The sequence below is a fragment of the Nansenia antarctica genome (genome assembly GCF_963989245.1).
Source record: "Nansenia antarctica genome assembly, chromosome: 9".
NCBI classification, from domain to species: domain Eukaryota; kingdom Metazoa; phylum Chordata; class Actinopteri; order Argentiniformes; family Microstomatidae; genus Nansenia; species Nansenia antarctica.
The window spans coordinates 7,818,831-7,881,571 of NC_137679.1; the positions used below are offsets into that span (position 1 = coordinate 7,818,831).

Consider the following 62,741-nt stretch of genomic DNA (forward strand, 5'->3'; position numbering starts at 1 on the left):
TATAATGATTGGAGCACTTTGAGCTGCAATGTTTGCAGGAAAAGCGGTATACAAATCAAAAGTTATTATTATTATTATTATTATTATTATTATTATTATTTAACCGCATTTGTGACTAGACTTAGGCCTACTACTTGTTTACATGTGGATGCTGTAGAAGTCTTATTAGGGAAGTCTACAACGTCCACATGCAAAAAAGACTTTTACATCAGGAGGATACTCACATAGAAAACTCCTGATTTTAAGTTAATGATCAACTAGATATTTCAAACCATTTCGAATGGATACGTTTGACAAACCGGTAGCTACAGCACAGCAACAGTCGTAGCTGTGTGTGTGTGTGTGTGTGTGTGTGTGTGTGTGTGTGTGTGTGTGTGTGTGTGTGTGTGTGTGTGTCTGTCTGTCTGTCTGTCTGTCTGTCTCCTTACTACAGTCCTAAGCGACCTCACTGTCCTAGAGACTAGTTACTGACAGTAGTAATGTACCTTAGTCCTTAGTCAGGTCCTATGCTGTCAGAGAGACTAGTTACTGACAGTAGTACTGCACCCTGATAGACGTCCAAAGCTAACTAGATCACATAGGATGTTCTCTTACCTGAAGCAGGTTTAGTGAGGATACTCAGAGCAGACAGTATGGATGAGGTCATCTTTATATTCTTGTTAAGATACAAACAGTGAACAAGCAGAAAAGCACGACCGCGTTCAGCTCATGCCTGGTTCATGGATAAACTTGACGCGGGAGTTCTACGTAGGCGGGTCTGCACCAATAGCATGGGGGTAAGCGTGAGGCTGTGCACCAATAGCAGGGCAGTATGAGGGTCAGCGTCAGGCTGTGCACCAATAGCAGGGTAGTATGAGAGTCAGCAGACATAAAGACTAAAGATAGGCAGCAGCACAGCGGACTACCACTCGCAATCCCATCTAGACATATAGAAATCTGTGGTTTTATGTCCGTTACTCAAAATTAATTGTTTTATCCATGAATTTAACACTATCAAATCAAGGCAAAAGAATGGGGACGAATCTTTGTTATTGAATAAAACATTTTTTATTGAATAATCAACAATAATAATTTAAAAAAGGATTGTCCGTTGATAAGATTGGAGTTTGCAATTAGTCAAACATTTTTCAATTTCAATAGACACATAATAATAATAATAATAATAATGAAAATCACAATCATAATCATTATCATAATAATGATGATAACAATAATAATTATTATAATAACAACCACACTCATTATCATAGTAATGATGGTATAATAAAATAAAAATAAAAATAATAATAATAATAATAATAATAATAATAGTTCTATACATAGTCAACAGTTACTGGAATAAATAAAATTCAACAACATAAATACTATAAATAAATAATTTATCTCTTAATATCTAAAAAATCCATGTAAAATGCATGAATTATATATATTTTTAAATAACTTCAGTTCTAAAACAAACGCAACAGAATGTGAAACAAGTCACTACATTGTGTCAATAGGAATGATCCCCTACAAGAGGAAAATAAAGCTAAACATTATTTAGCTTAGGTTAGGTACAACACAGGTGCATGCCACAGGCACGCGGAGCTTGTGCACCGTGTAGGTGTATTTGCCCGGGTGTTCACGGCACGGGCGCTGGCTCCTCTTCAGCACCGTCACGGTCTGGAACACGGGCCGGGAGTTGTACGTGTCGTCCTCCTCCAGACCGTTATCTCCTGGGAGGATGCACCCCGCACACAGACACTCGGCCACGGAAATGACCGTTGGGTATCGGTTGTTGTCGGTATTATTTCTGTAGAAGAACAATCAGACAGCTCAGTTAGCCTCTTTTACTGAAGGCCCTATTCTATTTGAGTAATTAAACCCTTAAAAAAAAAGATTACAAAAAAAGACCCAAACTAAACTGCTTTTAACATTACAAATATGAGGTTTTGTGTGGATATGCTCAGTTCATCGTCCAGAATAGCATACACATGACAAGGAGATACAATAATCAATATTAAATGAATACTCAAGTTTTGACCCAATTATGGGCCTGTTTGGTTTAAGAAATTATCATCTATATCCTACACTGTGTGTGATATGCTACCATGTTGCAACCAAATCACACCATAACCTAATTACGTTTAATAAGTATTATTAAACATTAAAGCAAATATTGTATTGTACTATATTCTACTCTGTGTTATATACATGTCATCCCCTATTAATGAAAATTGTAATTCACTCTAATTATGTTATTGCCAAACTAATATAATAATAATAATAATAATATTAATATTAATCATATTAATAACCTTTATTTCTATAGCACTTTTCCTACAAACGTTGCAGCAAAGTGCTTTAACAACATATAATAGGCGTATTGGCCATGCAGACCAAAGAGCCATACACATATTCTTTTTTTTTGTGATCAAGATTTTTTATTCCATACATATTCTAACAACTTATATTGCTTTGTATCAACGCTTATTCGAGTGATAAACCGTCACAGCCAAGGAACCACGTGATTAGGCTACCACGGCGCGTTCGTAAATTTGCTCTGAGAGACACTGGGTTCAACGTCAAAAAATGACCAAGTCATTTGATTGGACAAGAGGCATTCCATGAGCGCTGATCAGAGTTCCAGAGCGAATCTCCGAACGCACCCTTAGAATCCGGAGCATCGAGAAAAAAAAAAAGAAGAAAAAAACGTTACTGACCTCATCCGCCAGGGGGAGATGGAGCGGTGTTCCACCCCGCCGGTCCTGGAGGCCAGTGCAGCCTCGCATCCCACGTTGTGTCTCACATGCAGCTCCTCTACCTGGCCACCATGCTGCCGGAGGTGGCGGAAGAAATGGAGGGAGGCTATGGAAGGCCATGAGGCCAGCGCGTTCTCCAGCTGCTCGTGGTCCAGACACCTGTCCTCTCGCCGGGAACTCGCCGTCACCAGCATAGACAGAAGAAGTGCGTGTAGAAGCGCAGCCTGCAAAGAGGTCGTGACATTGATTAATGGAAATTGTCTAATTGAATTGGTATCGTAGGCCCTAAACGGACTGCGTGCGGCTGCGGCATGACACTGAATGTAGCCCATGTATGCAAAGATGACTTTCTCCATCATTGGTCTTTTCTCTGATATTAGCAACGTTTTGCAATTAAGAGTCCTGGTTTCAAAATAAGAGTCCTGGTTCCAAATGAATAACGAATGGTCAGATTATAGGCTAAACAAAGTTAATTGATAAAAAAAAGTATTAAAAGAGAAAAATGTATAGTAATAATAGTGTATCTAGATGTTGTAGGTATATATAATAATCTAAGATGTAAACACAGGCATGCTGTTTGCGATGTTTCTCTTACCTGCATCGTTTTGAAAAAGCCCAACATGTTTTCTTTTTCCCCAATAACCAATAAAGTCCAAGCTAGTTAGGCTGAGGGTTAGAGAGCAGCTGGTTGGGTCTGGTGTGTCCATTAGTGTTCACAAAGGCTTTTATACCTATATCCTGGGGAAATCCAACCATGAATGAGGAAATGGAAATTACAATATTCAGAGTTCCCTGCTTCCTCTTCCCTCCAGTGAGAGCATCCCCGTACTCTCTCTCTCTCTCTCTCTCTCTCTCTCTCTCTCTCTCTCTCTCTCTCTCTCTCTCTCTCTCTCTCTCTCTCTCTCTCTCTCTCTCTCTCTCTCTCACTCTCTCTCTCTCTCTCTCTCTCTCTCTCTCTCACCTGGGCTCAGGTGATTTATGTGCACTTGTGTTTACACATTATTATATTGGACGTTGCATCACCAGCCTTTCTTCCGTCTTGAAGATTCTGCAATATTCACACATCACAGATTGTTTATAGAAGTGGACATGACATATTGTATATGTATTAATTCATTTTTGATTAGAATTTTTTTTGCACAGAAAAGCTAATTAGAAGAAGTACTTCATTTTATATAAATGTTATCTGATAAAAAAATAAAAAAACCTGTGGTTTTGATGACCTGTGATGGAATATGAACAGAAATGACCCAGCTGATTAACTAAACATGATCTGCCTCCTGCCACCTCATAGGAGGCAAATACATCAGGATAGCAGATAATGTAATTAATGTGTGTGTGTGTGTGTGTGTGTGTGTGTGTGTGTGTGTGTGTGTGTGTGTGTGTATGTGTGTGTGTGTTTAGGGGGGGAATAAAATAAAATAAATAAATATAATAATAATAAAATAAAATAAAAACGACTCAATTCACCGTCTTCCCCGTAACATAATGAATGTGTGTGTGTGTGTGTTTGGGGGGGGAATAAAATAAAATAAATAAATATAATAATAATTTTTAAAAATCGACTCAATTGACCTCCTTCCAAACGGTCTTCCCTGTCTTCCTCCTCAGTCTGCATTCTGTTACTTTCCGTTGGTCCTCTGAAGTTTCCATTCCACAGTCTTTGGGGTTTGCCGCTGTGATGCAACAGGTCTTAACCAGGCCTCCTCAGGAGCATCACCCAGCCCTGCATCCCTGCTGCCCCGCCCACTATCCCTGCTGCCCCGCCCACTATCCCTGCTGCCCCGCCCACTATCCCATGACCCGGTGTCAGCCAGCCACGTGGTGCCCCAGGGCACCCTGGGACACCGGCCTCAGCCACACACCCCTGTATTGTATGTGTGTGGGTGTTAAATGACAACGGGAATGGAAATGTACTACTGTGCACTGTGCCTGACTGTTAAACGACTAGTGGTTGGTTACATGTCAGTGGTGAGAATCTCTCTCACCAGGAAAGATTTTCCCTCGACATACGCATGCAGACGACCCGCCGCCGAACCGCAAACCTTGTGAGTAGTTGACAGAGTGCAGCAGCTTGCACTGGGCCTGGTCTTCAAGATACGCTACACCACAAAGACACCCAAGTACCTGTCAACATACTTCCAAAAAGTGAACAACGTCCACACATACAATACCAGAGGAAGCTCCACGAACCACGTTCAACCGCGTTGCACCACAAACAAGGGGATAAACTCGTTTGCAAACTATGCAGTAAAAATGTGGAACGCCCTTCCTAAAATCTTAAAGGAGTGCAAAACACTGCCCACCTTCAAAACCACTCTCAAAAAACATTTACAGGAGGCTGCAATCCGTAACTGGACCCTCTAAATCAAAAATCAGATTAAAAGACCCGAACTACACACTGTACATACTTTGTGTTTTGTCCCCCGCCCCCACCTGTGGTGTATGTCCCCACCTGTCCTACCCGCTGTACATACCTAATGTTTTGTTGTATTGTTCTTCCCATGATGGATGTATATTTATCTTGTAGATAGTACTAGTTATTTGTCTGTATTATCTTGTAGATAGTACTAGTTTTTTTTTGTCTGTCTTACATGTAACGATGAATTGAGAATCAAGGACCCCAATTGAAATAAGCCAGTGGCTTTCTTGGGTTTTTATCCTGTTAGTTGACCTTGTATGTAATATGTACTTTCATGTACCTACTTCTGCAAATCTTCTAATAAAGTTTTCAATCAATCAATCAATCATTAGACACCCCACATTTTTGAGGTTTGACAAACTTCAATTCAACCCTCTTTCTTGCAAGATGATCTGAGCTGTCTATGCACGATATGCAGATTTCAGACTTCCCAGCCGTGGGAAGAGAGACAGAGAGACAAACAGGTAGAGACAGAGAGACAGTTAGAGACAGAGAGACAGGTAGAGAGAGAGAGACAGACAGACAGGTTGAGAGAGAGAGACAGACAGAGGCAGCCCTGGGGTAATGAGGTAATGAGGTAGCTCTGAGGTATTGAGGTAGCCACATGTCAACTCAAGATGCCTGGGTAGCATTAGGCTGAATCTGTATCCTGGAAACTGTTCCCACGTTTACAAGATGACAGTGTCTGTTACCTGATGGTAGGCTCTTAACATACTTCATTGGAATAGATGAGATTTGAACTTTGAACAAACTTCCCTCTGCATGCAAGATGATCTGAGCTGTCTATGAATACGGTGGTTTTTCAGTAAACAGAACCACACGCTATGCAGATGAAGTAGAGGTCGTCAAGTTGCTGCCCCGACTTGATCTGTAAATATCATACTGCACATAATCTTACCTGTACATATCTTAACAGTACATATCTTAACTAACTGTACCATAACTGTACATATCTTAACTGTACATATCTTAACTGTAGATATCGTAACTGTACCTTAACTGTACATATCTTAACTGTACATAATCTTAACTGTACATATCTTAACTGTACATATCTTCGTCCTTGTCTGTGCATAATATCACACGGTACATATATCTTTACTGTACATGTCATATTGATATTCAGGCTCATATATTGACTTTTTATATTCATATTCATTGCACGTATACTGACTTTATATTAATTTACTTATACTCACTGTAATACTGTCCCACCATGCACTGTCCATACATTCATGGCTTCTGCTCTATGCTCTATGAATCTGGTCAGATGCTGAACTGCGTTTCGTTGTCTTTGTACTTGTATTCTGTCAATGACAATAAAGTTGAATCTAATCTAAAATATAGATATAATATGGAGGAGGGCTAGGACTACTGCCCCCTGCTGGAGGGGGGAGGGTAATAATCAAGTTTCAACTCTATTGTTACGTCACATTACACACGTGTAAGCAGTGGTGTAGTCTACGTGATACGCAGGACTACGCCGTATACACACTAGGAAAGGACAAGGATTTGCGTATACCCACTAGAAAATGCGCGAGGATACGTAACGGCGTTTTGTGACAGAACTTTCACACTTTTATTCATAAAATTCACCCCGTCTGTGTTACGAAGCACTTACCGTACTTCGAACTTTCTGACATGTTTGTTATCGCATAACCAGTCGTTCAGAATGCTAGTTTCAGTATTTCCCCTACAGAGCCTTGGGGTGGGCGGGCCGCGAATTTGCGAAACCTAGGATGGTAGGGGGAGGCAGGGCAATACCGCTACCTGATTGGTTGGCGAAGCACTCCCTCATTGCCCCCTCATTGGCTGGCGAGTCTCTGCCCTGCCTCCCCTTACCATCCTAGGTTTCGCAAATTCGCGGGCGGGCCAGACCTCCACACACAGCTTCGTGCTGCGCTGGAGAATGGTTTTGTTTTTGTTTTGTTTTGTGTGCGCGTGCGACGCGAGAGAGTTTTTGCAGGGTGAAAGCTCTGTAGAAGAAAGTAAGCAAGTTGAAACGTTAGCAAATATAATTACTGTGTTCTGACAGATAAAGTTGGTTCAAATTAGTCGTTATTATTGTGATTAGAAAGTGTCTGATTATAGTTTCATGGTGTGAATAATAGTGTCAAAGAACTAGCAAGCTAGCTAGCTCAGAGGTGATTAGATGAGCTAGTCTGCTGCACACATGCCAGCTAAAGAGCTAACTGGAGGCACTTTATTATTTTACTTAAAGTAGATATACAATCTTTCTTATTCTGCTAGAATTGGGCTTTATGGTAATACCATAATGGTATATTTACAGTACATGGACAGTGGATTGAAGCATTGGAACAAACCCTCACTCATTGGAAATGTCTGTTTTTTGTAGTTGGACATACGATTTTCTTACAGGTGAGAGAGTAAGTAAAGACAGTATCTGACTCTATTGCCCACAGCAACCCAATATTCAATTAGAATGATGTTATGATTTGATATGAATTCAATGTATACCTCTTATTAAATTATAAATAATCTGGTTGTTATATTTGCCTTTTGGTTGACAGCAAAAGAGGGAGAGAGGAGGATAGAGAGGGAGAGAAGGAGAGAGAGCAGGATGGTGTCGGCACACCAGAGAGAGAGACAGCAAGAACCAGGTGAGAAAGTGGACATGTAGTCAAGACCACATAAGTAAGTAGCCTTGTGAACCGATGGTTCTCGAGCCTAACGGCCCATAGGGGGCAGGAGCCTATCTCCTGTTTCTGTAGCGTGAGGCAGCTTGATGTACAAGTACAGTCCATGCCACCCCCCCCCAAGGCAGCAAACACTGGTGTAGATGCATACTGTATGCATAAGTGAGTGTGGTGGTGCTTATGGGGTGTCGCTACGGGACAGGTGTCGCTCTGACTGGGAGGGCAAAATCACAGTATACCCACTAGAAAAAACTAGACTACACCACTGCGTGTAAGAGAGTAACATTCTTAGGCTTCGATTCCTGACATTGCAGCACAAGACAATAAGGCAATAGGCATAATTAAAGATAATTTAAAAAGTGACAATAGTACAGGACATAAGTGACGAATAAGATTATGTACAATTAGCAGTATCTTGCAATTTGTAGACAGTAGTAAAGTGACTGTGAGCTTAAGCTTAAGGTAATCCGTGTGCATGTGATGTGCTTGTGGATGATAGTCAGTTGTCTACAGTAGGCTTGTTCATGCATGAATTGAACTTAATCAAGCATGCATTGTGATCATGTGACTCCAGATATGACATAGATAATTGTTAATTACTTAGTAATATTATTAATTTTATTTGTTTATTATTACTTGTTTATTTGTTGCAGTATGTTAACCTTTCATGTGTGTGTGTGTGTGTGTGTGTGCGTGTGTGTGTGCGTGTGTGTGTGTGTGTGTGTGTGTGCGTGTGTGTGTGTGCGTGTGTGTGTGTGTGTGATATTGTGTCTGTGTGTGTGTGTGTGTGTGTGTGTGTGTGTGTGTGTGTGTGTGTGTGTGTGATATTGTGTCCGTTATGTGAAATCCCCAGTAAAGGTGATTTTGTCCAGTGGGCAGAAAATAACAATATAAACAGTGAGAGTGTGTCACTGTGGAAGTCCACCAGGAAGTCCAGCACTGATAATCAGACAATCACCCTCTTAAACAGGAACTTGGGTGCATGAACACAGCCTGGCCCTGCTCTTGATACTGGCACAGTTGTATCATTAGGTGACGTTATCAAACTGTAGTTTTCACTTTCTCCCTGCAACTCGAAAGATCCGATTACACCAGCCGATTACATCATCTGGAAACAAATGAAAAATGACCTTGCCCTACTTGAGGACTTTTTAACCAGACCCTGTCCAGGGTTCCTACAAGTTTCAGTTTCAAAAGTCAAATTTAATACCTTTTTAGACCTTTTTTTTAGACCTCTTTGAATATAATTTTAGACCTATCCGCGCCACTGTATGATAACTTTTTGTCATCCACGAGGTGATGAAATTAGGGATTTCACTGCCATACAGACAAAAAAGTCTGAAGGATAATTAATATAAAATAAACAAGTCCCGTAATTACTCAAAAGTTAATTTATTAACATTAACAGTTAACTGTAGAAAGTCACTTCAACGTGAAGAGAACAAAGTGCACAAAAGCTTCCTTGCAGGACAAGCTAATCTCATGTTTAAGACCTAGCACCTCATTCTTTAGACCTAATTAGAAAAAATCCCTTGCATTTAAGCCCTTTTTAGGCCTTTTAAATCGGATTGCTGGATTTTTTTGTCACAAATGTAGTGCTAACTCCTATTGATTATGTATCTATCGTCAGCAATCAAATGATGTGTAACGATACAACAGTGACGATTCAAGTGAGAATGTACACCGATGAGCCAAAACATTGTGACCATCTGCCAGTCATCGTCAACGGTCAGTGGTCACTATGTTTTGACTCATTGGTGTATGATGCTTTGGTTTCATACATCTTCTGATGTGCACACTTGGACACATCATCAGTGTTGTATCCTGGAGTCACAGGGTTGTTTCGGGTCTCGCAACAGACACCCTCATCCAGACGACCTGACCGAGGCCTGTGTCCAAGTGCAACAGCACGCTCCTGTAGATTCTTCCTTTACAACATCAGAAGGATAAGACCATTCCTCACCAGAGAAGCAGCGCAACTCTTGACCCCGGCACTGGTCATCTCCCGCTATGACTACTGCAACGTACTCCTGGCTGGGCTCCCCGCCCCCGCCATCAAACCTCTGCAGCTCATCCAGAACGCTGCTGCCCGTCTAGTGTTCAACCTCCCCAAATGTTCTCATGTCACCCCCCTCCTTCGCACCCTGCACTGGCTCCCGATAGCAGCTCGCATCAGATTCAAGACCCTGGTGCTTGCCTACCAGGCAGCAAAAGGGACAGCCCCTGCCTACCTGCAGGCAATGGTCACCCCCCAAACTTCAGCCCGTTCACTCTGCTCCTCCACCTCTACTGGCCGACTGGCCCCACCACCTCTACGCCAACACGGCAGTCACGCTGCCCGGTTACGTCTCTTCACTACACTGGCTCCCCACTGGTGGAATAAGTAATATAAGTAAAATAAAGTAAATTAAACTATTAGAAGGTAAGCTTTACTCAGCTATTATTATGAATATATTTTTTTCCAGATTGAAAAAGGGTTAGTAAAATATGTTTTCAGACGATGTTTGTGGAGAGAAATGGCTAAGCTGATCCTTGTGGGACAGTCTGCAAAAAAGGGATTCAGCAGCATGGCCTACAGAGAGACATGTGACACATTCAAACACTGCTTTTGGTTCCTTATGGCCCTGCCTCTTTTTCTAAGTATTGCATCATAACTGGGGATGCATTGTGTGAATGTAAACGGCCAAGAAGGGGTATGTTGCCTAGAGGCAACAGAATAAAGATCGGTCATAAATTAAAAGCCGAACAAAAGAAGTGAGGGAGAATAACAATTTGAAATATTCAGGTTTAAATATAGATCTATAGATATAGATCTGCACTGGCATGATTGGAATTCTGTTCGTGGATCCTTTCCAAACACACAATGTCTATTTATGTCCTTGTCTATTTATGTCAGATGTCAGATGTCATGCCAGATTTATGTCCATTCTTATTTTGTTGTTTATCTATCTCTCTATGGCTGCATTTGGAAATTTGCTCTGGAAATCTGTTCAGCACTCATGGAATGCCTCTTGTCCAATCAATCTACGTGGTCCCTTTATGACGTTGAACGCAGTGTGTGCTCCGTCGCTCTCAGAGCGGATTTATGAACGCAGCCTATATCGATCCTTCTGTCTATCAATCCATCTATCACTCTCTCTGTCTATCAATCCCTCTACCTATCTTTCCCTCCATCCCTCTATATCTATCCCTCTCTGTCCATCAATCCCTCTCTATATATATCTCTATATTTATCTATCCCTCTCTATCTATTAATCTCTCTCTATATACAGTGGGGAGAACAAGTATTTGATACACTGCTGATTTTGCAGGTTTTCCCACTTAGAAAGAATGTAGAGGTCTGTAATTTTTATCATAGGTACACTTCAACTGTGAGAGACGGAATCTAAAACAAAAATCCAGAAAATCACATTGTATGACTTTTAAATAATTAATTTGCATTTTATTGTATGAAATAAGTATTTGATCACCTACCAACCAGTAATAATTCCGGCTCTCACAGACCTGTTAGTTTTTCTTTAAGAAGCCCTCCTATTCTCCACTCATTACCTGTATTAACTGCACCTTTTTGAACTCGTTACCTTTATAAAAGACACCTCTCCACACACTCAATCAATCAGACCCCAACCTCTCCACAATGGGCAAGACCAAAGAGCTTTCTAAGGACATCAGGGACAAAATTGTAGACCTGCACAAGTCTGGGATGGGCTACAGGACAATAGGGAAGCAGCTTGGTGAGAAGGCAACAACTGTTGGCGCAATTATTAGAAAATGGAAGAAATTTAAGATGACGGTCAATCTCCCTCGGTCTGGGGCTCCATGCAAGATCTCACCTCGTGGGGCATCAATGATCATAAGAAAGGTGAGGGATCAGCCCAGAACTACACGGCAGGACCTGGTCAATGACCTGAAGAGAGCTGGGACCACAGTCTCAAAGAAAACTATCAGTAACACACTACGCCGTCAGGGATTAAAATCCTGTAGCGCACGCAAGGTCCCCCTGCTCAAGCCAGCGCATGTCCAGGCCCGTCTGAGGTTTGCCAATGATCATCTGGATGATCCAGAGGAGGAATGGGAGAAGGTCATGTGGTCTGATGAGACCAAAATAGAGCTTTTTGGCATAGACTCCACTCGCCGTGTTTGGAGGAAGAAGAAGGATGAGTACAACCCCAAGAACGCCATCCCAACCTTGAAGCATGGAGGTGGAAACATCATTCTTTGGGGGTGCTTTTCTGCAAAGGGGACAGGACGAATGCACCGTATTGAGGGGAGGATGGATGGGGCCAAGTATCGCGAGATCTTGGCCAATAACCTCCTTCCCTCAGTAAGAGCATTGAAGATGGGTCGTGGCTGGGTCTTCCAGCATGACAACGACCCGAAACACACAGCCAGGGCAACTAAGGAGTGGCTCCGTAAGAAGCATCTCAAGGTCCTGGAGTGGCCTAGCCAGTTGCCAGACCTGAACCCAATAGAAAATCTTTGGAGGGAGCTGAAAGTCTGTGTTGCCCAGCGACAGCCCCAAAACCTGAAGGATCTGGAGAAGATCTGTATGGAGGAGTGGGCCCAAATCCCTGCTGCAGTGTGTGCAAACCTGGTCAAGAACTACAGGAAACGTCTGATCTCTGTAATTGCAATTGCAAGTACTGTTTCTTTACCAAATATTAAGTTCTGTTTTTCTGATGTATCAAATACTTATTTCATGCAATAAAATGTAAATTAATTACTTTAAAATCATACAATTTGATTTTCTGGATTTTTTTTTTAGATTATGTCTCTCACAGTTGAAGTGTACCTATGATAAAAAATTACAGACCTCTACATTCTTTCTAAGTGGGAAAACGTGCAAAATCAGCAGTGTATCAAATACTTGTTCTCCCCACTGTATATATATATCCCTCTATCAATCCCTCTCTCTGTCTATCAATTCCTCCATCTATCTATCCCTCTCTCTGTCCATCAATCCCTCTATCCCTCCATCTATCTATCTATCTATCCATCCATGACCAGTCTGCAGACTCCTAGGGAACAAGGGAAAAGGATCAAACCAGTTTCTCTTTATCAAAATAGTTTATTTAGACACCTTTTGTCACAAAAGCAAGACAGGTAACTCCTATAATACCCCCTGTGTACCCATCATGATCATCATCATCAGCACATCTCTCATACAGTCAACTAAAAAATGAACGACAAATAAAACAATCAGTTCACTTAAGAAGAGCTAAGAAAACAAATCGCTCGATTTTTGTTTTTTTTTATTAAAAAAGGAAACAAAAAAAAAAAGAAGAATACTTCACATCACTGTAAATGTGTTTTTCTATCGTCGCCATCGTCGTACAGGTCATGAAACGGTTAGGTGGACCGAAGGAGGCTGGCGGGGGTAGAGATCGGGAGGTAATGAGCCCGTCCTCCGATTTCTACCTCCGCCAGCCTCCCCTGGTGTGGAAAATTGTCATCTGATAACTAACATTTTAATGTACACGAGTATGAATGGAAGTCGGAACACATCACATGGACTCGAGAGGAGGAAGTAGTCATTCATTGGTTAGGATAGGGACCGTCGTGGAGGTCCTGTCTGTGAGCCAATGGCTGAGTCCGACCCGGCACACCCGGCCAATCAGGAGGAGGCTCACTCCGTCCTCCGGTTCCTACCTGCGCCAGCCTCCTCCTCCTCCTCCGCAGCCGGGACAGTGGAGCGTGGTTCTGCCTGGGGGTGGGGGGGGCGTGCTAGTGGGCCAGTCGGACCCGGGCCACCGTGTGTTCCGTGCAGATCTGGGTCCGAGTGTCGGTACTACGTGTGTTGTTTGGAGCCCAGAGAGGACCAGGTTTGGAGCCCAGAGAGGACCAGGTTTGGAGCCCAGAGAGGACCAGGTTTGGAGCCCAGAGAGGACCAGGTTTGGAGCCCAGAGAGGACCAGGTTTGGAGCCCAGAGAGGACCAGGTTTGGAGCCCAGAGAGGACCAGGTTTGGAGCCCAGAGAGGACCAGGTTTGGAGCCCAGAGAGGACCAGGTTTGGAGCTCAGAGAGGACCAGGTTTGGAGCCCAGAGAGGACCAGGTTTGGAGCCCAGAGAAGACCGGGTTTGGAGCCCAGAGAGGCAGTTTCCAGGGTGGTCCCGCACACTGAACGGGTACTGGGCAACGCCAACCCCCCCCCCCCCCCCCCCCTCCTGACCACCCCCCCCAACCCCCCACGTCAAAAAAACAAACAAACAAATCAAAATCAAACAATAAGACATGAGAGAGTTGGAGACAGTAAAACCCAAAGCTGGCAGAGACGGTGAGAGAGAGAGAGAGAGAGAGAGAGAGAGAGAGAGAGAGAGAGAGAGAGAGAGAGAGAGAGAGAGAGATGAGACGAGACATTGTTCTGGATCAATAGTACAAATTCCTCTTCATCACTGAGACGACATCATCATCATCATCGATCGGGAAGACTCTTCCATATGTCCCACTACTGTAAAATCTAGACAAAACCTCTCTTTTCACCTCACCTTTCTCTCTTTCTCTCTCTCTCTCTCTCTCTCTCTCTCTCTCTCTCTCTCTCTCTCTGAGGATGAACAAGCATAAATGTTTTGGCGGCCATCTTGTCCAAGAACAATTACACGACGGCCATTTTGAACATTTTTTGATGACTTTTTTTTTCTCTTAAGGACAGCGAGACCATTCTATACATTTTTCCAGACAAAAGGACGCTAGGCGCCTCTCGTCTGGGGAGGGAGGGGAGAGGGAGGGAGGGAGGGGGTGGCGGTTGGTGACGGCTCTGGTCTGCTCCGTCCCTCTTCCGACTTCCACGTTGCCGTGGCGACGCCATTGGGCATCAGGCAGGGTGGGCGGTGGGGGGGAGGAGGAGAAGGAGGAGGAGGAAGAGGGCAGGAGGGCTTTTTATTTCCCAGGGATCTTTGCCCTCTTGCGAGCGATGGCGTCCTCCACGGCCTTGAGCTGTTTGAGAAGCTCCTCGCGGCGGGACAGGGTGCTGCTGGGCTTGCCTGACCCAGACCCGGAGCCCGACCCTGGGCCGCCCGGGGGCTTGGCCGACCCCGGCCCCGGAGCCTTGCCAGACGACTTGTTGGGTGGAGGGGACAGAGGACGTTTCCTACGGGACGGACAAATGACATGTCTGAGAATAACGCCAACCTGCCAGTCATCATAAGAGTCAATACCATTGGTTAGTCGCAATGTACAAGTCATATAAGAGTCAATACCATTGGTTCGTCGCGATGTACTAGTCATATAAGAGTGAATACCATTGGTTAGTAGCAATGTACTAGTCATATAAGAGTCAATACCATTGGTTAGTCGCAATGTACTAGTCATATAAGAGTCAATACCATTGGTTAGTAGCAATGTACCAGTCATATAAGAGTCAATGCCATTGGTTAGTCGCAATGTACTAGTCATATAAGAGTCAATACCATTGGTTAGTCGCAATCTACCAGTCAAATATGAGACGATACCATTGGCAAATAGCAATCTACTAGTCAAATATGAGTTACGTCAAATATGAAGCTACCAGCCAAATATGAGGCTAATCTGCAGGCTATTTATGGGATACTTTAGTTAGAACCCTGACGATAATCAGTTGAACATGAAACCACGGTTACTTGATCCAGAGTTCTAAGACCAGCTGTAATTAGTGGACAATAGAACAGTAGAATGGAGAGTCTCCATACACACAAGCTCAGAGGCCATCTGTCAGAGGGTGGGGAGCAGGCTGGGAAACCCCAGCCTGGGACAGAGGGACAGAGGGTCCCCCAGGGGAGGCTGGTGGAGTACAGAGGGTCCCCCAGGGGAGGGAGGAATCAGAGGACAGGCTCATTGTAATGACAGGGGTGCAAACTGGTGACGGCCCAAAAAGGTGACACATTTGTTTTTTGCCTGAAAACGAAGAAAATTATCAAAGCGCGGCTAACCCGGGGGGGGGGAGAGAGGGGATAGCACTAGCACTAATGGCGCTAAATGGATATCGCTAGTACTAACAATGCGTGTAAGTAGCGGCAGCCCTGACCTTAACACCTTCATAATTACATTGAAAACAGTTTACTGTGACTCCACGCTGTCTGGAATTGTACCTAGCTGCATGAAGCTAAACATTATTTCAACAGCAGCGGAGTTTAGCAGACAGGAAGATTAGTTAGCTCGCGCATCATGTGACTTGGATGAGACATAGACCCCCTCCCCCCAAAAATATTTACGACTAATCTTATCTCTTCTGAATGAATCTTAGTTTTTTGCAGATCTACACGATTCACATGGAAGACCTATTTTGAGGTAAAAACTGCTCATTTAGCAGAAAGGTGACAAGTTTTCCATCCCATGCCTGACTAAGAGCCCTTGGGCCCTATTATGCACTTCTTAACTTGCCGTCTTAAGTCTTAATTAAGACGCACCGCCTGGTTAAGACCTACCGCCACCCTTATTATGCGCTTCATACGCGCTACTGCTATTATGCAGGTGTCGCTAGGCGCCCACACATAAGACGTGCATATATTACTCATTGTGGGAGTGTTCATATGTTAATGAAGTGCGCTAGGCGCCCCTGCTATTATGCGATCTGACTTTGCGCCTAGCGCTAAGAAGTGGTTTGAAAAGTTCTTCGGCGCTAGACTTCATGCACGTTTTGAAACACGAGCGCGCCTCCGCGGTTTGCGCATGCGCGCCGACCGACTTATGAAGTCTAGCGCCTATGAACTGCATAATAGCATAGCGCTTATGACTTAACGCAGCCGGTTCTTAAAGGGAATGGCACCTGGCACGCTGATTGGGTTGATTGAGAAGACGCCCAAAACACACCCATGACTAATTTCTGGGCTTAGCGCCGGGTCTTAGGCGCCCACTACCGCACGCATAATAGCAAAGTGGCCTTGACCACGCCTCCACGTCTTAAGTTTAGATCTACCGCCTCGTCTTATTGCTTAAGACTTATGAAGTGCATAATAGGGCCCGTTATCTCTTATTTATTTACAATAAACATTCTCACATTAGTTGTGGTTTCGTAGCGTTCGTTTTGCAACGTGCACACATTCAGCAGGCTACCTGCGTCGTGTTAGCCCCGGGTTTTACCCTGGACAGAAGGGTCATAACAGTGTCACATGTGCCTGTGTGCCTGTCCTAAATCACAGCATGTGTCACGGGTGGTGAACTTCCACCACGGTCACATCGTCTTCCCTATTCTACACAAAGGCCTGTGGTTGGTCCAACATCCTGAAATGACATCATCATCATTGTCGTCGTCATCATCGTCGCTGCGCAGGGGAAGAGGGGCAGCGGTCACATGACCTCAGAGGTGTGACAGGTGTGATTACTCAACCTACTGTCATGTAGGAAGTGTAGGGTCATCGTGGTCAACGATGGGACGTATGTCCCCATGTTTTACACTCAACAACAAATCTATCCGGGCCTAGTGGATAGTGAGTTGGACTGGTGACCCGAAAGGTCATGGGGTCAAATCCCACCTGCAAATCCCACCCCCCCATATTCACTTTTGCTAAAAAGCATCTGCTGAAAAAAAAACGGTTCTCCTTTCTCACGTGATATTGTCTCTGCAACCAAGGGTACCAATAGCGTTTTTTTCCCCCAATGTAACTGAATGGAGCTTTACCGTTGCTGGTGGGCTGCAGGGGGTTTGGAAGGTACCAACCTGTCTCCCTGGGGGCCGCCCCCCCCCATGGGCCGCGGGCCCTGCCCTCTGGGCCGCTCCATCCTGGGAGAGAGCGGGGGTCGACCCGGCATCCTCCTGTCGCGACCTGCAGGACAGAGGGAGGGGGGGGGTGGGGGTGGGGGGTGTTAGTGGTTCAGCTCCATTTAGGGTGCGTTCGTAAAATCCTAGGGTCCGCTCAGAGCGCACACTGGGGTTCGACGTCATAATAAAGGGACCGAGTCATTCGATCAGACGAGAGGCAGGCGTTCCGTGAGTGTTCTGATCACAGTTCCAGAGCGAATATACGAATGCAGCCTTAGGATCGAGGGGGAGGTGAACAAAGTCACAAGCGTGACGTTGACCGAAAAAATACACAAACGATGACCTCATTTTGTAGTCAATCACAAGGTTTGTTGCTAGGTAAACACACACACACTCTCTGCACTCGAGGCGGTTAGTGAGTGAGTGTTTTATGGAATATCTTTGGTGGTTGATGAGTACAGGACAGTACAGGAAGAACACTGGGAGTACAGTACAGAGTACAGGGTTAATTTGAAACAGTACACACACACACACACACACACTCACCTCCCCGTCACTGACAACATGCACCTCCCTCAGGTTCCCCTGAACTCTGGGTTTGTACATTGGCTGGGTTGAGTCAACTACTTCTTCTCTATGTGTGTGTGCGTGCGTGTGTGTTTTCGTGGGAGGAACGTATCGATAATGTCTGACTCAGGCCTCTCGCCTCTGAACTTGGGGTTTCTACATAGGGTGGGTTGAGTCAACTACTTCTGTTCTACGCATGCGTGTGTGTGTGTGTGCGTGTCTCACCTCTGTCTGGTGACATGGCCATCCTCTTGCTGAGTGGAGAGGTCGGCCTGTCCTTGTCTGAAGGCATATACCTCTTTCTGTTCCCTCGTTCGGCCTGTTGCTAGAGAGGGGGGGGGGAAGAGAGAGGGGGGGGGAGAGAGAGAGAGAGGGGGGGGGGAGAGAGAGAGAGAGGGGGGGGGGGAAGAGAGAGGGGGGGGGAGAGAGAGAGAGAGGGGGGGGGGGTGGAGAGAGAGAGGGGGGGGGGAAGAGAGAGGGGGGGGTGGAGAAAGATAAGACAGAGACAGGCATCAACAAATGTGTTTTGATTTGTCTTTGTCTCTAAAGGGGAAGTTGCTAGAATAACACACACACACACACACACACACACACACACACACACACCTGTGATGACTTTATGTGTATGTGTGTGTGTGTGTGTGTGTGTGCGTGTGTAAGGAAAAACAATTAACTTGTACAAAAAAGAACTGCCACCTGCCAAAATCGACGGTGTGGGTAAATCTGGAAATCTTATCAGCCTTTAGTGGTTTACAAACAACACAGGTGTGACCGTGATTATGGACAATGCGTCAAAACTCTTTTGAGTTATTCTTGTCATTGAGTTATTCTTGTCATTGTGTTATTCTTGTCATCATCCACCACAAAGTAAATGTTATGCCCTGCATATGTGTGTGTGTGTGTGTGTGTGTGTGTGTGTGTGTGTGTGTGGTTGGAATGTTGAGGAGTGAGCAGTAGACACTAACAGACCTGGATACAAATAGTATTTGAAATGATTTCTAAACGCTTTGCTGCGCTTGACTGAGTTTGCCGAGCACAATGGAACCAATGGAGGAGTCCCAAAGAGTGCAAACAAATCCCACCCATCTCTGACACTCAAACACGCTCTGTCACAATAAACCTGGTTATCATTATTATTATTATCATTATTATCATCACCACCACCACCATCATCCTCCTCATCACTGCCACCACCATCACCATCTTCTTTATCACTGTCATCATCATAATCATCATCACTACCACCACCATCATCATCTTCATCATTGCCACCACCACCATCACCTTCTTCATCACCATAATCATCATCACCTTCATCATCACTACCACCACCATCATCATCACTACCACCACCACCATCATCATCTTCATCATTGCCACCATCATCATCATCATCACCTTCATCACTACCACCACCACCATCATCATCTTCTTCTTCATCACCATAATCATCATCACTACCACCACCACCATCATTATCATCACCTTCATCATCACTACCACCATCATCATCATCACCACCATCATCATCATCACCTTTATCATCATCATAAACATCATCACCTTCATCATCATCAGCCTCATCACCACCATCATCACCACCATCATCATTATCATCCTCATCATCATCACCACCATCACCCTCATCACCCACATCACTGCAGATGGCTGATTAGTAAACTGGTCTGATAATGACGACAGTTGTTGGTTCATGTGTTTACATGTGATTCACTCTGTGTTTGTGAGCCAAAGGAAATGCGTTGATGGTCTGTTACCACTTTACCAGTGTTTCTCTGCTACCACTTTACCAGTGTTTCTCTTGTCAACACTTAACAAGTGGGTAAGTGGTAGCGGTTACATTTACATTTTTGGCATTTAGCAGACGCCTTATATATGTAAGCGACTTACAATCGGTACATTTGACTAAGCAAGTGAATCATCAATCCACCAGTCGTAGCAGGAAGAGTTATCTAGCACAGGCCCGGGGCCATTGGCAGTCTCCGTGATAATAAATAATAATTGATCAACGCATTTCCTTCGGCTCACAAACACATGTAAACATAATAGGTGGTCACGATTTTATGGTGCTTACTGGAAGATTCAGAAGTTGTGAAATACGTCTCTAAAAAAACCTTTTATAGCCCATCAATATATTCTAACCCAGCTGACATTAATTAGCACAGATTGGAGGTAGAGTTGCCTCCTAATTAGTTATGGTTTTCAGCTGGTTCCTTGCCTTTCCTTGCTGTGGTGTACTGCTTTTTCTTAGTGTGTTCAATACTTTTTTCCTTTTTCATTCCACTTTATTACATATGGACTTCAATGTTTAGATTTTTTGTATGGATTGTTTGAGTTAATACCAAAGCCTGGTGCAAATTTCACTAGAAGAGGCTCATTGGAAATACATTTACTGGACTAAATATTGATGTGTTCAATACTTATTTCCCCCACAGTATATCATTCACATATGGAATTCTCCCAAGAGAGCGAAAGCAGGCTAGAGTTGTCCCACTAATAAAACAGTATGGCGGAGGGGGGAAATTATAGGCCAGTGTCTATCTTGAGCATAACACAAGATAATTGAGAAAATTATCTTTAATCAACTTCATGATTACCATAATCGGCATGATTAATATGAGTATCAGTCAGGTTTTAGAACTTCATTTTCAACAGACACACGCATTTACACACTTATTTGACCATATCAAACTTGAGAGCGAAAAAGGAAACTATACAGGGATGGTCATGTTGGATCTCCACAAGGCTTTTGACCATCATATTCTTTTCTCAAAGCTGAGGTGTCTGGGTGTAAATCAGATCTCAGATTTGTGATGTTGAGGTCTGGACCCTGTCAGTGGCCATGGGAGTGACATGTGGCGTGCCCCAGGGGTCCATTCTGGGTCCATCACCGTTTCGGATTTAATGTCAATGACATGCCGGCAGTTGTAGGGTGCCGGACCGATCCCTTTCAGGTGTCTTGTTAAGAGTGCAACCAAGCTAAAGTTTCTGTACCAGAAAACTAGAGTTTGACACAAGAATCAACAGGTTGCTTGTGTCTGCACTCATACAGGGTCATTTCGACTACGCATGTTACCTGAGCAATCAAGTTGGGATGGTGCACTCCCGGCATGAGCATAATACTAGAGCCAGTGTACGCTCTGGCACAGTGCCTAGGGTGAACAACACTGCCGCTCTGAGCTCTTTTTATTATTCAGGGGTATTATTATGGAACAGTCTTGATAGTTAAGGTAGCGCCATCTCTACATGTTTTTACTGGTCAGGTCATGATGCTACATCTCTGGAAGAAAGTGTTCCACAGGCCTTAGGCTTTGATGTTACAACTATACAATGCGCACACCTAGCCTTACACACTGACACGGACACACAGTCATACACACTGATACGCAGCACTTTTGTGTAAAGAACGACAAACTGTATTCTGATCGTATCTTGTATGTGTCTTGTGTATTGTATGCTCTTTGTATGTTTCTTGGTGTATTGTTTTTGTATGTTCTTGTCTTTGTTGTTCTTTGTCTACCAACGAGGACCACGTTGGAAACAAGTGTTTCAGTACACTTTTACGTGCTATCCTCTGGGTACTGTCTGTACTTCCCCCCTCCCCCCCCCCAATTTAAAATAAATAAATAAATCGATCAATACCTTGTTGAGCAGTGTGAGTTTGATGTCTTTGTGGGAGGGGGGTCCGCCCCCCGATCCAGAGCCGTAGCCCCCGGGGGGGCCCATGGGGCCTGGGGGAGGGTGCATGGGGTGGGGGTGCCCCCCTCTGTTGCCAGGCCCGGGGCCTGGGCCTGGGCCTGGGCCGGGTGGCCCCCGCGCCATGGAGGGGTGGGGGCCGCGGGGGGGCATGCCAGAGGGGTCCATCCTCCTACGGTCCTCCCTGAAAGGCTCGTCTTTCCTGGGGGGTCTCCCCGCCCGCGCGGCGCGATACATGGGCACTTGTCCTGAAGTGTCATTGGGGGGGGAAAATCCATGCAAAACTACTGAAACAAACATCTGTGGTTCATTTACATCCTGTTTACTTCCGCTTTCGGCCTGCTCTGCTCTGGCCCCGCACAATACAAGTTGAACCTAACATTTACATTTTTAAAAATAAAAACAGTTATTTTTTCAGAGTGCGGCAGTCCCACTCATATTTTTCATTTAATTTACAGATATAGTAGAGATTTAGACAGGAAGGATGGGTGAGAGAGAGAGGAGGGATGACATGCAGGATATATCCCCAGCCGGAATCGAACCGGGTACCCTGCGGTTACATGGTCAACGCTTAACCCGCTACGCCACCTAAGCGCCCCCCTAACATTTACATTTTAACCATTTAGCTGACGCTTCTATCCAAAGCAACTTACAAATTAGAGATTACAGGGACAGACTCCCTGGAGTCATTTAGGGCTTAAGTGCCTTACTCAAAGGCACACTAGAGGCGGTGTTCCCCAGGTGGGATTTGAACTCATGACCTTCTGATCACCAGTCCAATTCATCCACTAGGCCACCGCTTGCCCTAATCTAAACAAGGTGCATACTGTAGTGATGACAGTCAGGAGAGCTCTCTCAATTTGAGTTAGAAGTGTTCATGCTTGGTTGGGGACTAAAGCTCGGACCTGCTGCTGCTGAGACTGGACAGCTCTGATCCGTCAATAATGATATTGTTGAGAGAATGAAGATATTGCTTGATTGATTGGACTGACTAATTGAGGATCAGGAACCCATCCCAAAAGCCCTCCCTACCTTTGTCCCTGTTGGGGCCCTTGTTGTCCGGTCTCTCTGGTCTCTCCATCCTGTCTGGTCTCTCCATCCTATCCGGCCTCTCCATCCTATCTGGTCTCTCCATCCGGTCCGGTCTCTCCATCCTATCTGGTCTCTCCATCCGATCTGGTCTCTCCATTCTATCTGGTCTCTCCATCCTATCGGGTCTGTCCATCCGCTCCGGTCTGTCCGGCCTCTCCGGGGGGCGGTCGGGTCTGTCGGGCCGGTCGCCCCTGTCCCGTGGTCCCCCCGGGCCTCCTCCTCCTCCCACTCGCTCCTTGCGGGGGTGCGGGGGGTGGGGGTGCCCCGGGGTGGGGGGGGAGCGGGAGCTGGCGGAGGAGACGGGGCTGGCCAGGTCGGCGTACATGTCCTCTGAGTCGGCGCTGCGCACGGACGTGCTGCTGCTGGAGGAGGCGGCGGAGGACACGGAGGACACGCTGCTCACGCTCAGAGACCTGGGGCACACACACACACACACACACACACACACATTCAGAGACCTGGCGGGGCGGCGGGGGGATAGTTACACACTACAGTTTCAAAATAATAAAACAAGGAAAAAGGCCTTGTGCAAAAGTTTGGGAACCCTGTCAGCTAGTACTTTGTAACTCGTCCACGGGCAACTATAACAGCTTGCAAACGCTTCCTGTAGCCAGCTAAGAGTCTTTACATTCTTGTTTTGGGAATTTTTCCCCATGGAAGAACACCTCTAGCTCAGAAATATTCTTCGGCCTTCTTGCATTCACGGCATGTTTGAAATCTCGACAGATTTTCAATAATATTCAAGTCTGGGGACTGTGATCCAAAACCTTAATCCGTCTTTCCTAGAGGTACTTCATGGTTGGTTTTGAGGCATGCTTCGGGTCATTGTCTTGCCTCTCTTCAAATTCAATTTTCCCGATTGACCTTCGAACATTAGCCTCTAGAATGTCTTGATATTTGGTGAAATCCATTCTTCCTTACACCCGCACAATATTGCCTGTGCCCCCAGCTGCTACACAACCCCATAGCATAATGGATCCCCCTCCATGCTTAACAGTTGGCAAGGTGTTCTTTTCTACAAATGCTTCACCCTTTTTTCTCCAAACATACCTTCATTGGTTGTGACCATAAAGTTCAATTTGGGTTTCGTCAGTCCAAAGCACATTGTTCCATTAGGCTTCAAGTTTCTCAAGGTTTTCTTTTGCATACTACGCTTATTTTTTGGGGGGGTTGTAGGAAAGGCAACTGGTATGTCGGTCTTTGTTGTTTAAGGTACGCTGTATTGTTGTCCTGTGAACAACTAGACCAGTGTCTGCTACTCTTTTTTGCAGCTCTTTTGCAGTGATGTGTGGGTTCTTCTGAGCATTTCTCACCAGACCGTGGGCCATTCTATCTGAACATTTTCTTGGTCTTCCAAATCTTGCCACGACTTCAATTGTTCCATTTATTTTCCATTTTCTGATGATGTTTCTGACAGTGGAAATGGGTAGTTTGAAACGTTGGGAGAGTTTTTTGCAGCCTTCTCCTTGATGGTGGAAGTGAACTATCTTGATTCTGACATCCTTGGATAACTCAGTGTTTCCTCTATATGCATTTATTGGTGGCGGGCCGCCACGAATGAATTTCCTCCGCCACTAATTGATTCAGTCCACAAAAAAAACAACATCTGAATCAGCTTTGCGATTTGCTAATCGCACCATCTCAAATCGCGATTTCGATTTAAAATCGATTAATCGTGCAGCCCTAATTGAAGCCCTAACTAGTAAATCACCTTGGTCTGGGCCTTAGTAATCATCTTCTCAAAAGGTAACAAAGAATAATCCAAAAGGGTTCCCAAACTTTTGCACAGGGCCCCTTTCCTGTAAAAACTCTAAATAAAATGAAAAAAATTAAATAAAATGAAACCTTGCTTTAAAATTTGCAGAAAGGTGTCATGTTTAACTTTGTAGCATTTAGTGTGCAGGTTTGCGTTCAATCACTTGGAGATTAATCGTAACAGACATTTAAACCAGGGGTGCCCACGCACGCACACACGCACAGACAGACAGACAGACAGAGACAGACAAGATACATAGACAGACACAACAGACAAACAGACCGACAGAAGATAGTACCTGGATTTCCTAGGGTGGTTCACCAATGGAGAGACAGCCCAAAGAAGGAGGGAGGGGGAGAGAGGGAGAGGGGGAGAGAGAGGGAGAGGGGGGAGCGAGGGAGTGAGAGGGGAGGGACAGAGAGAGGTTTAGTGCATGTCCAACTCAAAGTATTGGTTTAACATACAACATGAGTTTGACAAGTGCAGGAATCTCCAACTCCGTTCCCCGGGGAGCTATAGCGGGTGTGCACACATCCCTTCCTGCCCAGCACCAACACTGACCGTCCAGTTAAACACTAGAACAGCCGTGGGTGGGGTCCCTGTGAGTGAAACCCTGTGAGTGAAAGAAATGTTATACCTTTGCACTCAATCAAATTTCAGGCCCCTCCTTTCATAACTTTTCTTAGATTTCCATGTTCATAATCAGGATAAGCTAGTATGAAGCTAATTTGCAGTTTTTCTGTGTAGGAGGCAGGCTAATTTACAAGAAGCCAACTAGTGGCCGTTGTGTGTAAATAGCAGCTTTCCATTGTAATGACTATGGTCATTTGACCCCCGAGGCGGCTCTTATAGTAGGTCAAATAGACAGAGGGCCAGGGTGAAGGAGGAGTGCTAGTCCTGGGTTGGAACGTGTGTCTCAAACACCCAGTCGAAGGAGCAGAGGCCATTTTGATTCGCTCTTGTTGAGTCCTGAGTGAACGGCGTCAAATATTCAAGCCATTTTCCCAAGTGAGACGTTTTTTTTTTGGCTTGTTGTTAGGGATGTCCCGATCCGATACTGATATCGGATATCGCCGCGATATTGAATGCTGGATCGCGGATCGCACCAGAAAAAAAAAAGGCTCCGATCCGATCCTACTGTCATGCGCAGTCAAACGTATGTGTATAAGCGATGAGGGAATGAAAACAGTGAACAGAAACGCGTGTCGCAGAAATGCTTCACGCGAGTCCTATATGCGCTTAAAATGCGCATAGCGCTGTGTGCTTCCGGTTTCATTACAAAGAGGTTAACCCTATATGTGCCTGACGTCTAACAACATTCAAATTACTCTAACTTCATATTTTTTCGGATTTCAATGTATGACACATCATTTGAAAGCTTATGATCCGTAGTTTCAATCCACAACACGTCGCATTTGTTGCTTTAATAAAGGCTGGCAGTCTTTAATTTAACTGTTGTTGGTGTGGACTATATACTGGGGAGGTATTTGTTATTATTCAGGGGTCAAAAAATGTATACAAATATCGGATCGGTATCGCAGATACCCGAAGCCCAGGTATCGGTATCGGTATCGGTAGTGAAAAAGTGGGATCGGGACATCCCTACTTGTTGTATGAAATGTGCTATACAAATAAACTTGCCTTGCCTACTTAGAACATTCATGATGGGTGACATCACCGCAAACACACTCAAGACCGGTTTCACAGATGAGGCTTAACACTAGAACACTAAAAGAGCCGCCTCAGGGGTTAGATGATTTACCGCTTGTAAATTGGCCTGCCTACTACACAGAAAAACTGCAAAATATCTTTATAATAGCTTATCCTGATGTGATTTTGAAAATGTAAGGATACTGGGTGGTAGAACGCACATAGAGGGAAAAGTCATGAAAGGAGGGTGACATTTCTCGTTCCTCACGTTCCTCGCACAGCTGTTCCGGTGTTAAGCCTAACCCTAGACTAACAAGCATCTTCAACAGAGGTGTTCCATTGAAAGTGTGACTCAGTCCAGGACCAGGCTTAAGCCTTAAGAAACTGAAACTGTGCAACCAGCCCCTCTCTGTTCTCCTACCCAATCAATAATTAACAAGGTTTATCTAAATAAGCCAGGATTTTTCTTTAGCGAGGTTGATGGAATACCCCCCAGGTTAATCCCAGAGGTCATCACAGTGGTAGAGGGCTTCTTGGTGAATATTGGGTAAATACCAGTCAGACAGACAGGCGGCTAATAATAAGGCTTATCTTGAAAGGGAAAGTGTGTGGGGGCTCAGATTCATGTAATGGTGATGTGTGCTGCTGGGTATGTACCTGGATGGGAGACTTTATTACTGTCATTAATGTGTGTGTGTGTGTGTGTGTGTGTGAGAGAGAGAGTGAGAGAGAAAAAAAACTTTCTTCTAGCTTCTTCTAACTTCCTTCTTCTAGCATTGTAAAAATAAATAAATGTCATGACAATGTGTGCATGTGTGTGTAAGAGAGAGAGAGAGCAGGAGAGAGAGAGCAGGAGCGAGAGAGAGAGAGCGAAAGAGAGCAAGAGAGAGAGAGAGAGCAAGAGAGAGACAGAGAGAGTGGGAGAGAGAGCAAGAGAGAGAGAGAGACAGAGAGAGAGAGAGATAGAGACACAGAGAGAAAGAGAGAGCAAGAGAGAGATCCACAAGCCGTTGACTACCTGAACCAGGGGTCCCTGAGGAGAAGGTTGGGGTGTGTGTGTGTGTGTGTGTGTGTGTGTTTCTGCAGGAGTGTGTGTGATGCTGGGTGGTTGCCACGGTAACATACCTGGACTTCCTGGACCCCGAGCGAGACAGGGAGGCGGAGGACGACCGGGACCTGGACCTGGAGCTGGACCCACTGTAGCTGCTGCCTGTACCACTCACACTGCCACTCACTGTCCTCCTGGTGGGGGGGGGGGGGGGGGAGAGGGTCAGACAGGGTGTGTGTGTGTGTGTGTGTCTGCTGTAGCTGAGTGTGTGTGTGTTTTACAGTAATGCTGTTGTATCTGTTAACCCACATCTGAAACATCCTCTGTGTTAATATTGGATGTGTACGATGGTTGCTGTACAGTCACAAACGTAAATGAATGTCTCCCAATGAACTGACTGCACTGTTAGTGTTTATTGTCCTTAATGCACTTTGTATTTATGTGGACATAAATAAAGCATTTAAAATGTGTGCGCTGTAGCTGAGTGAGTGAGTGTGTGTGTGTATGTGTGTGTGTGTGTGTTTCAGGGGTTTGACCCCACTGTTTTGTTTTTGTCAAGACAGCAGCAACAACCAGGTAAGTAAATAACGCTAGAGAACTGTGATGTCATCCTGAACACCATGGAGTTCCTCTGGCAGAAACCCGCATGGCGCGAGACTTCCCACTCACCCACCCACCCAGACACCCACTCAAAACCACAGCTGTGTTATTCCTTTCCTATCTTTCCTCGATAGACTAACCACAAGGAACAACACACACACACACACGCACACGCACACACACACACACCATGGAATTGACAGCTGGATGCAAATGTCTTTTCTGGGGGAGTGGGGAATATCTACACTCAATAACCCCCCCCCCCCCCACTCACACACACACAATGAGATAATAACCTACTGTGTTGACATGGACAAAGAGGAGGAAACAGTGGTGTGTGTGGTGGGGGTGTGTGTGGGTGTGTGTGTGGGTGTGTGTGTGTAGGTGTGTGTGTTTATTTGTTTTTATTGCGTCCATAGACAGACAGGCGCCCCCCCTCCCCCTCCCCCAGCTCACAGCCACCCTCTGTACAGACATTTGCATCCAGCTGTAGGTGTCAATTTCATGATCTGTCTCTCTCTGAGTGTGTGTGTGTGTGTGTGAGTGTGAGTGTGAGTGTATATGTGTGAGTGTGTGAGAGTGTGTGTGTGAGTGTGTGTGTGTGTGTGTGTGTGTGTGCGCGAGTGAGTGTGTATGTGTATGTGTGTATGTGTGTGAGTGTGTGGTGTGAGTGTGTGCGTGAGTGTGTGTGAGTGAGAGAGTGTGTGTGTGTGTGAGTGAGTGTATGTGAGTGAGAGTGTGTGTGTGTGTGTGTGTGTGTGTGTGTGTGTGTGTAAGTAAGAAAGTAAGTAAAATGTATTTCTATAGCACCTATCCCAGACCAGGGGTCACAAAGTGCTTTACATATATAAGAACATAATACAAGAGCAAAAGTTATAGCAGGTTAAAATAGGCAAACAAGTGAAAATAAGAACAAGTAAACAAACAACAAGTCTACAACAATATCAACAGGACACAGAAAGAGACAGGCTTTTGGGGTCAGCCAAACGTCTGCCTATACAGGACAGTCTTTAGCTGTTTTTCAAAAGGCGAGACCGAGACCGCTGATCTAAGATCCAAGGGAAGAGCATGCCAAAGCTTAGCTTGTGTGTGTGTGAGTGTGAGTGTGAGTGTGTGTGTGTGAGTGTGAGTGTGAGTGTGTGTGTGTGAGTGTGAGTGTGAGTGTGTCGTTGATCATGGTATCTACCTGCGGCCAGGGTTGTTCTGTCTCTCCTTCCGCCGGCCCTGCCTGGGGTTGAGGGGTTTCCCTCCTGCCCCTGGTCCTCCTGCCCCTGGTCCTCCTCCTCCTGCTCCTCCTCCGTCTCGGGGCGGTGGGGGCCGCGGCCCCTCCCGGGGGTTGTTGGCGGGGGGCTTGCCCCCCTCGGGGATGGGTTTGGGGGGCTTGGGTCCCGGGGGCCCGCCTGGCAGCGGGGGCTCGGCGGGGGGCTTCTTGGGGCCGCCGGGGGGGGGCTTCTCCCTGCGAGGGGGGGGCACGGCACCGGGCTTCAGCGGCGGGCTTGAGGGGGGGAGGGGGGGGGGGGAAAGGGCATCGTGTTTGATTTGGACATGCAGGACACACACAGACATAACCAGGACTCTAACTATGACCCCACCATGACCCCATCATGACCCTAACTTTGACCCCACCATGACCTTAACTATGACCCCACCATGAATCCATCATGACCCAAACCATGACCCTAACTTTGACCCCAGGATGACCCTAACTATGACCCCACCATGCAGGGCAGTCACACATAACCATGACCCCACCATGACCCCAGGAAGCAATACCTGACTGCTGACTCATGACAGGTTAGCCACACCTGGTCTCAGTCTCATGGCAGGGTCATGGCAGGGTCATAGTTAGGGTCATGACAGGATAATACAGGGCGTTACTAGAAAGCCCAAATGTGGACAAGTCTCGACACGTACTGGAACTGCTGGAGCAGCGTACATGATGACACTGACCTAAGACAAGAGAAGCGTCTGTATGGATTCAATACACGTCTACGCATGCGTCCATGCATGGGGTTTACTACATGCTTCTATAGGTCTATGCATGCGTCCATGCGTTGGGGGTTCTCTACATGCGTCTGGGTTCTCTAGATGCTTCTATAGGTCTATGCATGCGTCCATGCGTGGGGCTTCTCTAGATGCTTCTATAGGTGTATGCATGCGTCCATGCATGGGGTTCTTGACATGCTTCTATAGGTCTATGCATGCGTCCACGTGGGGGCTTCTCTACATGCGTCCATGCGGGGGGTTCTCTAGAAGCTTCTACAGGTGAGGAGACGTACCCTTTGACGGGGCCCCCTGGTGGCTGGTCTGGTTTACTCTTGGTGGGGTTCCTCTGTCCTGACGGGGTGGGGGAGGGGGAGGACGAGAACGACCTGGATCTGGAGGGAGGGAGAGGGGGAGGGAGGGGGAGAGAGAGGGAGGGAGCATGGAGGGAGAGAAAGGGAGAGAGAGAGGGCGCAACATGAGAGCAAGTAAACAACAACATTTTGTGTGTGTGTGTGTGTGTGTAAGTGCGCGTGTGAGTGTGTGTGTGAGATGGTGTGTGTGTGAGTGTGAGTGTGAGTGTAAGTGTGTGTGTGTGAGAGAGAGTGTAAGTGCGCGTGCGTGTGCGTGCGTGCGCGTGCCAGTGTGAGTGTAAGTGTGTGAGTGTGTGTGAGTGTGGTACCTGGAGCGGGAGCCGCTGAAGGAGGTGCGCTGGGAGGAGTGGCTGGAGTAGGAGGAGAAGGAGGAGGAGCGGGACCGCGAGGAGCCAGACCCTGTGTACGACGAGGAGCGAGACGAAGACCTGGAGGAGACAACAACAACAACAACATCAACAACAACAGCAACAACAACAACAACGACAACAACAACAACAACAACAACGACGACAAGGCTGATCGAGAGTTTCTCAAACCAGGCTTTTTTTTTATCGCGAATGTACTAATCAACGTACGTGGAATACCCCCCTGGAGGAGTTGGAGAGTGACAGGTAAAGTTACTTAGAGGAGTTGGAGAGTGAAGTAGAGGAGTGAAAGTGAGATAGAGGAGAGTGAGACAGACTTAGAGGAGTTGGAGAGTGTTACAGGTAGAGTGAGACAGGTAAAGTTACCTAGAAGAGTTGGAGAGTGAGACAGAGGAGTGAAAGTGAGATAGAGGTGTGGGGTAGGGTGAGACAGGTAGGGTTACCTGGAGGAGTTAGAGAGTGAGACAGGTAGGGTTACCTGGAGGAGTTAGAGGGTGAGACAGGTAGGGTTACCTGGAGGAGTTAGAGGGTGAGACAGGTAGGGTTACCTGGAGGAGTTAGAGGGTGAGACAGGTAGGGTTACCTGGAGGAGTTAGAGGGTGAGACAGGTAGGGTTACCTGGAGGAGTTAGAGGGTGAGACAGGTAGGGTTACCTGGAGGAGTTAGAGGGTGAGACAGGTAGGGTTACCTAGAGGAGTTAGAGAGTGAGACAGGTAGGGTTACCTGGAGGAGTTAGAGGGTGAGACAGGTAGGGTTACCTGGAGGAGTTAGAGGGTGAGACAGGTAGGGTTACCTGGAGGAGTTAGAAAGTGAGACAGGTAGGGTTACCTGGAGGAGTTAGAGAGTGAGACAGGTAGGGTTACCTGGAGGAGTTGGAGAGTGAGACAGATGATCCGGAGGGCCGGTGCCGCCTGCGCCCCCGCGGGGGTGACCCCCCCATGCCGGGTCGTCTCCTAGGTGATTTGGACCGGCGCCAGGGGTCCTGCCACTCATCTGGACGCTTCACCATGGGAACCATCTCCTTCTTGTTGAGGGGGGGCTCCATCATTGGTCTGCTGGGGGGGGAGGGGGGAGAGGGGAGAGGGGGGGGTCAAGTCAAGTTCAAGTCTCCTGATGACTGTTGAGAACACGAAACACGAAACACACGAAACAAAACCAAAAATGCCCAGACTGTTTTAGAGGAAGTCAAAGGCATTCTTGTTCACACTCGTAAGCCAACGCGGGGCTTGGAGTTTCTGTAATCTGTCAGGTTTATCAGACTAGAAGACGTTTATTAATCTGTCAGGTTTATCAGACTAGAAGAAACACCTTTCGTTCCCTAGAACAAGGCAGTAACGTGCACGCTCGCTCACACACCCACCCACCCACCCACCCTGGGAGGACAAACATCCACAGGTATGATGCCAAAAGCAAACGGGCACAAAGGCAGCACGGCCACGGCTGTTTACAATACAACGGGAGCTAAAAATAGAACTGGAAGCAGTAGGGCTATTTATAGCTCTGTTCTTTCTTACGTCACCTGGAGGCAATGCCTTAAAGCAATTTCCTGCTTCAGAGTTCAAATACTTTCTCCTTTATCAACAGTGAAACCTGACGCCCGGACGGCTGGCTGGCAATCAAAGTAAACACTTTGGTCCCTTTGTGGCATTCCTCTCACTGCCTCGGAACATTCTAGAAAGCTGCATTTCCCCATAGCAGGTGGACGAGATGGAGCGATGGGGGCTACGTTACGGAAAAAAAAACGCTCCACATCTCCGACCAAACAAACAAAGATAAAAAGATTGTGCGTTTGTTGTGAGGACGTTTAGGAAGGTGTGGAAATCCGATCGCGCTGGAGCTATTTTTAGACTCATGCGGGGGCCTATCGTTTTCCCCTGTCCTAGTTAGTAAACACTGACCTGTACAAACACTGCCCCCCCCCCCCCCCCCGGTCTCTGTCTGGTGGGGGAAAACCCCACATCTGCCCCTGCTGAACCACGGTCCCCACGGAGATGCAGTGAACCCTGTGAACTTCTGGAGGTAGTGGTAGTAGTCTAGTCTGGGGGTAGTGGTGGTCTAGTGGATAGTGAGTTGGACTTGTGATCAGAAGGTTGTGAGTTCAAATCCCGCCTGAAACCACACCACTACTAGTGTGCCCTTGAGTAAGGCACTTAGCCCTCAGTTACTCCAGGGGGAATGTCCCTGTAATTTGTAATGGTAAATCGCTTTGGATTAAAAGCGTCTGCTAAATGTCAAAATTATTAATTATTAATTCTGCTTTTGTTGGGATAGAGACAGTAGAGATTGACAGGAAGGACGGGTGAGAGAGAGAGAGAGAGAGGATGGATGACATGATGGATATGTCGATAGCCGGAATCGAATCAGGGACGCTATGACCCTGCGGATGTCCACCATTCCTCATTCCGGTCCATGTTTTACAATAAGCCCGTCCTCTGATTTGTTCTACCACCACCAGCCTCCCCCTTCCCCCTGAAGACGCTATCCAACTGAAGCTAAGGGGACTACATTTTGTACAATTTAAAGGGCTTTATTGGCATGGGAATTGGCATGGGAAAATGGCATGTTTACATTGCCAAAGCGAGCGTGAAGGTAAAAAACAAACAAAGAGAGGGGACTCCCCTCTCTCCTCTGAAGCAGACTCTCTCGCTCTCCTCTGAAGCAGACTCACTCCCCTCTTTGCTCTGAAGCAGACTCTCTCTCTCCTCTGAAGCAGACTCTCTCTCTCCTCTGAAGCAGACTCTCTCTCTCTCCTCTGAAGCAGACTCTCTCTCTGCTCTGAAGCAGACTCTCTCTCTCCTCTGAAGCAGACTCTCTCTCTCCTCTGAAGCAGACTCTCTCTCTCCTCTGAAGCAGACTCACTCTCTCTCTCTCCTCTGAAGCAGACTCTCTCTCTCCTCTGAAGCAGACTCTCTCTCTCTCCTCTGAAGCAGACTCACTCTCTCTCTCCTCTGAAGCAGACTCTCTCTCTCTCCTCTGAAGCAGACTCTCTCTCTCTCCTCTGAAGCAGACTCACTCTCTCTCTCCTCTGAAGCAGACTCTCTCTCTCTCCTCTGAAGCAGACTCACTCTCTCTCTCCTCTGAAGCAGACTCTCTCTCTCTCCTCTGAAGCAGACTCACTCTCTCTCTCCTCTGAAGCAGACTCTCTCTCTCTCCTCTGAAGCAGACTCACTCTCTCTCTCCTCTGAAGCAGACTCACTCTCTCCCTCCTCTGAAGCAGTTGGATATGGATGTGCTGCCCCCAGCCTTGTGATTCAGACGTGTTTCAATGTGGCGGAGACAAAGACATGATGTTCGTCTGATCTCCCAGAGAGAATGGTGATCGACCCCCAACTCACTGGTGACCCTCAACTCACTGGTGACCCCCAACTCACTGGTGACCCCCAACTCACTGGTGACCCCCAACTCACTGACCTTCAACTCACTGGTGACCCCCAACTCACTGACCTTCAACTCACTGGTGACCCCCAACTCACTGGTGACCCCCAACTCACTGGTGACCCCCAAGTCACTGGTGACCCCCAAGTCACTGGTGACCCCCAAGTCACTGGTGACCCTCAACTCACTGGTGACCCCCAACTCACTGACCCCCAACTCACTGACCCCCAACTCACTGGTGACCCCCAACTCACTGGTGACCCCCAAGTCACTGACCCCCAACTCACTGGTGACCCCCAACTCACTGGTGACCCTCAACCCACTGGTGACCCTCAACTCACTGACCGCCAACTCACTGGTGACCCCCAACTCAGTGGTGACCCCCAACTCAGTGGTGACCCTAAACTCACTGGTAACCTTCAACTCACTGGTGACCTTCAACTCATTGGTGACTGCCAACTCGGTTAGGGGAAGTGGTGGTCTAGTGGATAGTGAGTTGGACTGGTGATCGTAAGGTTGAGAGTTCAAATCCCGCGTGAAACACCACCAGTTACTGTGCCCTCAGTTACTCCAGGGGGAATGTCCCTGTAATCTGTAATTGTAAATCACTTTGGATTAAAAGCGTCTGCTAAAAGGCAAATTCTAACTGATTCGAATGTCACTCAACAACCGTAGGATGACATCCCCCAGACATCAAGTGACCTAACAAAAGGAATGGCAGCTGGGGTGAAGTGCACGGCGAGGGCGGTTTTCAGCTTTGCCCAACACCTGCTCATCTAAATGGTTAGATGGAGACCTGGAGAGGCCTACAAGCGACAGTGTCTCGCCCCCACTGGGAAATCCGGTGGAGGATCGGTGATGATCTGGGGGTTCTTCAGCAAGGCTGGAATCGGACAGATTTGTGTCTTTGTGAAGGACGCACGATTCTTCAAGGTTGGCCTGGAAGAAAACGTGCTTCCTTCTGCTCTGACAATGTTCCCCAACTCTGAGGATTGTTTTTAGAACTGCTTTTTCCCAGCAGGACAATGCTCCATGCCACACAGCCAGGTCAATCAAGGTGTGGATGGAGCCAGATCAAGACCCTGTCATGGCCAACCCAATCTCCAGACCTGAACCCCATTGAACACCTCTGGAATCTGATCAAGAGGACAATGGATGGTCACAAGCCATGAAACAAAGCCGAGCTGCTTGAACCTTTGTGCCAGGAGTGGCATAAAGTCACCCAACAGCAAAGTGAAAGACTGGAGGAGAGCATGCCAAGACGCCGGCATGGAAGCCGTCATTGAATCAGGGTTATCCCACCAAATGCTGATTTCTGAACTCTTCCTAAGTTAAAACATTATTATTGTGTTGTTGAGAAATTAATGACCTTGTTTTCTTTCTGCATTATTCAAGGTCTGAAATCACTGCATATTTTGGGGTATTTTGACCAGTTGACATTTTCTGCATATGAACGGTCTAAATGACAATCATTTTATTTGGAATTTGGGAGACATTTTTGGGTATAAATAGTAAAACCGGAGAAACTGATCATTTTGCAGTGGTCTTTTTTCTTCTTCCCCCCCCCAGAGCTGTATAAAGTACAGGCCATCTGGCTCTCAAACCTCTGTACTGTTGTTGGGAAGGTATTTAAGGACTGCAAGATTTTCTTGGGGTAGCCTATGGGCACCGGTCTCCTGTGCTGTCCTTGACACACACAGCGTTAAACGTATGGTTCAACTTCCATTAGTTTACTGCAGTTGCATGTTCCTTTGAAACTGTTCAATTGGGTAATTTGTTGATTTGTCATCGTGACCCGGTTCTATGTAACGTTCACAGAGACCCCTCGTGAGTTGAGTCACCGGCTTCAGGTATTGTCTTGAGCGTACTCAACTCCTCACCATTCATTGTAACCTGAGAGCATGGTTGTGGCATATTGGGTATTCTTAATGCAATCTCTCTCTCTCTCGATCGCTCTCTGTGAAAACAATCCACAGGTATGATGCAAAAGCAAACAGGCTTGTGGACGTCGGCAGCCAGTGTTTACAATAGGAGCTGCCAACACAATACGCCATTCATAGTAACTTGAGAGCATGGTGGTGGCATGTTGCGTATTCCTAATGGAATGTCGAATCTGATATGATCGAGCGTCGGTCACACAGGGATGAGCAAATCTTTGTTAACCATAACATATCTTTTGGAGTCACATATAATAATAATAATAATAATAATAATAATAATGATAATAATAGTAAATTGTTGGAATTTGGTATTTTATGCTCTAGGCAACAGGTCAGCCATAGACAGTGACCCTGGCGCAAATGGGGGTTTAGTGCCTTGCTCAAGGACACCCCGACACGTGGCCAGCCAGGTAGCACCCCCCATTCCAGACTGCCTAACCCTAACCCAGTAAGGCTGGGATAGACAGGACCACTACAGCAGGAGAACACCCCCACGCCCCTGACCCCTGACCCCAGAGAGAGAAGGAAGTGCCAGTAGAAAAGGAGAAGGCGCTGGCACGCCAGTGTTCACCCAGAGATGGTCCGATAGGGAAGAGGCTATCGCATTTCACAAGATAAGAGAGGCACAGCGACATGTCAGGGCCTGTTAGTGGGGCCTTCTGCTGTTACCACGCAGCCCTGCGTGTCCCAGACACCCAGGCACAGCGGAGGCCTGGTCACCCATCCTGCCAACTGCACGTAGCAGGTCTAGATAACAGGCAGGGATCCATGAAGACAGCACGAAGAGGAGGTGACACGCCTCTGTGAGTGACATTTTGGCGTGGCGTTCTGTTCTTGTTCCGTGTGACATGCACAAACGTACGGCACGAAATGTGACCAAAAGTCCCTTTAACAACAAGCCAATTGTCTCACTTCCAGTTGGTCTTACAGCTACTGCCTCTTTGTTTATCTTGCCTAACTTGTCTTTGGCTGCAATGTCAATCAAAGAAACCTAAACCGAAACTTGGTAAGGATTATGGTTAGGGTAAAGGTTAGGGTTGTCCCAGGGTTAGCCATATAGCTATTGTTAAAGCGGCACTTGGCAGATTTGTGTAACTCAAATGTGTTGTCCAGGTCACCTTAGGAACGTTGTGAAAACAGCTTCAATGGCGCTTTCCCACCTGGGCCCAAGCAGTTGGGTTTGGTTTTGGTGCTTTGTGTTTCCACTTTCCATCCCCCCTGGCGATCTGAGGACTGGCTGGGAGGAGAACGACGACAAGGGACGAACAAACATCGAGGTATAAAATGCTATAAATACTATATCGCATTTCACAAGACAAGAGAGGCGTGTCAGGGCCTGTTAGTGGGGCGTTCTGCTGTTACCACGCAGCCCTGTGTGTCCCAGACACCCAGGCACAGCGGAGGCCTGGTCAGCCATCCTGCCAACTGCACGCACCAGGATTAAGACAGCACGAAGGGGCAGTGACATGTAGCAGGTCTAGATAACAGGCAGGGATCCATGAAGACAGCACGAAGAGGCATGAACACACCTTTGTGAGTGACATTTTGGTGCGGCGTATTGTTCTTGTTGCGTGTGAAGTGCACAAACGTACGGCACGAAATGTGACACATTGTCCCTTTAACAACCTGCCAATTGTCTCACTTACAGTTGGTCTTACAACTACTGCCACTTTGTTCATTTTGCCGTATTTGTCTTTGGCAGCAATGTCAAGGAACCGAAGCCTAAGAATGTTACTCTCTTACACGTAACTGTAATGTAATGTGTAACTGTAATGTAATGTGACATAACAATAACCCTTGAAACTTGGTAAGGATTATCATTAGAGCCGACGTCTAATGATCGCAAGATCGGCAGCTCGAACCCTGGCTGGCCACAAGTCGAGGTGTCCTCGGGCAAGACACTGAACCCCAAATTGCTCCAAATGAGCGGCCCGGCGCCTTGCATGGTAGCGTGCCGCCACTAGTGTGTGAATAGTTGAATGAGAGGCTGTTGTAAAGCGCTTTGGAATAAGGCGCTATATAAGTGCGGTCCATTTACAAGCTACAACATCTACATTCACTAGTCTCCGGTGGAGCTTTCAACACAAGCCTGCTATGTCTGTCTCCTGACAGGTCGTTGACGTTGTCCGTGTCAAGGTGATTACGATGTGTCCTTAAAATGACTTTTCCGTATCGAGGACGGACAGAAAAAGGGAGAGGTGGAGGGTGGTGTGGCTATTTTTGGCAAAAGCTCTTTTACTGCATTCCTGGGTTAAATATAAACTTTACTGCACCCAAGTAAAATATAAACACTTCTACTCACCACAGAGTGTGACATCAATCAATCAATCCTTATTTCCCGTATCGGCATTTCGTGCTGTAGGAGCTTCACACGCATGACAAGACCAGATGTTAGGCTGATGGTGCCTACGCATCGACCACAGTGTTAGTGGGGCCTCAGACACCCAGGCACAGTGGAGGCCTGGTCACCCATCCTGCCAACTGCACACACCAGGCTTATACAGTAGGCAACACACAGACATCTGATTGTGCCATCAACCGTCATGCAAGGACTTTCAAGCACCTTTCAAGGACTTTAAAGACTAAATTCCCTCAAATTCAAGGACCCAACACGGCATAGTTTGAGACAGAACTAGTTGACGAGCTAAGTAAAACATTTTTGAATATATATTTTTTTTTCAGAGAGAGAGAGGGGAATTCAAGCACTTTCAATGACCCATGTCTATTTTCAAAAACGTTTAAGACCTTGATTTATTTTTCTCAAATTCACAAACTTTCAAGGATTTCAAGGACCCGTGGGAAGCCTGTGCTTGATTATGGTGATATCATCTACCAAAATGCAGCAGCCTAGCTACACTTAAACCTTTGGATGGCATCTACCATAGCGCCCTTCACTTCATCAATTGGATGTTCTGGTGCCGCTTGGCAAGTTTACGGTGTTAATGGAGGACCTCCTTTGGCAAAAGACGTGATGGTTTCTTCTGACATTGTGGTTTGAGGTATTGATTTCTGTATTGAACTGTGTTGTGTTTTGTTGGATGTGTTGTTCTGTAATTGTGTAAATACTGTTGTCTCAGTGTGTGTCCTCTGTATAAATAAAAGTTAAATAACATTAAAAAAGGCATTCTTTGGTAATGATCCAATCATTAGTAACGGTGTAAAAATGTACACTCCCTGTATTGAACCTGTCAAAGCAGAGACCTGGGGCCTTAGGCTAAAGGCCTACTGGCCAGGAGAGACTGGGAGGGAGGGAAGGAGGGAAAACACCTCAGCGAAACTGAACAAGGGATTATCACTACACCTCAGAAGTGTAAACAGGAAAGAAATAATAACGCCACGTCTCTCTCTCCCCCTCTCCCTCCCTCTCTCTCTCTCTCTCTCTCTCTCTCTCTCTGAACTTGAAAATGACCCTCTCTCTCTTTCTGAACTTGAAAATGACCATCTCTCTTTCTCTCTCCCTCCCTCCCTCCCTCTCCCTGAGGGGTCGGTTCCTCTCTCTCTCTGAACTTGAAACACACCTCTGACCCTCTCTCTCTCTCTCTCTCTCTCTCTGACCCACTCTCTTTCTCTCTCTCTCTCTCTCCCTCTCTCTCTTTCACATCACCTCTGACCCTCTCTCTCTCTCTCTCTCTCCCTCTCCCTCTCCCTCTCTCTCCCTCTCCCTCTCCCTCTCCCTCTACCTCCCTCCTCCCACCCTCACCTCTGACCCACATGACACCACCAGAACCAGGAAGGGAGTCGGTAGTCGGGAGTTGCGACACCATGACAGTGACCTCTCTCACCACGGTTAACTGACGCCAAACAACAAGACACGAGCGGGAAGCAAAACCACGACAGACCAGGAAACAAAACGCCAACCCTTCCGCTGTTTCGAGGCGCTCCAGGCGCGTCTACGACAACGCCGGGGAATGTTCCGGAGTGAAAGTCGGCGCTACGCCGCCAATCACGCCTCACGGAATGCTGCCTGCCGCGGTGGGGGAGCCTCGGGGGCCAGGGTGACGTGATGATGAGGTGATGAGGACTTCTGATGCTGTTGCCAATAGGAACCGACTGGTCCACATACCCCCGCACGGGGGGGAAACGTGAAAGTCACTGTGACATGACAAAATAAATAAATCATGGTCATAAACAAACATTTACTTTTCAGCCGCAGCCCCGTCCCTCTGGAACGCCCTCCCCAACCACATCAGACAGGCCAACACCCTGCCAACATTTTAAACAGGCCCTCAAAACCCACCTCTTCAAGCTCGCCTTCACCAGTTAACCCTCTCCCCCTCCCCTTCCCCACGGGGAAACAATTCACGGTCATAAAAGGGGAGACAGAGCTTTTGCGGCCGCTGCACCCAAGCTCTGGAACAGCCTCCCCCCCTCCACGTACGGGCCGCTCAGACCCTGGAGGTTTTTAAAATCCCTCCTAAAAACCCACCTGTTCTCCCTGGCCTCCCCCCCCCCCCCCCCCACTTAGCCATCGTTAGGTCCCTGGCTTTTATTGTGTTATTGTTTTTTAGTCCTTTTTGTTATCTTCTCTCCTTTTAATTGTTATCATATATTGTATTGTGTTACATTTTATTTAGTATCCTGCACTTAACCTGTTTTACATTTGTGTTCCTTACTTGCTCCCCCGCCTGAGGCACTTTGGTTCAGCTGCTGCTGCATGTAAATGTGCTATAGAAATAAAGTTGACTTAACTTGATAAACAAACGAGTGTGTCTGGACCTGCGAGGTGGAGGATTCCATAAAGCAGTATTGCTCACCGGGGGGGGGGGGGCACGGGGTGGAGAGGACGCCCTAGTGCCGGACTTTCCGCGAACCTGCTCGAACACTTAAGTATAGAAGTGGTCTCAAGTGTGTGTGAGCGTGCGTGAGCGTGCAAGCTTACAGCAACAGGGTGGGTGCAAAAAAAACAACGTTAGAGGTCGTTCTATGACCACTGGGTGGACAGACACCCTACCCGTTACTACTGAACACTCTAGTATCACCCGTGGCCCCACCTAACCTGTCTTACCTGTACTGTTGTCACCTTTATCTGGTATTACGCTTGAATTATTCTGCCCTACGTCCGGTGCTGCAATGTCTTGTGTAATGTGACGTAACGAGACACATGAGACTATTAATCCCCCGTCAGAACCGTGATGCAACCCACGGTTGTGTCACCGCTCAGCACGAGTGTAGCAGGAAGTAGGAGGTCACGGTCACAAACACACCCCAGAGAGGAATGGACTCATGTATACAAACAGCGTCATAATGTAATGAAATTATGAAATTGTCATCCACCAGCACAACACTTCCTACACACACACACACACACACGCACGCACACACACGCACACACACGCACACACCTGAGAGAGGAATGGACTCATATGTACACAAACAACGTCATCATGTAATGAAATTATGAAATTGTCATCCACCAGCACAACACTTCCTACACACACACACACACACACAACATAATCATGCCATTATGTAATACGCATAAGCACAAACACTCCTGTTAGCAGGAAAAACCTTCCAGGTCAGATCAACGCACTCCTCCACACCTACTCCCCTCCACACCTACTCCACTAAGACAACACCAAAAAGCCCACTATTTCACACCACACACGTCACTCTCACACACACACATCCCATCCTCCCCCCCCCCCCCCACCGCCGTGTAAGAACAGTCAACAACAAACAGCAGAATGTCAACAGAACTGGTCCAGACGCACGTCACCATTATGATCGAACGCTAGCGAACGTCAATCAGATGTTTTTTTCCGTTTATCTAGCTAACAGACTGTGAAGATGGTTTTCCGATTCGGCCCGAGGTTTACTACCCCCCTAACACCCCCCCCCCCCCCAGAAGGCAGGCTGTCGTGAGCCTGTTGGATGGGGGGTTCTGGGGCATGTTGACAGTCAATTCCGGGTGTAGCGGAAACAACTACAGCGTCAACAACAAACGCATGGAACAGTCGGATCCGTCGGGTAAACAATCCAAAAAGGGTAAAGCTAATTTTACACCGTGCTGGCACCCAGCCAGGCAACTCAGGTGTGTGTGAGTGTGAGTGTGTGTGTAGGTGTGAGTGTGTGTGTGTGTGTATGTGAGTGTGTGTGTGTGTAGGTGAGTGTATGTGAGTGTGTGTGTAGGTGAGTGTGTGTGTGTGTGTGTGTGTGTGTGTGTGTGCGTGTAGGTGTGAGTGTGTGTGCATGTATGTGTGTGCGCGTGTAGGTGTGTGTGTGTGTGTGTGTGCATGTGTATTCAAAGGGATGGGGTCCCACCAGAGATGTATAGTCATGTGTCGGTCTGCCTGGGTCTCTCTCTAAGTGTGTATAAGTTCCAACCGTGTGTGAATGTCGCCATTCCTCATTCCATTCCATGCATTCCGATGTCTGCCTCCACGGGCCTCCGGGCCTCCCCCCCATCCTCCCCCATCCCTCCCCCAGCCCTCCCCCATCTTTCCCCGGTAGAAGGGTAGGGTAGACCCTAGGGGTGTAACGGATCACGGATAATCCGTGATCCATACGGATCGCCCCCCACGGTTCGGCACGCATGTGTACCGCGGATCAATTGCAAAATGTAACCAAGTAATAATATTACTTAATATTAGTTAATATCCCTTGTAAATCACAATGTAGAGTTGCCATGAAAAGATAGACGCGACAGTTGCGTGCTTTGTTTTACTCTAAAGCGCAATGATAGGTTGATAATGGAAGAAAAAAATCCAGAACAAGGCTGTGTTCGTAAATTCGCTCTGGAATCTGATCAGCATTCATGGAACGCCTCTTGTCCAATCAAATTACTTGGTCCCTTTATGACGTCGGACCCAGTGTGCTCTCCGGCGCTCTCAGAGCAAATTTACGAACGCAGTCCGTCATGGCGAGTGCTGCTAAATGTTGGTGACAGAGAAGAACTCGAAATGCCTCCCTCGTCATTTAAATCCCATGTATGGGAGCACTTTGGCTTCTCTGTCAATTATAACAATGACGGACAGTGTCATTGGAAGTGTGGTCGATAAAAAAGTTACGGTGTTTAAGCGTTGTGCAACGAGAAAGTCGTACGAGCATGGCCACACATTTTGCCGTGACGGGAGGCACGAAAAAGGCAGCTTGACAACTTCTGATAATGTAGCCAATTTTTCATACCATGTTTAAAGTAAGGTTTCACTTTATTATTTAGTTAAAAGTGGCATAAAACATGTTTATTTGTCTGCTTTAAAGAGCCCAGTGATTCACTGCTGCAACCAGGTGCCTGCTCCCTCTCTCCTACTGCATCATTTAAGTTGAATGTGTGTTTCTGTTTAATATGTAGCCTAATGTTTGAGTGTAGAATATGTTATGTATGTATATATATGTGTATATGTATGTACACATATACATATATATACATACATAACATATAGGGTTAATGTGTTTGTTATATATATATATACACACACATATAATATATATATACCAGTTTTGACATCTTGAATGTCAATGATCTTGACATCAGAATTCGAGGAAAAGGCTTTTTATTTTTATTTTTATGTTTTGTGTTGATCCGAAAAATTATCCGATCCGTGACTCAAAAACCGTGACACGATCCGATCCGTGAGTTAGGTGATCCGTTACACCCCTAGTAGACCCTAGGGGCTAGGTTTCACTGGCTGAGTCAACCTCGCGTCATGACCTCACCTGGGACGTGCATACCAAACAGGTGGTGTAAAAGGCACAGGAGCGCCTCTTTCACCTCAGGCGACTGAAGACGTTTGGCGTGGGGTTCGAGACCCTGCGGGCCTTCCACAGAGGCACTACCGAGAGCATACTGACCGGGTGCATCACTGCCTGGCACGGCAACTGCACTGCCCTCCACCGCAGAGCGCTACAGAGGGTGGTGCGGACAGCCGAGCGCATCACCGGATGTGAGCTTCCCTCCGTCCAGGATATATATGACAAACGGTGTGTCAGCAAAGCCCGGAAGATCATCAAAGATCCCAGCCACCCCAACCACAGTCTGTTAGACCCCAGCCACCCCAACCACAGTCTGTTAGACCCCCAGCCACCCCAACCACAGTCTGTTAGACCCCAGCCCCCCCCAACCACAGTCTGTTAGACCCCCAGCCACCCCAACCACAGTCTGTTAGACCCCAACCCCCCCCAACCACAGTCTGTTAGACCCCAGCCCCCCCAACCACAGTCTGTTAGACCCCAGCCCCCCCAACCACAGTCTGTTAGACCCCAGCCCCCCCCAACCACAGTCTGTTAGACCCCAGCCCCCCCAACCACAGTCTGTTAGACCCCAGCCACCCCAACCACAGGCTGTTAGACCCCAGATACCTCAACCACAGTCTGTTAGACCCCAGCCACCCCAACCACAGTCTGTTAGACCCCCAGCCACCCCAACCACAGCCTGTTAGACCCCAGCCACCCCAACCACAGTCTGTTAGACCCCAGCCCCCCCAACCACAGTCTGTTAGACCCCAGCCACCCCAACCACAGTATGTTAGACCCCAGCCATCCCAACCACAGTCTGTTAGACCCCAGCCACCCCAACCACAGTCTGTTAGACCCCCAGCCACCCCAACCACAGCCTGTTAGACCCCAGCCACCCCAACCACAGTCTGTTAGACCCCAGCCACCCCAACCACAGTCTGTTAGACCCCAGCCACCCCAACCACAGTCTGTTAGACCCCAGCCACCCCAACCACAGTCTGTTAGACCCCAGCCACCCCAACCACAGTCTGTTAGACCCCAGCCACCCCAACCACAGTATGTTAGACCCCAGCCACCCCAACAAGTCTGTTAGACCCCAGCCACCCCAACCACAGTCTGTTAGACCCCAGCCACCCCAACCACAGCCCGTTCGAACCGATGCCATCCAAAACGCCTCTTCCAGAGCCTTAGGACCAAAACTCAGAGACTAACAAACAGCTACTTCCCCCAGGCGATCAGGCTCTTGAACAAGCCCACTGTAGTCAATTGACTATCTTCCCCTAGCTCACCCCTTCTGCATGGACTACAGCAACCCTAACCTCAAGCCAGCTTACTACTGTGAACTCTATTATCAACCTTAGCAACCTGTCTTGTCTTAGCTGCACTAATGCCACCTTATCTTGTACTATGCCTATTACTATTATTTTTGTGTCTCTTATCAGGGTTCCCACACCTGATGAACCATCAAATTCAAGCACCTTTCAAGGACTTTCAAGACTCAATTCCTTCAAATTCAAGGACCCAAGGCAAGGTCAGGATCCGAAGTCGAAGAATTCAAGTGAAAAACTCCTTATCTGGTTTATTGGGTTCATCGGTTTCTCTTGACACAAATCTCGGTATTCTGTTGCCACGGCAACAGAATGTGACCGATACATTTCCATCTTGCTTATGCGATGTTGTTGGCACGATTGTGAAATATTAAAACCAATTAACATTGCTGTGGAAATGCTCAATACGTAATACTACTCTTTCTCTCCTTCTCGCTTTTCCCTAACCCTTTTCATGCTCTCTCTCTCTCTCTCTCTCTCTCTCTCTCTCTCTCTCTCTCTCTCTCTCTCTCTCTCTCTCTCTCTCTCTCTCTCTCTCTCTCTCTCTCTCTCTCTCTCTCTCTCTCTCTCTCTCTCTCTCTCTCTCTCTCTCTCACTCACACACACACACACACACACACACACCTGGTTTCGATTCAGAGTAACAGATAAAGCACTATCGCTCTCCTTCTATCAACAACTCGCTCTAAAAAACTAAAACTAAAATAAAATAATTAACACATTTACCGCACCCGCCCTCCCCCAGCCTCCCCCATCCTTCCCCGGCCTCCCCGCCCTCCGCCACCCTCCCCCATCCAGAAGGGTAGAGGGTAGACACCCCCTAGGGTCACTTACTTGGGTCCGGGGGGCATCATGGCCATGGCGGAGGGCGAGCGCGGGGGTCCTTTGGGGAGCTTCTCCCCCCCCTCCCCCATCTTCTCCCCCTTCTTCTCCCGGAGTTCCCTGGGGGGCCGCCCCTCCCCCCTGGGGGGTCTCTCCTTCTCGTCCCGTTGCTTCAGGCGGTCGTGCTCCCACTCCTCCTTGCGTCTCTGTCTCTCCTTCTCTCGCTCCCTCTCTCTCTCCCTCTCCCGCTCCCTCTGGCGCCGCTCCCTCTCCCGGTGGTCCCGCTCGCGCTCGCGGTCCCGCGGGTGACGCTCCCCCCGGGGGTCCCCCCGCTCACGCTCCTGGACGGGGAGGGGGGCGGAGACACACACGCACACACGCACAGAGACAGACATACACACACACGCACATGCAGGCAGGCAGGCACAGAGACAGACAGACAGACACACACAAACACGCAGACACACACACACACACACACACACACACGCAAGCACACGCAGAGACAGACAGACATACACACGCACACAGAGACAGACATACACACATACACACACAGAGACAGACACAGAGACAGACATATACACACACACACACAGAGACAGACACACAGAGACAGACACACACAGAGACAGACACAGAGACAGACATATACACACACACACACACACACAGAGACAGACACACACACACACACACACGCAAGCACACGCAGAGACAGACAGACATACACACACACAGAGACAGACATACACACATACACACACAGAGACAGACACAGAGACAGACATATATACACACACACACACGCACACACACACAGAGACAGACACACAGAGACAGACACAGAGACAGACATATACACACACACACACACACAGAGACAGACACACAGAGACAGACACAGAGACAGACATATACACACACACACACACACACACAGAGACAGACACACAGAGACAGACACAGAGACAGACATATACACACACACACACACACACAGAGACAGACACACAGAGACAGACATATACACACACACACACACAGAGACAGACACACACAGAGACAGACACACACACACAGAGACAGACATATACACACACACACACACACACACACACAGAGACACACACACACACACACACACACACACACACACAGAGACAGACACACACACAGTGTCAGGGATTTCTGCTTTTCCTACTTTCACGTTCCTTAAGGTTTCAGACGTACTTTATAGACACATGTCAATCAAACATGAAACAAGGTCAAAGGTCAACGTTCAAGGAAATAAGGTTAAAGGTCAGAGGGGTCTAAGGAGGGTACTCACCCCATAGTGGTAGGGCAGGGGGGTCTCTGTGTACTGCACTCTGAAGTTCTCATACTGGCCCCCGCGCCAGAGAGCCTCCATCTCGTAGTCGTAGTAGGGTTCAGCGTAGGGGTCGTTAGCCCTGAGGAGGGAGGGAGGGATGAGAGATGAGAAGGGAGGGAGGGATGAGAGATGAGGAGGGAGGGAGGGATGAGAGATGAGGAGGGAGGGAGGGATGAGAGATGAGGAGGGAGGGAGGGATGAGAGATGAGGAGGGAGGGAGGGATGAGAGATGAGGAGGGAGGGAGGGATGAGAGATGAGGAGGGAGGGAGGGATGAGAGATGATAAGGGATGAGAGATGAGATGGGAGGGAGGGATGAGAGATGAGATGGGAGGGAGGGATGAGAGATGAGGAAGGAGGGATGAAGATGATATGGGATGAGGAGGGAAGGAGGGAGGAGGAGGATGAGAAGGGAGGGATGAGGAGGATGAGAAGGAGGGATGATGATAAGGAATGAGGAGGGAGGAAGGTCTCTGATACTCACCCGTAGAGAGGGTCTCTGAACTCCATCTCACTGCAGGAGAGAAAACACGGATCAGGAACCTTCTAGATGCTGAACATGCAGACTGAAGAACGTTCTAGATGCTGAACATGCAGACTGAAGAAGGTTCTAGATGCTCAACATGCAGTCTGAAGAACGTTCTAGATGCTCAACATGCAGTCTGAAGAACGTTCTAGATGCTGAACATGCAGTCTGCAGAACGTTCTAGATGCTCAACATGGTCTGAAGAACATTCTAGATGCTGAACATGCAGAATGAAGAACGTTCTAGATGCTGAACATGCAGTCTGCAGAACGTTCTAGATGCTGAACATGCAGTCTGAAGAACGTTCTAGATGCTGAACATGCAGTCTGAAGAACGTTCTAGATGCTGAACATGCAGTCTGAAGAACGTTCTAGATGCTGAACATGCAGTCTGAAGAACGTTCTAGATGCTGAACATGCAGTCTGCAGAACGTTCTAGATGCTGAACATGCAGTCTGAAGAACGTTCTAGATGCTGAACATGCAGTCTGAAGAAGGTTCTAGATGCTGAACATGCAGTCTGAAGAAGGTTCTAGATGCTCAACATGCAGACTGAAGAAGGTTCTAGATGCTGAACATGCAGTCTGAAGAAGGTTCTAGATGCTCAACATGCAGACTGAAGAAGGTTCTAGATGCTGAACATGCAGTCTGAAGAAGGTTCTAGATGCTGAACATGCAGTCTGAAGAACGTTCTAGATGCTCAACATGCAGTCTGAAGAAGGTTCTAGATGCTCAACATGCAGACTGAAGAAGGTTCTAGATGCTCAACATGCAGTCTGAAGAAGGTTCTAGATGCTGAACATGCAGACTGAAGAAGGTTCTAGATGCTCAACATGCAGTCTGAAGAACGTTCTAGATGCTCAACATGCAGACTGAAGAACGTTCTAGATGCTCAACATGCAGACTGAAGAACGTTCTAGATGCTGAATATGCAGACTGAAGAACGTTCTAGATGCTGAACATGCAGACTGCAGAACATTCTAGATGCTCAACATGCAGACTGAAGAAGGTTCTAGATGCTCAACATGCAGTCTGAAGAACGTTCAAGATGCTCAACATGGATCAGGAACGTTCTGGATGCTGAACATGCAGTCTGTAGACGTTCTAGATGAACGTTCTAGGTATGCCGTTGTTGGGATCTTTGGCTACATTGATCCCATCGCGCCAGGCGAGCTAAAGCGACCAGATTTGAAGTATCTGGGGGAAAAGACTCCAGACTCTTTGGACCCTGGTGTGTGTGTGTCCGTGTGTGTGTGTCTTACGGGTCACTGACCTCCCTGGTGATGCAGTGTGTGTGTGTGTGTGTGTGTGTGTGTGTGTGTCTCTTACGGGTCTCTGATCTCCCTGGTGATGCGGTAGCTGCGTTCTCTGAAGAAGTCGTTCTCCTTGTCGAAGTCTCTCTCGTCCTCCCCGATGGTCACGTTGAAACGCTTCTCCTCAAAGTCTGGCTCCTGCTCCTTACGGATGGTGGCCTTCTTCAACACCTGGGGGGGACACACACACGGACACACACGGACAGACACACACACACGGACACACACACATGGACACACACACACAGACAGACGCACACACATGGACACACACACACACACACACGGACACACAGACACACACATGGACAAACGCACACACGGACAGAAATAGACACATGGACACACACGGACGTACACACATAGACAGAAACAGACACATAAACACACATACAGACGCGCGCGCGCACACACACACACACACACACACACACACACAGAGTGAGAAACTGACGTGTGAATAAATCCCACAATGAATATGAAGGACTAGGAAATCCCTGCCTTATCAAAGGGCCAACATCTGAACCAATAAACAAATACAGCAAAGTGTCTCTCCCTCCAGAGAGGTGTCACATGATAGACGTAGAGCGGGGGGGGGGGAGCACCAAATGTGAAAAATGCAAAATGTCAAAAACCCCTCGGTCAGAACGCCACGGATCCCATCATACGGCCACACAGGCTCACCAGCCAGCCGGCGGGGGAAGTCGGAAAGGTCACCATGGTAACCAGTCAGAGTGAGGAGATAAGACAGATCTCACCACAGAAGCAGAAACTGTAAACAACTGATTGTGTGTGTCGGTCGTGTGATTATGCATATCTGCCCCGAATGATTGCGAATCGAAACCAAAAAAAGGAAAACGAAACCAAAAAAAAAAGGACAACGAAAACATGAATCTGTTATGGGTGGATGTTGGCCCCTGATAAACCGAAAAAAGGACTTTATCACCAGGGCTTGGCACTCAGGCCTGGGTCCTCACCCACACCACGCCCTGGCAGCACATCACCCCCACCCTCATCCACCTCCACTGGCTTCCGGTCAAGTCCTGTATCACCTAGAAAATCCTCCACGCCTGTGTGTGTGCGCGTGCATGTGTGTCATGTGTGTCAATCATTAACAGATTAATGTTTCCCTTCTTAGTTTCAGTTTTTTACCTTTTTTGTTTCGATTCACAATAATTTGGTCGATACAACAATCAGCTGTTTACAGTTTCTGTCTGTGGTGAGATCTGTCTGTTACCTCTAGTCTGACTGGTTTCCATGGTACGTGTGTGTGTGTGTGTGTGTGTGTGTGTGTGTGTGTGTGTGTGTGGGGGGGTACTTCCTTGGCGTGTCTCAGACCCCTCTTCCAGGTGTGTGTGTGTGTGTGTGTGTGTATGTGTGTGTGTGTGAGTGTGTGTGTGTGTGTAGTGGGGTACCTCCTTGGCGTGTCTCAGACCCCTCTCCCAGGTGTGTGTGAGTGTGTGTGTGTGTGTGTGTGTGTGTGTGTGGTGGGGTACCTCCTTGGCGTGTCTGAGCCCCCTCTCCCAGGCGCTCTCTACGGGGGGCTCCACTGGAGGGGGGGGCGGTGGCAGCTCCTCCACCGCAGGACCTCCCTGAGAGAAGAACAGAATAACACATTAACACACACGCTTGGATGTAGAAACACACACACACGATACTCGTGTATGTGTAAACACACACACACACACACACACACACACACACAATACGCTTGTATGTAGAAACACACACACACACCACACACACACACACACACACACACGATACTCTGGTATGCATAAACACACACACACAAACACACACACAATACGCTTGTATGTAGAAACACACACACACACACACACACACACACACACACAATGAACTAACACAAAGACATGCTAGTGCCCCTATAGGCACAGACAATACAGACAATACATGAAAAAACACACTAACACATCCACACAAACACACACACACATCCACACACACAGGCGTGTCCGTACCCAGGGGTTGTTGGGCATGAGGGGGTGCGGGGCGCCCGGGGGGGCTCCGTTGGGGGAGAAGGGGTCCGGCTTGGTGATGAGGGAGTAGTTCCCCTTGTCATTCACACCTGGATGGATGAACCTGCAGTTCATACCCCACGTACAGTTACCTGGAGGGGGGGGGCGGGGGGAGAAAGAGAGGGGAGGGGGAGGGAGAGAGAGGGAGGGGGAGAGAGAAAGGGAACGGGAGAGAGGGTGAGGGAGAGAGATGGGGAGGGGGATGGAGAGAGAGAGAGAGAGAGGGGGTGAGGGAGAGAGAGAGAGGGGGAGGGGGATGGAGAGAGAGAGAGAGAGGGTGAGGGAGAGAGAGAGGGGGAGGGAGAAAGAGAGGGTCATTTTCAAGTTCATATTGACGAGGAACAGGTCTTTTCGAGGGGAACGTGACTGGGCTACACCACCCAGGACAGCCTCATTCCATCACAGGTGACCTCACTCCATTCCATTAATTCCGCTGTGCTGGAGTCACTACCTGTCTGTCTGTGTTCTACAGAGTCACTACCTGTCTGTCTGTCTTCTACAGAGTCACTACCTGTCTGTCTGTGTTCTACAGAGTCTCTACCTGTCTGTCTGTCTTCTACAGAGTCTCTACCTGTCTACCTGTCTTCTACAGCAGTGTTTCTCAAACCTCTCCTCGGGGACCACCAGCCGTTCCACATATTTGATCTGTTCCACCACCAGCACACCTGATTCAACTAATCAAGTGCAAAGCTCAGTGTTTCCTCTATATGCATTTATTGGTGGCGGGCCGCCACCAATGAATTTCCTCCGCCACTAATTGATTCAGACAGTCCACTTTGATTCAGGCTGCGCAGAAAGGCAGCGAGTTATTATGACTGGAGAACAGAAAAAAAGCAGATTGAAGCTAGATTTAGGCCGCTTCCAGACCAACATTTCGTTACGATTTAGGGGTAGTTATTTACAATATGTTACAATGTTGAAATTAACCTTGTCGTTTGTGTTCGCACTGCAATCGAGACTCTCAACAGGCGCGCGGCGCGAGGCGACGCGCTTTCAAAACAGTTTTGTGATTGGTCCGAATTTACCGGGACATTTGGATTTCTCTCTTCTCCCGTCGCCGATGCCTTTAATCCCGTATCCTAATCGAAAATGCAACATCATCAGCGACGACTGTGGGTTATTGCATTTACTGCTGTTCTCTGGTTCATGTTCTTATACCAGTGCTCCAAGGACGTGTCGTCCATATAAGCAGAGTAAGCAGTGCTTACCCAACGAAAACATTTGTTTTGTTTGTTTGTTTTCATTAAAAGAGTCGTATTTTAGGTCCCAGGGCAGCAGGAGTCATTCATTTTGACGCCACCTGCATGAGTAAGCACTTCCTACTCTGCTTGCATTGCGTTACATTATAAGCACTCCTCTCTCTGCTTTCCCTCGCGTACATTCGAATGCGTGAAAATGACTTTTTAATTTTTTTAGATGCTTCAGCCCGCTGTTTAATGTGGCCAGGGTAAGCATGCTTACAGCCAATCAGTAGTTCTTTCATTCCGATAAGAGCTACTGATTGGCTCTTATCACTTTCAAGTTCACTTAAGTTTCACACTACTTTCTCTCGCCCGGCAGAATAGCTTATGCTACCTAGCTCAAACGATCTAAATAATAATAATCAATAAGGATAACTTGCTTGATTTTGTGAATATGGACATTACTGTCAGCGACCTAAAGGGATTTCGTAGACTGGACTGGACTGGAAAAAGCCAGCCGAAGCCACCGCTCACCGATCTTCACACCCAGAAAGGGAGAGTCGCTCGGGGCTACAGCAAGCCTGGTATGAGCGGTTTATATGATTTATATGATTGGCGAGGCTGGTGGCGATCTGTGCTTGTTTATATGGTTTGAGTACTGCTGTGCTGCTGGTTATGGTTTCTTATTTAAGACTTCCTCTGCTTAATCAATCAATCAGAGAGCTGCTTAATCAATCGCTGAGATAGGCCTAATGTCGCTGTCTGTGCCTTCTGGACCAAAAGTGTTTGAGAGAGATAGAGAGGAAGGGTTTGTGATGTGATGTCAAGTGCCTATGTGACAAAGTGTGAAAAGAAAGTGTGTTGTGAGTTTACTATGGAGGATGGAAACGGTGTGTGTCTGTGTTGTGCATGTGTGCGTTTGCGATGTTGAAACTGGACTTGTAGATTTCAGCAGGCTGGCTACTTGAAAAGATCTTGGTTCAAAAAAGATTGAACAATGAATCGAAACTGGCAACTGTTTTTTTTTGTTTTTGGTAATCTGATCACAAAGTGACACTACAGTTTATTAGCGGGTTCTAGGGCATCACAATTGCATTTCCTTGAAACTGTCTATATCTTATGCTTACCCAATCTAAAAGCTCACGGCACGTGCCTGCAGTGCTCAATATAGAGTATTTTAAATGAACATTCGTAATGTATGTCTCTGATGTTCATGGTCAATTAAATCAGCCTATTTTGTGAAACAAATAATGTTCCCGCTAATGGGTTAACCGAGCATTCTCGCACCTAACGTGCAAGCACCTAGATTCGAACTATTATTCATAGCAATATGCGCGGGGTTGGTTTTCTTTAACTCAACTGATAGCATTACCTTGCTGTTGTTGTTTACCGAATGCTCCATCTGACTGTCACACTGTGATTTTACTTGTGTAAATAGTTAATGAGTAACGTTAGCCGGTTTTGTGCGTGTACTCTCATGTCGGCCTACTTCGTATTGATCTTTCTGTGTGTGTGTGTGTGTGTGTGTGTAATGCGCGTTCTGCATGTTCCGCTGCAGCTGTAGGATATATTGGTATTTGATCACCTTCTATATAAAATCACCTGCTCGGCTTTAATGACTTAACCGCTATTTAAGAAATTATAATTGTTGCCACCCTCTAGTTTTTGGTGAAACTACGTCTTTGTTTTGAGCGCCAGTGCGCGTTTTATGCGCGTGCACACGGGAAAAAATGTGCGCGCGCGGTGCGCGTGAAAGATAACCGCTCCGCCACTAATGTGAAAAATCCTGGAGGAAACACTGAAAGCTATTATGATTTGTACTTGATTAGTTGAATCAGGTGTGCTGGTGGTGGAACAGATCAAATATGTGGAACGGCTGGTGGTCCCCGAGGAGAGGGTTGAGAACCACTGTTCTACAGTCACTACCAGTCTACCTGAGTTCTACAGAGTCACTACCTGTCTACCTGTGTTCTACAGAGTCTCTACCTGTCTGTCTTCTACAGAGTCACTACCTGTCTTCCGCCATAAATTGAAGACCTCCTCATCCCCCACTGTACAGTTTCTATATCGTAAATAAATACTTTTGATTTATTTTTTATTCTAAAAAGGTCATTCTTCCTTCTTCTAGCATTTCGACTGCCAATGGCCCCTGGTCCTAGCACAGATTATGTTTTCTTATGATGACTGATGGATAGATGATTCACTTACTTAGACAAATGTATTTGTTGTAAATCACTTTGCATAAAGGCGTCTGCTAAATGCCCCAAAAAAGTAAGAATGTCAAATGTCAAATTCCAATGAGCCCGTCCTCCGATATCCACCTCCTCCAGCCTCCCCTGGAGTGTGGACCAATCAGACAGCAGCACTGGTGGCCTAACAGAGCATCATCACACACTACAGGTCCATTCCCTTACTCCCTCTCCACACATGTAGTACAATGGCGCCATCTACTGGCTGAAACATGGAAGTGACGTACAAGCAAGTTGTTTACCACAGGAGTGAAATAATACAGGTGTGTGTGTGTGTGTGTACACGTTTTACAAGAGTGAGTGACGGATTGAGTAAATGTGTTCGCGTGCATGTACACTGGTAAGTGAGTAAGTAAACAAGTGTGTGTGTCTTGCAAATGACTGAGCAAGTCAGTGTGTGTGTGTGTGTGTGTGTACGGTATATACATGCCAATGAGCGAGTGAGTAAGCGAGAGCATATGCGTGTGTGTGTGTTTGTGTGTGTGTGCGTGTGTACGGGCACGACATACACACCTTTGATGAAGAACCTGCATATGGGCCGTGGTCTGATCTTCCTGTCCATGGGGTCTTTGACCTCTCCCTCCTCCAGATCATCATCCTGTACAGGGGGGGAGACACACCACCTGATCACCATGTTCACACCCCCCCTGGACCCCCACTGTCCCCTCCCACAAGACAGACAAGACCCCCTGGTCACCATGTACACCCCCCCCCCACTCCCCTGGACCCCCACTGTCCCTCCCACAGGACAGACAAGACCCCCTGGTCTCCATGTACCCCCCCTGGACCCCCACCGTCCCTCCCATCCAACAGGCAAGGCCCTCTGGTCACCATGTACCCCCATAAAGTCGCCCCAAAATTCACCCAAATCTATGATCGGCATAAATTGAGGGGCTTCATATTGTAGCCAATCAGAGTTAAGTGTTGTTGTTGCTAGGTAGACATCACATGAAACACCTGGCACTCCAGGTGGTGAGTGTCCCGGGAATGCTTTGGCAGTTGGTGAGTTAAATAGGAAGGGGATTGGTCCGAGGGCGTACGCTTGCTCAGAAAGAAGACCAATCTGGTGGTTTTAAATGCACACGTGTGGAAGGGCATAGTTTGGATGAAGGGAAACGCAGAGATGCTAAACATGTTTTGGTCTCTCTATTTTGGTCTCTCTTTTGTTACATTCGGTCCCGATATAACCGGGACCCAGAGCTGGAGAACAGGTAAGTATCACTGGAGAACAGGTAAGTATCACTGGAGAACAGGTAAGTATCACTGGAGAACAGGTAAGTATCACTGGAGAACAGGTAAGTATCACTGGAGAACAGGTAAGTATCACTGGAGAACAGGTAAGTAGTATCACTGGAGAACAGGTAAGTATCACTGGAGAACAGGTAAGTATCGTACCACAAAGTTTCCATTTACAACGAGCCTGTCCTCCGATGTTTGACCTCCACTGCTACATGCTGGTCGGAATAACACCTTTTCCTGATTGAACGCCAGGTGAACGCCACAAGCCCACCCTCATCAACCAGACCTAGCCTACCCTTTCAGTTGTCCTTCCATCCCTCTTCAGGGTTCGACATTAATGCTTGACTGGGGCAAGTAAAACATTCGTCTGGTTTGTTTGCGCGAGACCGACGACGCTGCTGGATCCTGTATATGTTTATCGGTGTGCAGGAAGAACAATGGACGGCGCAGGTGCCAGACCAGACTAGATGATCATGGAGTGAAGATATTATTAAAGCGTACGCGATGCGACGGGTGATCGACAGGCGCGTACACTTTAATAATATCATCTAGTCTGATCTGGCGCCTGCGCCGTCCGTTGTTCTTCCTGCACACCGATGAAGATACCCGGTTAGGAGGGGTAGGATGGGTAGGAGGGTAGGATGGGTAGGAGGGGTAGGATGGGTAGGAGGGTAGGAGGGTAGGAGGGGTAGGATGGGTAGGAGGGGTAGGAGGGGTAGGATGGGTAGGAGGGGTAGGATGGGTAGGAGGGGTAGGAGGGGTAGGATGGGTAGGATGGGTAGGAGGGGTAGGATGGGTAGGTTTTAATGTTTTACTTCCCCCGGGAAAGCGGGCAAGCGTTAATGTCGAACCCTGCTCTTCTAATTAAACCGATCCCTCACTCTAAACCAGTGGTTCTCAAACCTCTCCTTGGGGACCACCTATTTGATCTGTTCCACCACCAGCACACCTGATTCAACTAATCAAGTACAAACAATAATTGCTTTGGCACTTGATTAGTTGAATCAGGTGTGCTGGTGGTGGAACAGATCAAATATGTGGAACGGCTGGTGGTCCCTGAGGAGAGGTTTGAGAACCACTGCTCTAAACCAAACACGTCACGAAGCCACCAATAAAGACAGACAACAGACAGAGAGCGATAAAGGTCAGGTTCATCGGACGACTTACGTCTATCTCTCCCTCGTCGATCTCTCCGTCGTCCTCGTCCTTCTTCTTGTCGCGGAACGAGTCTCTCCGTCCCCTCTCGGGACCCTTGGAGTCGTCGGGTTTCTTGTGGGGGCCGTCCTTCTGGGACGGGGCCAGGATGGGGGTCATGACGACCTTCTTCCTGCCCGTGGTGGTAGTCTTCTTCTTCTCCTCCTCTTCCTCCTCCTCTTCCCCGGGTTCCTTGGCCTCCTCTTCGTCCTCTTCCTCGTGTGGGGGGACGCTGGGCACCTCTGGGACCTCCTCGTCGTAGTCCAGCTCGTGTTCGTCCAGGTCCCGGGACACGGACGAAGACTCCTCCTTCATCTCGCTCACCACCACCACTCTCCTCCTGATCCTCCTCCTCTCTTCCTCCTCCTCCTCCTCTAGCTCTAGCTTGGCTCTTTCTAGCTTGGCCGATAACACTCTGTCATCCTCCTCTCCTTCCCTCCTGTTCCTGCCACCCCTCTCCTCCTCCTCCTTCTTCTCCTCCTCCTCCTCCTCCTCCTCTTCTTCCTCCTCCTCCTCGGCTCTTTCTAGCTTAGCCGACATCCCTCCACTGGCATGACCCTCTCCCTCCTTCCTGTTCCTGCCACCCCTCCCCTCCTCCTCCTCCTCTTCCTCTGCTCTGTCTAGCTTGGCAGATAGCCCTCCACTGGCATCCCCCTCTCCCTCCTTCCAGCCACCCCTCTCCTCCTCCTCCTCTTCCTCCTTCTCCTCCACCACCTTGCCTCTATCTAGCTTGGCAGTCGTCCCTCCTCTGGCATCCCCCTCTCCCTCCTTGCTGTTCCTGCCACCCCTCTCCTCCTCTTCCTCCTCCTCCTCATCCCCCTCTTCGTCCTTGTCGTTCATGGCCCTGCCCTCCTCGGGTGCGGAGTACATTTGTCCATGCTCAGGCTCGTAGTCGGGGGACCTGGGGGTTTGGCTGACTTTGCTGTCCCCCCAGTCAGGTGACTGGGGCGTTTCTGTGATCCTGTCATTCCAGTCTGGGGACCTCGGAGTGTCCATAACTGTGTCCTCTTCCTCCTCATCATCATCGTCATCAGCTGATTGGCTCCCCCGTGGCGCCTCCCCCACCAACAACATCATGGGCTCGTCCCGCTCCTCCTTCTCAGGTTTTACGCCGCCCGTGTCCTTCTCCGGCCCCCCCTCTTCATCCTCTGGGTCTGAGATGCGCTCCTGGATGACCTGGCCCTCCTCCTCCTCTTCTTCCTCCTCCTCTTCCTCGCCGACCTCCGAGTCTACGGGTTCCTCGTCCTCGTCGTCCAGCAGCTCCTCGTTCTCGTCATCGTTCAGCAGCTCGCTGCCCGAGAGCATCCGGTCGTCCTCCTCGTCAGAGTCCAGAAGCTCGCTGTCCGAGACGCCCTTCCCCTCGTCCTCGGGGGACTGCGGGGACTGGGTGGGGCTTTCAGGGGTATCCATTGGAGAATGTTCCACTGGAACAGACAGAACAGCAAAAGAGGACTTTCGTTATAGAACCTGTTTACAAACAGTCATCCATCAGTCATTGATAGGCTACACATAATACTGTATCAACAATGCTTTAGTCTAAATTGTGCTATATCCAATGAAGAACATTGTTGTTGTTGCTGCATGAATGTGATATTTAATAACAGTTTGTGATAACCTTAACAGTTCCAAGAATTGAAATAATCGAGCCAACAATCTCGATTACCCAAATAAGAAAGAGCTTTTCTTAGACTTGCTGTTAGGCTGTTAGTACTACACTAGTCCTTGTGAATGGTCGACATTTAACAGAAACACAAAGTAAACAAACTTCTCCCTGGTCCTGATGACATGAGCCTGACAGAGACCAGCTGACTGTTCTGATGGTCATTCGTTTAGCTCGCTGCTAATCGCTGATGCAAAACAATCCGATGAATACGCAATAGTCTTAAAACCACGCATAAAAAACAAACACCACGTGATAGGATGGGTTAACTAGCTGGTTAGGTTAGCTGCAGATCAACAAGTCTGCTTGGGCTAAAAAAGCTAGTAACGTTACTACGGCTGCGTTCGTCAACGCGCACCGAGAGCGCCGGAGCGCACAGTGGGGTTCGACGTCATCAACGGACCGAGCGATCCGATTGGACGAGAGGGCGTTCCGTGAGTGCTGATCAGATTCCCAGAGCGTGTTTTACGAACGCACCCTCAAAGCTATCGCGCCGGTGAAAGAAAGCCAGCAACGGCAGGCCTCGAAAACTGTAAAGTGCCCAATGGGCTAAGACAGGAGACAATTGTCGGACTTGTCTTCAAAAAGATGCAACACCATACTGAAATAAAAAAAAGCTCGAGCAATACACAATTGTGCAAAGTAACTTTGCACCCAACAAAACAGCGCTTTTGAAGCATGAAGCATGGCTGTCTGTGTGTTGAGTTAACAATGCAGCGCTGCTACTCGAGAAAACAGCCCCCCAAAAAAGCGAGCAAGCTTTTTAATCTTCCAATATCTCCAATCACCTTTCCGACCCGAACCTCTTTGAAGACAGGGTTGCTTAGTTAAGAACTACCCAGTCTCGATCCCTTTGTGTACGACGCTCTACGATAAATACGTGTGGAGTAATCTTATCCGCTATGCTGGAGAAAATAAAAAAAGCCTTACTACACGATACAGTGAGAGCGGCCATTACCTTGACGTCATCAAAGGGTGACAGCGTCGGTCACCCACCGCCAGCCCGATTTTTTTTTTGCGGATCTCGGATCAGATTGTAGCCCTGATCTGAATATCGAGCGTAAAGGGGATGGAAATGGATCTGAACCTGTATCAGTAGAAATATCTCCAATAATCAACCGGTGGTTGGTTATTTTCATTCGACGGATTTTTCCTAGGCTATATTCTTATGATTTGATTTCATGATGTACTTTTTTCCAACTTGCAACTGCAATCAAATAGAACTTTAGGGCCTACTCTTTTAGATGTTTTATTTCCTTCAATCGTATCTGTCCATTTCATCTATGGCTAAAAGGCGTCCACAGTCCACTTGGCGCACAGTTGTAGTCAATGTTTAATAACCTGGCAAAAAATAATGAGAGCTCGACTGTGCCAGCCAATTAATTGCAATATGATCAAATGCTCTTCGTGTTAAATTGCCTGATTGTATTCAATCCACGAACAGTGTTGCCCGTGTAAACTGTTGCACAAGCAGTTCTCAAACGTTGGGACCGTATGCAGGGTTGAGACTCCCACCTCCCGCCTCACGCTGCCCCGTGTTATGGTCAAAGTCTTTCAGGGGGGTATTCCATCAACGTCGCTAAAGGACAATCCAGGCTTATTTTGATGAATCCCGCGAGATTTATATATATTTAAAAATCCTGCCTTATTTTGTCTCGCGAGACTTGGATTGGACCTGGATTTTCCTTTAGTGACGTTGATGGAATACCCCCCTGGTATAGTAATGGTTAAACCAAGGAAGCGACTTTGACTCTAGAACAGGGCTTCTCAAAGTAACCCAACACCCCCCCCCCCCCCCCCCCACTTATGATTTGATAAATAAGACACTAACATTTGTATTTTGTATAAAGACAAACGTTGTCTGTGTACTGCACCACTTGTACCCTATATTGCCGTGTTTTGGGGTTCATATCTAGCCAATTAGAGGCATACGTGGACGTCATTATTATGTGTTAGAAATCAAGTTGATGTAAATTTGGGGTCGGGTCGGAGAAAGCCCCGAAATACCTGCACTAGACTTATCGTTGCTTTTCGCCTGTTTGAACTTAACTGTAACACACTTTTATTATCCTCTTTTGTTTTAATCTCGTTGTGCTTTTCTCCCTTTGTTTTTTGTGTAATAGTCCATCCGTGGACGAAAAGTGCGATATAAATAAATCTTTGATTTGATTTGATATGGGTGTTAAAAGGCCAACCTCAGATGATCTAAGGCTGATTCATAAGGCACTAGCATATTTGAGATGTATTTTGGCCCTACACCATTCAGGGATTTTGTAGACCAGAAGCATGATTTTAAAATCTATTCTGTGTTTATTCTGTGTCTATTCTGTTCTATTATGTTCTATTCTGGGTCTATTCTGGGTCTATTCTGTTCTATTCTGTTCTATTCTGTTCTATTCTGTTCTATTCTGGGTCTATTCTGGTGGATTGATGATTTACTTGCTTAGTCAAATGTATTAATTGTTTTAATCGCTTTGGAATAAGGCGTCTGCTAAATGCCAAAAATGTAAATGTAAATGAATACTCATAATAGGTTATGCTAAATCGTTAAACGATCACGGATGTTCTGCAAGACTGCAGTGCGATTTGAAGCAGTCTATCCTGACATGAGACCTTGTGGGTGAAACGTGGACACTGCGCCGGCACTCGATGCTCCAATCACAGCATCATTAAGTCCGGTAGGCGAATTTGCGGAACCTAGGATGGTAGGGGAAGGTAGGGCAATACCGCTACCTGATTGGTTGGCGAAGCACTCGTGAAGAGCCCCCTCATTGGCTGGCGACTCGGGGGGGCTCGAGGGGGCTCTTCACGAGTGCTTCGCCAACCAATCAGGTAGCGGCATTGCCCTACCTTCCCTGCTTCGCCAACCAATCAGGTAGCGGTATTGCCCTACCTTCCCCTACCATCCTAGGTTCCGCAAATTCGCGTCCGGTAGGCGTAACAGTTGCTAGAGTGAGAACCACAAGTGGAGAGGCGGCATTCGCTCACTATGCAGCAAAACACTGGACACTGCTGTCACTGGACATTAGGTCAGCCCCATCTGTAGCAACGATGCAAAGATGCTCAAGACTGTTATGTTCTGTTCGGCTTTCTTTTAATTGAGTGTATTTTATAGAGTTGGGCTAAGCTTTTAAAACGGATTGATTCGTTTTATTTATTGTTTTTAAATCTGAACATTTTAAATGGTTACTGAATCTGTGGGCCTATTTTAATTTGACTGAATTTTAAACGATGACTCATTTTATTTCTCACTTATTAATAGTTATTTTTATCTCATGTGTTCATGCAAAGCACTATGAGTGAATATTAATAATGTGCTAGCGAAATAAATGTAGCCTACCTTTGCCTTTACCTTGCATATGTAGCCTAATTCTAATGACTCGTACATGTAAATAAGGCACATCAAATATGCCATAAACAGACCAAAGTCCTTCTACAGGAAAGTTGTTCCCTCCGATCATGCCCTGCCTCTCCTTCACAGGTCTAACAGGATTAGGTAGGTAGGTGGGAACTAACGTGGTGGAGCTGTGTGGCGTTACAATCCCATCCCATCCGATCGATGAACGGAAATGAACGATTGAAAGGGAACCAGAACAACTTTCAGGAATGAAACACAGACGTTTCAGGAGATAAAGTGAAGATGACGACGACCTGTCGTGAGCTTAGAATTATAAGGTTCTATCTCCGTTTAGGGTGGTTCAGAGATATTGAGCGTCAACGTTTTTTAACATTCCATTATGTTTTGTGAGATGGAACCTTTGTATTTTATGAATTACTAACTAAAAAATGTCAACATTTTAAAAAATAACACCACACAGGCATTAATAAACACCTAATGGATCCGATTATGTACAAAACTCAATTTTGACAAAAATGGAGATAGAACCGTATAATTCTAACGTCACGCTGTCTTGAATGACAACGAGGCGTCGGTCGGGGACGCGAGTCGGACACCAGGGGGCGGACATGAGCCGCGGTGAGGAGAGGCGCACTGGAGAGGCGCACTGACCACCGGCTCTGTTGGAGAGGCACAATGTCACCAGCGCATAGCGGGGTCCGCAAGACTGCACATTCAATTCTCTCCGACTTACACAGATTCTAAACTCCTTGGTATAGCCATTTCCAAAGATAAACGACCAGCCTAAACTAATGTGCTGGAAAAAAGAAAGGGGGATTTGGGG

The 62,741-nt window shown here is 47.3% G+C and overlaps 2 protein-coding genes across 2 annotated transcripts in view; both read right to left on the reverse strand.

Annotated features, from left to right (window-relative positions):
* Positions 1-2,935, reverse strand: part of tango6 (transport and golgi organization 6 homolog) — a gene marked incomplete at both ends in the record, with an annotated part of 35,747 nt that extends 32,812 nt beyond the window's left edge. Inside the window, 3 exons of the mRNA XM_080539176.1 lie at positions 748-829; positions 1,597-1,792; positions 2,703-2,935. Of these exons, the coding sequence (XP_080395302.1) occupies positions 748-829; positions 1,597-1,792; positions 2,703-2,935 (511 nt within the window). The remainder of the gene's footprint in view (positions 1-747; positions 830-1,596; positions 1,793-2,702) is intronic.
* Positions 2,936-14,068: 11,133 nt separating this feature from the next.
* On the reverse strand, positions 14,069-59,456 carry zc3h18 (zinc finger CCCH-type containing 18). Its single transcript, XM_080539177.1, has 20 exons — positions 59,349-59,456; positions 57,620-58,324; positions 56,874-57,235; positions 54,981-55,065; positions 50,981-51,129; positions 50,492-50,587; positions 49,012-49,166; positions 47,643-47,672; positions 47,118-47,238; positions 45,800-46,128; positions 31,509-31,700; positions 30,586-30,705; positions 30,200-30,298; positions 29,107-29,415; positions 27,398-27,514; positions 22,807-23,279; positions 21,721-22,022; positions 18,286-18,385; positions 17,413-17,557; positions 14,069-14,907 (listed from the first exon to the last, which is right to left on the reverse strand). Exons 2-20 carry the CDS (start codon positions 58,308-58,310, stop codon positions 14,697-14,699), a joined length of 4,086 nt encoding a protein of 1,361 aa, XP_080395303.1. The 5' UTR covers positions 58,311-58,324; positions 59,349-59,456; the 3' UTR covers positions 14,069-14,696.
* Positions 59,457-62,741: the final 3,285 nt, after the last annotated feature.

Coding starts and splice junctions, on each gene's coding strand:
- zc3h18 (XM_080539177.1), bottom strand. CDS start 58,310: ATGGATACCCCTGAAAGCCCCACCCAGTCCCCGCAGTCCCCCGAGGAC. Junction 57,236..57,619: donor GACTGCCAAGCTAGATAGAG/GCAAGGTGGTGG, acceptor GGATCAGGAGGA/GAGTGGTGGTGGTGAGCGAG. Junction 22,023..22,806: donor GGGCCCCAACAGGGACAAAG/GTAGGGAGGGCT, acceptor ATGACACTTCAG/GACAAGTGCCCATGTATCGC.